Source organism: Carya illinoinensis, chromosome 12, assembly GCF_018687715.1.
Source record: "Carya illinoinensis cultivar Pawnee chromosome 12, C.illinoinensisPawnee_v1, whole genome shotgun sequence".
In the NCBI taxonomy this organism is placed as follows: Eukaryota; Viridiplantae; Streptophyta; class Magnoliopsida; order Fagales; family Juglandaceae; genus Carya; species Carya illinoinensis.
The window spans coordinates 25,706,175-25,777,006 of record NC_056763.1 but is presented as its reverse complement, the minus strand read 5'-3'; the positions used below and the strand labels follow the sequence as shown (position 1 = coordinate 25,777,006).

The 70,832-nt window shown below is 33.1% G+C and overlaps 9 protein-coding genes and 1 long non-coding RNA gene across 11 annotated transcripts in view; 5 read left to right on the top strand and 5 right to left on the bottom strand.

The window, feature by feature from the left end:
- The window catches only part of LOC122290517 (protein SEH1), a 5,261-nt gene extending 5,087 nt beyond the window's left edge, over positions 1-174 (top strand). Inside the window, exon 8 of the mRNA XM_043098278.1 lies at positions 1-174. This exon is cut by the window's left edge and continues 88 nt beyond it. Within this exon, the coding sequence (XP_042954212.1) occupies positions 1-44 (44 nt within the window). The 3' untranslated portion in view covers positions 45-174.
- Positions 175-3,602: 3,428 nt separating this feature from the next.
- LOC122289148 (putative anthocyanidin reductase) lies at positions 3,603-5,601 on the top strand. The gene is made up of 5 exons (XM_043096104.1): positions 3,603-3,858; positions 3,936-4,105; positions 4,217-4,432; positions 4,660-5,039; positions 5,138-5,601. Exons 1-5 carry the CDS (start codon positions 3,738-3,740, stop codon positions 5,286-5,288), a joined length of 1,038 nt encoding a protein of 345 aa, XP_042952038.1. The 5' UTR covers positions 3,603-3,737; the 3' UTR covers positions 5,289-5,601.
- An 8,500-nt stretch (positions 5,602-14,101) lies between these two features.
- Positions 14,102-16,013, bottom strand: LOC122288949 (probable WRKY transcription factor 41). The gene is made up of 3 exons (XM_043095787.1): positions 15,439-16,013; positions 15,185-15,313; positions 14,102-14,907 (listed from the first exon to the last, which is right to left on the bottom strand). The coding sequence occupies exons 1-3, from the start codon at positions 15,762-15,764 to the stop codon at positions 14,289-14,291; spliced, it is 1,074 nt and encodes a 357-aa protein (XP_042951721.1). The 5' UTR covers positions 15,765-16,013; the 3' UTR covers positions 14,102-14,288.
- A 6,869-nt stretch (positions 16,014-22,882) lies between these two features.
- On the bottom strand, positions 22,883-23,911 carry LOC122290090 (subtilisin-like protease SBT2.5). The gene is made up of 3 exons (XM_043097627.1): positions 23,731-23,911; positions 23,444-23,591; positions 22,883-23,273 (listed from the first exon to the last, which is right to left on the bottom strand). The coding sequence occupies exons 1-3, from the start codon at positions 23,805-23,807 to the stop codon at positions 23,211-23,213; spliced, it is 288 nt and encodes a 95-aa protein (XP_042953561.1). The 5' UTR covers positions 23,808-23,911; the 3' UTR covers positions 22,883-23,210.
- Positions 23,912-31,682: 7,771 nt separating this feature from the next.
- On the bottom strand, positions 31,683-36,542 carry LOC122289743 (probable polygalacturonase). Its single transcript, XM_043096988.1, has 6 exons — positions 36,374-36,542; positions 35,609-36,285; positions 34,119-34,239; positions 33,469-33,643; positions 32,795-32,865; positions 31,683-32,428 (listed from the first exon to the last, which is right to left on the bottom strand). Exons 2-6 carry the CDS (start codon positions 35,942-35,944, stop codon positions 31,782-31,784), a joined length of 1,350 nt encoding a protein of 449 aa, XP_042952922.1. The 5' UTR covers positions 35,945-36,285; positions 36,374-36,542; the 3' UTR covers positions 31,683-31,781.
- A 2,355-nt stretch (positions 36,543-38,897) lies between these two features.
- Positions 38,898-41,297, bottom strand: LOC122289744 (abscisic acid receptor PYL8-like). Its single transcript, XM_043096989.1, has 3 exons — positions 40,862-41,297; positions 40,329-40,544; positions 38,898-39,452 (listed from the first exon to the last, which is right to left on the bottom strand). Exons 1-3 carry the CDS (start codon positions 41,006-41,008, stop codon positions 39,234-39,236), a joined length of 582 nt encoding a protein of 193 aa, XP_042952923.1. The 5' UTR covers positions 41,009-41,297; the 3' UTR covers positions 38,898-39,233.
- Positions 41,298-43,017: 1,720 nt separating this feature from the next.
- LOC122290395 lies at positions 43,018-43,704 on the top strand. Of its 2 annotated transcripts, none has more exons than XR_006236378.1 (2): positions 43,018-43,258; positions 43,399-43,704. It is a non-coding gene; the product is annotated as an uncharacterized LOC122290395 (long non-coding RNA). The 2 variants fall into 2 exon arrangements; XR_006236379.1 differs by having other exon boundaries at positions 43,018-43,305.
- Positions 43,705-46,476: 2,772 nt separating this feature from the next.
- On the bottom strand, positions 46,477-48,287 carry LOC122290394 (ethylene-responsive transcription factor ERF061-like). The gene has a single exon (XM_043098043.1). It carries the CDS (start codon positions 47,751-47,753, stop codon positions 46,815-46,817), a length of 939 nt encoding a protein of 312 aa, XP_042953977.1. The 5' UTR covers positions 47,754-48,287; the 3' UTR covers positions 46,477-46,814.
- A 6,037-nt stretch (positions 48,288-54,324) lies between these two features.
- On the top strand, positions 54,325-54,879 carry LOC122289367. Its single transcript, XM_043096344.1, has one exon. The coding sequence runs from the start codon at positions 54,325-54,327 to the stop codon at positions 54,877-54,879; it is 555 nt and encodes a 184-aa protein (XP_042952278.1).
- A 2,527-nt stretch (positions 54,880-57,406) lies between these two features.
- Positions 57,407-61,256, top strand: LOC122290410. The gene is made up of 5 exons (XM_043098074.1): positions 57,407-57,624; positions 57,751-57,867; positions 57,944-58,409; positions 59,254-59,381; positions 60,505-61,256. The coding sequence occupies exons 2-5, from the start codon at positions 57,790-57,792 to the stop codon at positions 60,964-60,966; spliced, it is 1,134 nt and encodes a 377-aa protein (XP_042954008.1). The 5' UTR covers positions 57,407-57,624; positions 57,751-57,789; the 3' UTR covers positions 60,967-61,256.
- Positions 61,257-70,832: the final 9,576 nt, after the last annotated feature.

Genomic DNA, 70,832 nt, shown 5'->3' with positions numbered 1-70,832 from the left:
ATGGCGCTTGGATGGAAAAGGCTGCATTTGAACCCACTTCTTAGCCCCCAGCGTGTTATATATTTGACTTCCTTCTTGTTGTAGTCGCTATTTCCTGTATTTATTATCGAGAAATCAATCCTGCCAACAATAATCATTTTAAGAAATCAGAATTTCAAATCCATGGTTTCCCTCCTTTGTTTTGAACTTTTATTTTCTCCTGAGAACTAGTAGTAGTTGTAGACAAAAGGCTCCAGGACCGAAGCACTAACAGACAGTTGACAGTCTGGTATCCACTAATGGGATTAAGGGTGCTGGCCCTGGGGATAACAATTAAGGTTAGAATGGATTAAATCGAACTAATCGTAATCATCTGTGGTGGTTGTCTTTTATTATTTTTTGTAGTAAATGAGTTGTAATGGAGTAGTAAGTATATCATTTTCTAATAACAAATGCTGTTAAAAAATGCTCATAAAAATTAAAAATAAAAAAATAAAAAATTAGCACCAATGGATCTATGGGAAGAAGAAAAAATTCGAAAATGATCATCCACCAAAAGTAACAATAAAAGCAATTCTTTGGCTGATGATGGGTATATTGAGTTTATGAGGGCTACGAGAGAAAGTATTCAACATCGGGTGTGCAGTGTGTTAAATATTAAAGTTGCTGTGTAGCAGGCTCTTTTGGAAAGGCTGACTTTACTGTTTATTATCTCTATACATTACATTATTTTGTTTTTCTTAGACTGATTAAATTCTTCTGTACATTATCTATACATAACATATTTGATAGAAGAAAAATACAAAATAAATAAATAAAAATAAGTATGATGTGTTGTGTATAGATGATAAATAGAATTTATAACAAGGAAAATGATATACTTATTACTCCATTACAACCCATTTACTACTCTTTTTATATTTGACTTTTGTTTTAATTTTTTATTTTACTTAATGATTAAGGAAGTAAGTATTAGTAAAATTATATTTTTTTTTAATTTTTTCTTAATGATTAAGAATGTTAAAAAAATACTTAAAAGAAAATAAAATTAAAATAAAAAAACTTGTAATACACTTGAGTAGTGAATGGATAGTAATAAGGTAGTAAGCCTATCACTATCCTTTGTTATTACGACATATTTTTGAGATACTGGTTGCATGAGGAAGAGTCAATTTCGTAGACGGTTTCAAATCTGAAAGGGCCACCACAACCAACTACAAAGAACACTCAGACTCTATGTGAAAAGTGTGAAGCTTTTTAGCACTCAGATAATTGACTCAAATCACTTACAGATATAACTAAATATCTTCTTAAACTCTACTCTCCAGTCGCCACTAATAATTAAACATCATGATTGGGTTGCACACGAACAAGATTGCATTCTACAATTGCTGGGAGAAGGAGAGAGGCTGGAGAAGAAGCAGCCAGAGGTAGGAGAACATGAAGGGAGCTTGAAGGAGCCGGAAGAAGGATACGCTGGAGGGAGGAAAAGAAGAAAGCACCCGATGATAGGAAAGGAAAGGAGCTGCAGCTGTTTGTAATTTTGAGGGTAAAAATGACAATTTACAATTTATTTAAGGGTGTGCAGGTTGTGAGACTTCCATTTAGATTTTTTCTTTCCATGTGAACGATGTCAGAAAGCAAAAGATTTTTTCTTTCAATTATGTAAGTCAGAGGATGGTTGGTTTGGCCATATTTTGGGTAGAGAGTAGCGGAGGTGATAAACTGTTGATTTCTGCTGAATAGCGTGAATCTTAAGTGTGGCAGTTAAACGGGCAAGTGGCAACCACCGGAAGTAAATGGGGGCGGCAGGATTGAATGGCGATTGGTTGGAACAGACAATATTGAAAAAATATAACCGACAATTATTTAAAAAAGGTACTACTTTTGTCGACATAAGTTATGACCTTTTTAATGACCCTTGACGGTACCGGAAAGTAATGTTACCATAATTTTATTTATATCTATTATATGTAATGTGTCGTATTTATTATTATTTAATGATAAAATAAAATATAATAAGTGATTATTTAATAGTAATAAATATATTATATTTTACTTAATAAGATACAAATAAAATAATATTATAATTGATAATTTTCAGAAGATACAGTGCGTTTTGCAATACAGTTGTTTTAAAATATCATTTCAATATAAAATAATTTTTAATTCTAAATATTTAATTTTTTATATAATATTTACAAATTATTTCACTATTATTTTTAAATATTTTAAAATATTCTAAGGGATATTTGAACAATGACATGAGATGATAATCCTCTAAATAATGACATGATTTGTAAACAGTAAAAAATGTTTGAGTTAAAGTGTTTTATTGAATTTTGAAAAAGAAGAGAAAGAAATTGAATAAAAATATTATTATAATATAATTTTTAAAAATAATTTTTGTGTTAAATATTGGAAAAGTTGTATTATTTTTTATATTTTATTTAAAAATTTAAAAAATTTGTAATGATTAGATAATATGATTATATGAAAAAATGTTTGTATTTAAGTAATTTTTGTTAAAATAATTTGAAGATATTTTAAAATGTGATGAGATCCAAATAAGCCCTATACATGCAAAAGTGCCTCAGTCGTCACCAAAAACGGTAAATGACGGGGATTCACTAAAGAACTCTACGACTCCAAAGTCCAAAGTCCGAATGTAGATGTCCTGCGATATTTATTAGGACGGTGCTAGTGGGCCGTTCTTGGACAGCCGGCTATCACAAATACGAGGATTGTTATTTATTATTATTTTTAAATATTTTTAATTATTAAAAGAAATAAAAAATATATAATTTTATTAATAATCAATTCTTTAATTATTAAATAAAAAAATTAAATTAAAAAAATTAAAGATATATGAACGGTAAGATTGAGGGGCACCAATAACATTTTCTTATTTATTAAGGAGACGTTTAGACTTTGGACACATAGACGACATTCAAAGTTTTAGAATTTTAAAATTTATCATAATTTTATTTTCAAACATCACTTAAATATAAAATTATTTTTTAATTTTTAATTTTTAATTTTTAAATTTTTTACCTAATTATTACTTAATTATTATCTAAACATAAAAACTAATATGATTTTTACAAAATTTAAAACAAAAATAATATTAAAAAAATGAGAAATTCTTTAGTCACAAAGAGATTTTTTAAAATTAAATCCAATAAACTGACGTGGTTTAATATGATACGTTAGATTGTAAAATTATTTTTATTATAAAATAAATCTAACGTTTTATATAAAATTATATAAGTTTATTTCTTTACTTTTATAAAAAAAATTTGTGAGCATAGCGTTTCACGAAACAAATGTCAAAACGTGATTAGCAACTTTGGAGAATGAGATGTAGGCTTAATTGTTCATCAAGTTTACGTTACAAAATAAAATAAAAATTATACTCATCATTTTTACGTATTATATATATATGATTTTTTTTTTCCTTATTAAATATACGGTATATAGATAATAACTAGAAAAATTTAATTAACTTAAAAAAATAAAAATATTAAAAAATTTAAAAATAATAAAAATAAATATAATATGAAAAGATGATGACGTAGCAAATCTCGCACATACGGAAACGTTAAATACGGTAAAGCCGCACAACATAATCTCCACCCGAACATAATCTTCTCTCCCTCTTCATCTCTCTCTTCCTCTCTAACGATCCAGTACAGTCTGCTTCGAAGGGGGTGATCTATTAGCTTAAGAAACGCTATATAGGAGTACTGGGAATCAAAATGGAGAACAGTTACATGAGTAGAGTCTGCGTCACTGGGGGTTCTGGATATATTGGTTCCTGGCTTGTCAAAATGCTTCTGGAGAAAGGTTATACTGTCCATGCAACGCTGAGGAACTTGGGTCTGTGTCTGATGATCTCCATCTGATCTCTCTTATGGTACTGTTTAATTTAACTTACGAGAAAGTATTGCATGCAGGTGACACATCCAAAGTAGATCTCCTAAAGTCCTTCCCTAACGCAGACAGCAGATTAGTGCTATTTCAAGCCGATATTTACAATCCCTCTGAGTTTGAACCTGCTCTAAAAGGTTGCGAATATGTCTTTCACATGGCCACCCCGATGCTACATGACGCCCAAAGCTCACAGGTTTGTCCATTTCCAAAGGCCTCTGATTATAACTTCTCTCTCACAAATTTTTTTAGAGGATTTTTGTAACTAAACTAACTAACAGTTTGATTACCTTAAATACATATTTAGTACAAGGATACACCCGAAGCTGCTGTTGCCTCTGTCAAGGCCATCGCCGATTCATGTATTCGGTCACAAACCGTCAAGCGACTCATCTACACTGCCTCTTTCATGGCTTCATCACCATTGACGGAAGATGGAGTTTCTTTTAAATCTTGCATGGATGAATCGTGTTGGACACCTCTTGATCATATCCCAGCCCTTCAGGCCTGTGATATTACACCGGTATATATAACTACTGCCTTCTTTAGCTACAAGTTCTACGATACTTGCACATTAATTAGTACAGTAATTTTCTAAGAAACCCAATTGAGTACTGTTATGATCGGACAAAGATCGATCCCTCCTCCTAGCCTTATTGATTGATCTATGAAGATATTAATTCCAGTACTGTAAAAATTGGAACCTTAAGGACTTTTTTTTCTTTTTTTGGGTATATATATGTATTGTAGGGATACACTAAGTCAAAGATATTAGCAGAGAAAGAGGCTCTGAAATATAATGAATGCGAGAACGGCAAGCTTGAAGTTGTAACACTTCCTTGTGGCCTAGTGGCTGGAGAAACTGTTCTTCCATATGTACCTACAAGTGTGGAAGTACTTCTATCACAACTCACAGGAAACTTGATGACCTTAAATGTGATAAAGTTACTGCAAGAAGTTTGGGGTGCAATCTTTCTTGTACACGTTAAAGATGTTTGTCGAGCACACATTTTCTGCATGGAAAATCCATCCATGAAAGGTAGATTCCTCTGTGCTGCTTACAATCCAACCATCAGAGAAATTGCAGTTCACTTTCAGGAAATGTTTCCGGAATACCAGATTGGAAAAGAGTAAGAGTTTTTTTATTTAAAATTCGATTGATAAACTTCCTTCCCCCCTCCCCCCCCTTTTTTTCTCCTCCTCTAACTATGATAATATTTCATTTTAGATTACTGGAAGGACCAATTAAAGGATTGGAATGCGATTCTACAAAGCTGATAAAAATGGGTTTCGAGTATACATACGACATGAAAAAGATATTGGCTGACAGTGTGGCCTGTGGAGGACGACTTGGAGCTCTGGTTAAAGTTAAAGAATAATTTTCCATTTAAAAACTTTATACTATACATAATTTACATGTCATGATTTGATTTGAAAAATAAATTTTAAAATTTAAATATTACAAATCAAGTCATGCCATATAGATCGTGCATAGTATAAATGTTTCAAATAATACTGCTCGTTTAGAATAATTCTACTTGGGTGCGTAAAAGACTTGTCTAGCTATTTATATTACTGTCTGTTCTGTGATGCAACATTAGTATGAAATTAGAGTGTTAAGTTTATATTGTAAGAGCAGTACTTATTGGATCAGTCAAGTTCGGATTAGTATTTCATTAGTTTTCTCATAAATTTAAGTTCTCAATCTTACACACAACATTTTACACAAATATGTTTTAAATGAAGGGTATTTTTGTAAAATATGTTATAAAAGTAACATCATTTTACAAAAATACCATCATCTTACAACATTGTTATGAAATGTGTTGTGAAAATATATTGTGTGTATATCATTACTCTTTTACAGAATCATGGACAGCATGTGATCATGTGGTGAGTCACAAAAGTTTGTGGAGCTCACTTTATTTAAAGAGTAATTCAACAATGCTATACATCACACTTTCATTCTATTATATAAGATATGACACATTTTTTCACCATTGGTGATAAAGAATTATATTACGGTAATAAATGTGACACATCTTATATAATAGGATGAAAATAAAATCAGAATATGGTGTATAGGATTTTTCTTAATTAAAATTAGAGACACTGCTGGAATGCGGTGTATATATGGTATTTACACTCTCCAATAAGAGTTTGACACGTATGCTATCTCACAAAGTTTCAGTAGAACCGACTAGTTAAAAAAAAATCCAGCATAACTCTCCCCCCCCCCCTCTCTCCTCAAACCGAAGCTCTCGCAACCTTGGCTTACATGTGATCGAATTCAACACACTTAATCAACCAAATTAAATCAAGATTTTTTCTTTATAATAGAAAATAAATGTTTATGTAAGTTGCATTTTCCACCCTCAAGATTCAAATACCGTTCTTGTTCTATTGCCTAGATGACTAACACAAGAGGGAGGGTGAATTGAGTTGTATTAAAAAAAATAACAATTATAAATCAAATATACAACATAAAATATAAATAAAATATGAAATAATAATAAATATAAAGAGTAAGGGTAAGAGAGAAGCAAACTCAGTATGTTAACGAAATTCGGCCCCACTGCCTACGTCCTCGCCTCAAGCTACCACTTGAGGATTCCCAAATTCACTATTCAACCTTCTTCAGGTGGAGATAGAAACCTATTACACCTTTGAACAACACTGCTACAAAGGATTCGTGTAGAACACTCTCTACACTTACAATCACCTTACACGTGGTGATTCAACTATTCCCTGTGTAGAACACTTTCTACACGCACAAGGGTTATACACACCCTTTTACTGATACAAGAGCTGACAGTGGGTAGGTTATTAGAAAACACTCCTCAATGAGTGGAATAAGAACAATACAGCACAAACTATATCTCTCAAAATGAACAAGAATTAAGACTCAATACTTAGAGAAGAGAGAATGAAAGTTTTGAATGAATGTTATATGATCTGGATGTTGTGAATGTGAAGCTCTCAAATGATCTATTTATAGGCATATGAGACTTCATATTCAAATTTAAAAAGATTCACATGTCAAAGATAACATCATTCACTTTTTCAAAAAATTCAAACCTAATCTTTTATTTTTGGCATGTGACAAAATGAGCACACTTTCATTTTTAAAAAAATTCAAACTTAATCTTTTACTTTTTGCATATGACAAAAGGAGCACACTTTCTCATTTTCAAAAAATTCAAACCTAATATTTTACTTTTTGTATATGACAAAAGGAGCACACTTTACTTTTCAAAATTTTCAAACAAAATCATCTACCTTTTATATAAGTCTAAAAAAGTATCAATCACTTTTGAAAATATTCAAATAAAACATGCACATGTGAAAGATGATAATCAATCATCTTTAATATTTTCAAAATTCAACCCTTTAATCAAGGTATGCACATGTGAAAGATGACAATCAATCTTCTTTCAAAATTTTTAAATTTAATTTTCAAAATATTCATACACATGTAGAAAATGTATTTTAATGATTTATGATAAAATATTAATTTTGAACCTTAATCCTAATTTCGAATTTTTAAGAGATTTACAACATTACTCTATAACTTTAATGTGAACTTGTTCCTTTCCTGCTCATGCTTGTTTCCTTGATGTGCTTGACTCCATTATGTAGACAACTTGAGCTTGAGACTTCTTTATTCTTTGAATTCATTTGTTATCATCAAAATCTATGTGTAGATATATAATTACACAAACCTTGAAATCTTGGGTTCAACATATTCAATAAGAGAATCTCTCTCTCAACAACTAAACAAAAAGGAATTGCAAATTTAAAGGTCTTTCCTGATCATTAGAACATGAAAATTTTCTCAACAACCAAACATAAATCAATTGAAAACGAGATGGTCTAAATGTTAGTAAGAGGAATAATATATCCTTGATCCAAAAGCGGTCTTCTTCTCGGAGGTAGAAGGCAATAATGAAAACTATGGAAACAAATGTTTACAATAGAAGATGAAGGGAGTGGTAGTGGCTTAGAATTTGTTCAGAAAATGGAAACGGATAAGAGCAATGTCTGGTAGAGAATAAGTAAAATCTAAAATAGGGCAAAATTAATTCTTTGTTTTGCATACGAGGAGTCCGATCAAAAGTTAAGACTAAAGAGAAAAGTTCAAGTATCATAGAGGTTTTTGGATCTCATCGTTTATAAATGAGTGTAGGGAGATTCAAGAGGATCTTCATATTAAAAGTAAAGATTATACTCTAGTAAAAGTTGGTTTATTTGGACAATTAATTAGAGGCTTATGTGTCAACATCTCGTTGTTGTAATCTTAAAGGATGTGATCACCAAACGGTGTACCCTTTGGAATGACACTGTAACAGTCCGCTAGAAATTCAATTGTGAAATTTCTATTAACTTTAGGAACCTCGTGAAAACCCCATAAGTTTTCACGAATCCATTAATCGTATAGGTTTTTGTCTAACTACATAGTTAGTGTTATTATTTACTATGGTATCAGAAGTGTGTTTTTGATTATTGGAGATAGTTAGAAGTGTCAAAATGTATTATGGTTTGTGCCATTAGACTCGGAGGGTTATTTAAAGTCTTATGGCGCAATAACATTTTTTCATATTTTCGGACAAAACGTCTGTTCAAAACTGTAGATATTATTGGATAAAAAAAAATATCTTGAGGTAATTTTCATGAATATTATTGGGTAAAAATATTTTGAGTTGATTTTTATAGATATTATTAGATAAAAATATTTTAAGTTGATTTTTTGTAGATACTATTGGATAGAATATTATGAGATAATCTTTTATAGATATTTTGGGTAGGAGAAAACTATACTCAACTCTCAACTCCAGCCTCATCTCTTCCATATCTCATCCATAAGTATCTCCAGCCACCTCTCCCCACGAAATTATCTTCATTTACACTTTCCATTGAAAGAATATCAAACACTCTCTCTCAGACAGCTTTTAGGAGGTCTTTTGCACACCCATTTCGAAGCTTTTGTAAGTGTTTTATCATAAAGTCTCCTCATATAAGTTGTTCCTTTTTGAGTCTAGTTTACATGGATATCTTATTTGCCCCATTTGAAAATCATTTGGTCAGTCAAATATTGTGTAAACTATAGAAAGGTCATTCTGAGAGATAAACTGGAGAATATGTTATAGTTTGGAGTTTTTGACCAAGCTAATGGATAGATATTGGTCCGAAATTTTTATGGAGTATTGTTAACATGTATATGTGACTATTGGCTGAGGAGTTTTGCATGATTAAAGGTTTTGATGAAAGATTTTCTTAGATTTAGAAACTTAGAAACTGGAAGAAGAAAAACAGTTTCTGTTTTGAGAAAGTTTAACTTTTTGGTGGTCTAAACCTATTCCAATGACTTTGATAATTTTATTGGAGGATTCTAAGCATCTTATATACATGTTATATTATTATTTTGAAGATATTTGATGTTATTTTCAAAGATATGAAATTTTATGCAAAGAGATATTCAAATAAGCCAAAGTGTGGATATTCTTGGCTAAATTTATGTTTTGGTTAATTTCTAACCATGTGATCTTGAATTAGAAGCTTATATATGTTTTAGGACATCTTTTTAAACCATGTGATGGTTTGGTTTGAAGATCATATATTTATAAGTCATAGATCAAGGGATTTATCAAAACTAGTTGAGGAAAAAGTTTCTGTTTTTGGACTAAGTGTAAAACCAAAAACTCCAAATGTTATTTTGTGATTTTGGTGACTTTAGTTTGATGATTTAAAGCATGGTTGATGTTAGGATGATATTATGAATATGTTAGAAGTAAGATTTGATGTTTGAAATTCTTGAAGATGTTTTGATTTAAGGTCAAAACTTGTGATTCAAGTGCTTGGATCTTTTTACAAAAAAGTTTGGTGTTAATTATTAGCTTTTTCTAAATTGATGTTTTAAGTATGATTTTGAACTTAGGATTGGAAGATATTTGTTGCAAAATTTTGGTTTAAGCATGAGTTTTGAAGTTGGAAGGAATTGCAACAAAAATCAAGGGAAATGGCCTATGGATGTTTCGGCCATAGTGTGTTCTTCATAATTGTGTTTTGTTTTAAATTTTTCTGAGTTGATATTTAAGTTTAGGACAAAATTTACATGAGGAATGTAAATTTTGAAAACTTTTGGAATTAGTATGCAAAATCTTTAAGTTATGGGTAAAACGGTCATTTTCTCACATATAGAGAGTAAAATGAAAATTTTACTCTTTAAGTTAGTATTTTCCATATTTCAAATATTTAGTGATTTAGTTCTAACTTTTAGAATCACTAATTACAGTTCTTCGTGATCGCACTTGAAGTTTTATAAGAAACGCGGAGATCGAGGTAAGTTAGCTTTTAACTTACTAGCAGTCTACTGTGTATGTGTGCTAAGTAAAGGAACTACAGTGTATGTATGTATGTTATCATATATGTCATGCCATGCCAAGTTATCACGTAATTGTCTATTATACAGAATTTATTCTGTCATCAATTTTTATCTGTTACATAATATATTCTGTCATGTATTACTGTACCTTACAAGTACGTCATGCTAAGTATGTCATTTATTACATGTATGTCAAGTCATGTAATATTCACTGTTGCAAATATGTCATGTTAAATTTGTTGTCTATTATATGTTATGCCATGTTACGAAATGTTTCTATCTCAAGTTGGTCATGTATTTCAAGTTATGTTCAAGTTACGTTATGTTACGTCAGGGCTTCAGTCCTTTTGTATTCCAGTCACGTTTCATCTTGAGTACATTATGTTTGTGTAGAATACATGGGGCCACAACAACTGTGGAGTATGTATTTAACTACAATTGTGATGCGTAGAATACATAGGGCCACAACAACTATGGAGTATGTATTTACACGTAGAATACATGGGGCCACAACAACTGTGGAGTATGTATTTTTCATGTTAAGTTAAGTTTGTGTAGAATACATGGGCCACAACAACTGTGGAGTATGTATTTATACGTAGAATACATGGGGCCACAACAACTGTGGAGTATGTATTTTTCATGTTAAGTCAAGTTTGCGTAGAATACATGGGGCCACAACAACTGTGGAGTATGTATTTACACATAGAATACATGGGGCCACAACAACTGTGGAGTATGTATTTACACATAGAATACATGGGGCCACAACAACTGTGGAGTATGTATTTTTCATGTTAATTCAAGTTTCAGAGCAAGTTCATGCTAAGTCAAGTTTCAGATCAAATTCATTTCAAGTCAAGTTCAGTTCTTGTTTCAATTTAAGTTATGTCAATTATGCTATGTTGTACGCTAAGTTATGCTTTAATTATTTATGAATTTGATTATGCATTTATGCTTTGACTGTCATGCATGCATCATTAGCTTGTGTGGAAGTTTTTTGTTAACTTACTGAGATTTGTAATCAAATCTCACTTTGGTAGTCCCAACTACCATTCCCCCCGAATGGTAGATCTTGTTACAGGACCTGAAGGAGAATCAGGAGCTGATCAACTAGACACAGTTGACTAAGCGACGGTGCGACGTCAATGTTAATATAGTAGTTAACGTAAATTACTACTTGTACAATGGAGTTGCATCTTTAGTATTTTTTTGGATCATAACCATTTTGGACTAGTGTTGTGATCTACTCAATGGGTCTTTATGTATGAAGTATGTTTTAAGCATTTGGGATATTTTCAATTTGATGCATAGTATTGCTAAAGAAAAAAAAATTATCTGCTGCGAATATTGCATAATGTTAGATGCATGTTAGGAACATTGCATCTTATATGTCATGAACGGAGGCAGGTAACCTTGTGTTGCATGTCTCGACGCTTCAAATGTCCGTCCGATCCCAAACGGAATTTGGGGGCGTCACAAACACTCTCTATATGGTAATGGTTCCCCTGATGAGTGATGTTTAAGAAAGTATCAAGAGATACAACATTTTGATTTAGTATAAATGTTATGCGACTAATGAAGTGTTAAAAGACATAATCTTTTGATTTAGTCTAAATGTTAGTCAAAAGATTGTGTCATTTGCCAACTATTGAATTACCAATAGTTGTGTCATTTGCCAACCGATGCATAATGGCCTATAAATAGGGGTAATTAGTGCACAATTTGACTCACTTAATTCTACAAATACCCTCGCAGTAGTGTCGCTATTTTGTCAATTTTATGTTCATTTTCATCCAATTTGTTTCTCTATTTTTCTATAGTTGTTTGGTGTAAAACAAGAGTTAACACTAGTTCCATATCATGCATTCCCTTTAAAATAATAATAATAATAATAATAATTGAGTAAATCTAAGATCTACATAAAAAATAAATTTTTTAATAATAAATCACACTTTTTTTTCTAAAGGGAGTGTACAGTATTTACATATATTAAAACTGTATTTGGCATTACTCTATTCCTATATAATTGATTACATCAAAAGTATGTAAAGCTCATAAGCATCACTCAAATTATTTACAAGAACAAAGGAGTGACACTTAAAAGAAATGTAATATATTTATGGGGGGATCATGGACAGCACCTTCCTCTCCACATGTTGGTAATATCATATTGTAAACCTAAATTATCCGTGCCTTGGCAATACATTTATTTTCTTTCACCAAAAGTTGTCTTACTTTATGTCTCATTGTCTCCTGAATGAATCGTCAGTATTTGTAGGTCTCAACTTGCACAACTCATGTGCTGAATAAATGACCTAAATGAAATGAAATTTCATTGATTCAATGTCACATACTGTAAGTCTGTAAGTATCATGTTGGCTAATAGAATATTCATGCCTTTACCCTGCTTTTGTCCCTTGCTTTTTTACGATCAACTGCTTTGTTGGCTCTACAAATTTCCGTCATTTTGGTCTTTTTCCGCCCTTGTTCCTGTTGGAATATATGTTGAACTCTCTCGCCGCTAAGCCATACCTACCATAATCAGTTTCATGTTCCAGCTCGGAAAAACGATTGGATTCATAACGAGTCAAATTGAATCACTTAGAAATTGAATTAATTTGAGTGAACTTTTTGAATCGTTTACTAAATCACTTCTCTCGATTGATTTAAGCCGATTCAAACCAATTTAAGCTGATTTTAGACTGAATCGAGCCAATTCCAATTGTATTTATTTTAAGTTGCCTAACAACCAAGTTTTTATTTTAATTTCTTGTACAAAAACATGATAGGACTAAACATATATTAACTTCTTCATCATTGTATTCAATAAGAATCATAGAAATAAAATGAAAAATAAAATATATAGTTCTTTGTTTTCTTCAACTAAACAAGAAAAATTAGGAGATGAATGAGTATTTTGTATTGAATTTGTAATTGTGTATCAAATACTACATTTGTTATGTGCTTATAATGTAATGATCTTTATCTTCTTCTTATATGAGGTAAAAAAGAATGTCGATAATTGAGGTTTAATAAATAGATTACATGTTTATTGATATTATTGAAATTAATTTGATAATATCATATTTTTATTGAAACTAGTAAATGAATTTATACTTTATACTCATTTAGTCATACTGTTAAATGCATGAAAATTGCATTAGATATTTATCAATATTAAAATAACCGATTTAAAATTCTTATGAATCGCCCAATTCGTATTTTTCGATCGTGGAAGAATCCTAAACTGTGCAACTCTGTTTTTGTGGTCGAAACAGCTAAGTTGCATTACAATACTTGATTGTCTAATGTGCATTGGTTACTTGGCGGAGCTGAGGACTCCAACCAACTTATTTGTTGCGATGGGGTTGAGAGAAGTTCTCACGAGAGCTCAAGGTGCAGAACAAAGCACATCTGATTCTGTTTCAGGGTTGAGAAAATGAAAAGGCACTTCATCTAGGGACAGGAGGGAAGTGCTGCTAATCTGCCCTGTTCTGGCAGATTTCACTCCACTTATTATACTGTTTTTCTCATTCCAGATAAAGCTCTTAGCTGTTTAGCACATCAAGTGTTGGTTCGTTTATAGAGTTTATCTCGACGAAACAAGAGTTTCCAGCACAAGTTATTGTAGCCGTCCATCTTCATAGTTTATTGGTGTATTTATGGAATTCTAACCTGTGGCTTGAACTTCGACGTATTTTTCCTTCCTTAAGCATTTCAGGTTTTCTTTTTCTTTTTTTTTTCTTTTTTCGGGTTAGAGCAATTTTTGTAATGCTTTAGTGCGGAAAACCAGCTAGAACAAATGTATGAAAGAGATTGGAAAAACTTCTTTAATGCTATCAAAACTAATATCTATCAACATGGCTAAATTTTAAGGAGGATCTTATATATTCTACAAAAACATCCCTTCCTTTATAATAATACAAAAGCTAGATTCAACAGCTGAATGCATCCCACAAGCCGTTTTTATTCTCATTTTAGAGTTTAAGTGGAACTAACAGAAAAACGCTGAAGAGTTGAATGGGAAATGACCAATTTCTGCCGGATCAAGTGAGAAATCCATGTCTAGAATCGGAGAACTGGTGGCTGAAGTGTTGGCAGAGATTATCTCAGTAAGGTCAGATTCTGAACGATGCCCGTTGAGAGCCCCCGTGAAGTTGCTGTTCTGGAATGGGGACACTGAGTGAAAGTTTGACTCAGGGGTAGCCGGGGATAAAAATGGTGGGGAAAAACTGCCCAGGAAACTAGTGTTGTTGTCATGTGTCGAAAGTGAGAAATTACTGTTTGCACTCCTCGTGCATCCAAATGAAGTTGAAGGAAAAGAGAAGGGATGGGACATCTCTTTGTTTTCCAGTTCCTCAGCAACAACCCTCAAACTGCTTCCAATGTTTCCGAGGATATCAAGTGGTCGTTGATCTTGCTGATGGTCATTGTTTTGTTTCTGTTCTTGCTTTTCTGGTGATGATGGTGCTGGAACCAAATTGGTAGCATGGGAACAGACGTGTCTTCCTCGGTATGTGATTTCAAATACCTTGGGATCATCATCTGATCTCTGCACTTGCTTTGTAGCCCAGCAGTTTTGAGTGAGGCGAAAGGTGCATCTGTAATAGCTTCTGCAAATGTGAAAGACAACGTTATCATGTTTGTTCATGGTAAAAGATCAAGTGTCGAATATGCTCCTGATTCATCTAAATTCTTATGAAATCCTAAAGCATGCAAATTGAATTGTCACGGTGAGTCAATTCCAAGCACTTTTTTCACCAAAAGAAAAATAGAAGAGAAAAAATATCCCAGCAAATACTTTGTAAAACTACGTGAATAAATATATTAGCAAGGAAAGGAAGGACCCCACATCGGTGATTTTGAAGCAGATATGGAAAAGAATCTCACCTGGGATATTTGGCTCCAAGGATGTCTTTTTGACCATATTTTCTCCAGCTATAGCCATCGTCATGGGGTCCTTCCAACCCAGTCTCAGAGGTCACTCTCACTTGGTCTGTCCATCTGGGCATTATCTTTCTGCGAGCCAATTCGAAAAACATGTCAGCAAGAAGCATTAGGAAACAATTGGGTACAGTTTTTGTTTTTTTTTTTTTCCTGTGGTAGAATCAAGAATTGTGCCTGCAAGCTCTAAAATTCAGTACCTTTTCTTTGAGACATCATTAAGGTCCCGATGATCTTTGAGAACCTTATCAACTTCATTGCTCCCAAAACTTCCATCAACAGAAATCGGAGACCCAGGAACACCTGCTGTTACTCCTGCTGCAGTCTGGGTCTGTCCCATCGACCCACTCCATCTCAGAATCATAAGCGCCGTCTCATATGAAGCTAAAATTCCATGTAACAACGTCTCTGTGGTTTCCGTTGAAGATTTTGCACTAAACTGTACTTTCAACTGTTTAGCCATCTCCATTCCCTGAACCAGTTCACTAACTAGTGTCTTCTGCTCCCAGCTCCAACTCTTCTCCATCTTCTACAATGCTATCAATAGGGACAGCAAGCAATAAAGAGACTATACAGTACTTAATTCACTTACTGAAACAATGGCTGGCACTTCTCTAGACTAAATGAATAGGATAAAAACATGAAAGTAGCCAGAATGAAATAGGGTTTTTCAAAGATTTGTAAGAGAGGAGCTCGGTATCTCAGTAGCAAAAAGAGTAGGTAGAAGTGATGGTGTATGGCGAGGAGAGAGAAGGGAGTTTTGCATTTAAAGGAGAAATGGAAGCACTTGTATTTATAGGAAGCATGAATCTTGGGTTTAATTTAGAAAATTAAAGAATGAAAGGAAGGTGAAAATTAGAGGGTCAAGAGTCGAATGTTTGACTGAGAAACCGAGTTTTTCTGCGCTGACCAGTCTTTGGTCGTAAGGCAGTAGGGAGTGACTGTGAGGAAGTGAGAAGGTCAAAATTTGACCAATTCAGCTCCAATTTTATTTATTTTATTAAAAATTAAAAAGGGTCTCACTTTGATCTAATTTGGGGTTTGAAGGAAGGGAGACGGCATTTCATGATTGAAATTAAGAAAAGATGGAAGTCGAGAGTTCGAAGATAGAGCGAGTGGACCAAAGAATTTTCAAACCTTATTTGAGTCATTTCCGCGTTGTTGCTTTATGTTTTCAGCTATTCCATGTAGGAGTAGAATGGACCCGTTCTGCGACACTACTGTCTTCAACCCTACTCTTACGTCTAAATAATTCTCATTACGAAATTGTAAGTTTGCACCAATTAACCTTTAATATCCTTTATATTATATTTTTATTTTCTTCTCAATACGACACTGTATATCAACTCTTAGATTCATTTTTTTTTTTTTTTTTTTTTTAAATCTAATTCAAAAGCCGTATTGACATCTCAATATACTTAGATTAAAGTAAGATAAGAGTCATTCCCTAAAAAAAAAGTAAGATAGAGAATATTCCTAACTACTAGTCAATGTATTTATTATTTTATTATTATTTTTTATTTACTTTTAATTATTTTTTTTTATTATTTAATATTTTATTATTACCTTTTTACTATTATTTACAGAATATCTTATATCATCTCACTGTCCAAACGCAACTTTAGTATATAGCATTTTTTTATATTTGGTTTAATTTTTTTTAAAATAATATTATAAAATTGTTTTGCTTTAGTCCATGCATCTTGTAAACATTAAAAAAAAAGTTTTTTATTTCTAAAAAAAAATATCTAATCAGTTGTCTTGATTTCTCTAGAAAAAAATACAAATGAGAAAAAAAAATTGCAAAAAAATTTATTTATCCACTTTCATAAAACAAATTCCAAAACAGAATAGATCTTAAAAATTATTTTATACAGAAACTCCACAAACAGTTTTCACATGAACTATTTATTTTTATTTATTAAGGAATAATTTAAAAAAAAAAAAAAAAAAAAAAAAAAAAAAAAAAAAAAAACCAACCTGTCTAAGCAGAGAGTGTTCTATTTTGGTCGTCCCTTTGATGCCAGTTTCAAGTCAATTTGTCATGTAGTTCCAATGGCGACCCACAAATGGCTAATACAGCAGAGGTTCTTCACTTCTGGACCCCTTACCAGGCTCTCGAACCTTTAAGACCATGAAATCTAGCTGCTTCAGCTTGGTTTCAACTTCTCTATGCTGAACAGGAATTTGAGGTCAATTCCAATCTAACAATTTTATTTACATGATTAAGCATTTTATTTTTACAAGTTTTTTATTTTTATTTTTGTTAGCTAACAATCTCCTTCCTGTTATTTGGTAAACCAATATAAAAGAATCATATAATTTAGAATTGGTGTTTTACTTTTGGTAAAGAGAAATGTTAAAGTTTCGTGCATTTTCTTTAAAAAGAATAGAGTCTACTATTAAAAAAAATTATTTTTTTATATAAGTTTTAAATTTATCAACTTTTTAAAAAAGAATACACAATATTTACACATCCTAAGATCATAAATGTTATTTGGAAATGGCTAGATTAAACCAATTGGAACTAAGGCCCTGCTTAGAATTTATATCATGGTTTTAAATACCGTACCGTACCGGCTGGTACGGCCAGAATATTCTGTACCGGTCACCGGTCCGGTACAGGTATTGTACTTGTTTCGTACCGGTCTGAATACCGACCGTACCGGCCGATATTTCGACCTGTACCGGCCGGTATTTCGGCCTTCTATTTTATTTTTTTTTTTCATTTTTTCAAACTACAAGTTTATTTTTTGACTCCTAATTTATACCAGACTATTTATAATTTATATATATATGTATTTATGTATAAATTATTTATATATAAACTATTATTTTAGAATATAATTTATTTATATATATTTATACATATAATTTATTTATATATTGATTATCCCGAAATGGTACCGGTACCCAAATATTTTGTTCCAATACCTTGACCGGTACGCCATCCGGTACGGTATTCAGAATATTGATTTATATTGACCTGCGATGAACTCAATTTAATTTAATTTTAAAATGAGTCTAACATCAAAATATTCAATTCTCAAATTACTAAACTCATCTCAACTTAAAACTTTTTTACACATGAGACCTATAATTTTTTTTCAACTCAACATCTCTTGACATGTGGGATCCATAACATTTTTTAATTTTTTATAAATATATTTAAATTTATCTTGACATCTAAATACATTTAAGCTTATTTTAGATAATTTTTACAAAACTTATTCTACTATCTCAACTCTCTATTATTTATAAAGAATTTAACTCAATTTAATTGAAACTAGCCTAAATGATATTAACAAGTGTTAATGGGGGAGGAGCTGTAATGCTGTGATAACATTGATCAGTTCAACTTTCCATCCACATCAGCATGTATCATGAGAAGTTCAATTTCTTTAGTGCAATGATTCCCTACACACGCGTTTTTGTGGAAAAAAAAATGGACTTGGAAAAGACATGGGTCTAACCCATTGGACCCTTTGCCTTTTGAATATGCTCTAAATACTTGAGAGATAATTTACTTTGAGAATTCAGGTGATGTTTTGGGATTAAGAACCCGCATAGTTTTATTAGTAATACTATTTCTAATACCATCAATGTAATGTTCGTGTAACACTATTGATGTGACAGACATATATCAAAGATAATTATGATTTAATTTATGATTTAAGACCTACATACTATACATGTTTATCTATCTAAGACCTACATACTATACATGTTTATCTATTTATAAAAATAAAAAAAGGGATCGTACTAGCATGAGGAAAGCTAGCATGAGAGAAGCTACCGACAAGGTCAAATGGTTTTTTTTTTTTTTTTAATTTTTTTTCATACATATTTTTTTTATATCCTTAAACATTTTAAAAAAAAAATTACAACATCATTAAAAAACACTTCCGTAATTATTAAATAAAAAGATAAAATCGGTAAGTATCGGTAGACTAAGCATTATTTAAAAAAAAGATTACCGAATAATCTAAAAGGAAACTCTTTAAGTCTAACCTTAAAAAATGATTGGGTTTCAAACTTTCAAACGAGGAAGCCGAGTCATGTAATCCATTTAACGTTGTACACTAGGATTTGCAGATTCTGATCTCAGATGTTTCTATAAGGGATAATGAGGCCTAATCATGCCCAATTCGAATCCACGCAGCTGAGACTAATGGAGGACATTCAAGCCGAAAGATTGGGCTTAAAAAGCCCAATGTGAATCAACGCAGCTAGGACTAAATGGAGGCAACTCATGATGAAAATTTGGGCTTAATCAAGCCCAAAATGGTATTATAGTTATGGTCTACGTGCACTTTGCTTTTCTTGCACACGTCTAAGTTGTGCGCTACGCTTTAATTACTCCGAGTAAATATACTTTATAACTTTATGTTATTAGAAATTTTGTAATTTATATCACTAGGTTATCAAAATTAATAAATAACATATTTCAACTATTAAAAATCGAGATTTTACATCCTCCTATCATTTTAATTATTGGAATAAAAAAAATAATATAACATAATTTTAATAATAGAAATGCTTCGATTACATAAAAGAATCTTATAAGAATAAAGTTACAAACTGATATGACTTAAATCATATCAATTTATAAATTTTTTTTTTTTTAATATTTATAAATATAGCGCTTCATTTAAAAATATAAAATGTAAAATGTATTTACTATCATTTGAGAGCAAACAAAATATTTATCCCAAATATTCATGAAAGACAGAAATTTCAAGTTGTTAAAAAAGAAATCAGGAATGTCAGCGGCCGGGAATCGAATATATAATGTTTACTAGCAGTCCGAAGATATGCCATTGGGTGTAGAGATCGAAAGCAAGAGGATAAAAAGATAAAAAGTAGGATGGGAGGAATGTCAGCGGGTTATCGGATAAATGCATACAAATTTGCACAGAACCTAGTCTGAGGAAGGATAAGGGTCGTCGAGATGCTTATCAACCTCATAAGCTGCTTTATTCTTTTGTGATTAGGGAAAAAGTTTATTGATTGTCTTGTTGATCAGGTCCCAAGTGTCAACTCCCCAGCCTTTTGATTGTTTCATTGGCTTTGGATTTCTAGACTGTTTTGGCTGGAATATGCACTAATTAAGTACTGTATCACATTCTGATCTTCCATTAATACAGATCCAACAAGTGGCAAGATGATCATGGGTTTGCCCTTGGAATCACTATCATGGGGGAAAATCTCTTAGAAAGCAAGAGGATATGGTTTTGCCACTAATTTTCAAGTGCTAGATGTGGAGATCGATCGAACAGACACCACCAAGTAGTTAGGCTAGCTGCTGATCAATGAATTTCAACGTGTTTTGTTTTTGTTACAGAATCATTATTGTGCCCTATAAATAGAAGTTATATAGGCCCATTCCTATTCAAACTACAAGCATGCAGCAACATCGAGAAACATGAGGATGAATGTTTCGAGGCATTGGCTGTTCACTCTCTCTCAAGGGCTTCTTACCTGCGCCAGAATTTTATCTAGTCTTACTGATCATTATAAGGCAACTGGGGTTGAGGTTAGAAGCCCTTCGGGGGAGACTGAAAAGGCTGTGCCTTGCTTACGATCCAGAAGCTTTGGGGTCAAATTTATGAAGGCCGAGCTAGGCATTTTGGTTGCTTACTCTCCCTCGAGAGCTTCTAGCATTGCCCAGATACGTACGGGAATGCTAGAAGATCATTTGATGCATTCTGTTTAAAATATGAATGCATAATATTGTTGTTAGTGAAAATATAAGTATATTTTTTCATTAACCTTTCAATCTTGTCTATTCATTTTTCAATAAGAGATATATATATACACATCGAATAAGTGTACTGTTCCATCCTTATCACCCATTAATGGCCCCTCGCAACTTAGAAAAATGGTTAATCATGAGGTCCTAAAACAAGCCAATGAATTAATAAGATAAAACATAAATTAAATAATGAATTAAGGGATCGTGTGTAGCTAGCTAGCTAGCCTTCCCACACCTAGCACGGTCCCCAACCCTGAACCTATGGGAAATGGGAATTAAGCCATTTTCTTTTGTGGCTCAAAATCACAACATATATATATATATATATATATACACGGAGTCAATGGGATCATCAATTAATGATAACCTGCACTAACATCTATATGTACATGGTCATGATCATGATCACCTTTAGCACAACACAATGGATGGTTGGCCGGGGACCGGGGTTTCTGCAATATTACTTGGGAATTGAGTGGGCATGCAGCTAGTTGCTAGCTATGGTTTTCAAGCCATCCAAAGTGAGTGAGAGTGTAATAAGTACTAGTCGGGGGAGTGGGGACAATTAGGATCAGGTGTTGCATGTGATCATGACAGTTGCGATTATGACGCCCCCTAGCTAGTACAATCCCGCCTGTTGCCAGTATTTTTAATATTTTATCTCAATCCATGTTAATTTACTTTTTTTGTTTTTTTTTTTAAGTTTTCTATAAACCAAACATATCTCTTATTTCAAACTTTAATTTTCTGAGAAATCAAATAAAGTAATAAGTGTATGGTCTGCTACAAGTTCTGACCTTAACTTGAGAGGCCCGTCTGCTAGGAGAAATCTTTAATTTGAGATGTATCAAATCATAGGTACCATATGCTTCCCATCACATGATCATATGTGTGTATGTTACAGTAATTTAAGTGAAGTGCTCGATCTCATTATTGCATGAATCATATAATAGTATAATTATATGGAGGCCTTACAAACTTCCTCATACATATATATATAATGTGTATATGTATATATATTATGTTCTTCCCCTTACTTATAACAAGAGGAATCCATCTCTTTTATTTTTGTTCTTACTGTTTGTGCATGTCTATGCGGGGTTGATCAGGTATTAATGAGCAGGTTTTTTATTTATGTATATACGTACCCACCTTGGGTATTAGACTCTCTCTCTCTCTCTCTCTCTCTCTCTCTCTCTCTCTCTCTCTCTCTCTCTCTCTCTCTCTCTCTCTCTCTCTCTCTCTCTCTCTCTCTCTCTCTCTCTCTCTCTCTCTCTCTCATGTTGGGCAATTTTATTGGGTTTAGAATGGCAGTAGTGCACTCCTAGTGTGGCACGTGTCCTTCACACGCCAATATTATAGCATCCTTGCTTAGTGTATTTTCAGATTTTTAGTATTTTTTAAGTTTCAAATTTCAGATTTCATATGTATTTTCAAATTTCCTGATATTTGTTGTTGGTCATGTTGTTGTTATGATTATTGTTGTTTGTATTTTTTAAAAATAAAAGAAATAAGCTAATGAACATTTTGTCCATAGCAGGAGATCAACTCTCTCCTTGGGATATGGTTTTCCTTCTTCTTCTTTGGAAGATGAGTGTTGGATACCCTCATTCTTTGGAAGTTGAGGGATGGTTATCTCTATTTTTACAGAGTGTTATATTATCTAACAAACCGAAATTGACATATCTATTTTTATAAAATCTCATATTTCATAAGGTTTTGTTAATAGAGAGCTTATAAAAGTTAAGACAATACTCGTCATAGAGAAATTAGTATATATAATAGGACACTACAGGAAGATAGTACTAGCTAATCATAGAAATTAGTATATATAATTTTCTTTTGAGAATGGTTTTAGAAAAAGAGAAACAAAGCAACCAAAAGCTTAATAACTCATTGGCCAATATACGATCATATTCCATTTAATTATATATGTCTTTCACAAGCTTGACTTCTTCTTAAATATTAACTATTATAGTACTTGGACGGACTTATTACATTGACCAGAAACTTTATATATGGATCAGACACCAAGACAATACCATGGCTTAGTCTCTAAAATACATAGGTACAGGAGATTGATCTGGATTCAAATTTCTCCTTGGAGATAAGTACTCATATTATCACACATATATATATAGTTAATAATTATAAGGCATTTCTTCCCAGCCTACATCCACAAACATCTTCACATCTTCTCAGCAACGTCATGACCAATCAAGCAAGCTCTTGATTCTTCTCCACAATCCTCACTTCCTTTGCAGATCTAAGCACGTTGGCCTATTTCAAAAGTATAATTAAATAAACGAAATAAGAAACATCAAAACATTTCAAACCAAGAGAGAAAAGCATGGCTTTCTGACTTCAGACTTCACATGAGTACCAAAAACCCCAAAAATCGTAGAGATATAACTCAGGAACCATGAAAGTAAATATGATAGAAGCTGCACCTGAGCCTCGGTGATGTCTACCGAAAACCCATCAACAATGACAAACGATAATGTCTTCTTGTAGCTGCCTGCCTCAAGGGTGTTTGCCAACAGCTCATCATGCTTCCTACTTAGATATAAATCAAGCTCTTGTACCCCTCTATTTGTTCTATTAATTAAAAGAAATATAAAGGCAATGAGAGAGGGAGAGAGAGAAGAACGTTAAAAGGGATTCATGAAAAAGAATGATATAACATAATTCTCCATATTTTCACATGTATATATAATGTAAGCTGCAGAGATCTGACCGATCAGCACGAAGGCGCTCGTATTCGGGATCGTGGTTCATGAAAACGAAGTACGGCTCAGTTTCTGTACTTTCCATTACCCCTACTACTCCAGCAGCTGCGGCAGCTAGCTTGTTTCTTTTTTCTTGATCTAGCTTCGCTTGGTTTCTGAATCATATGCCAATGGGTTTCAGGTCACTTGTGGAGTCAATTTATGCATGAACAGCAGTATGACTTTTGAACAGTCCGAGAGGCCCACATTTCTAATTTGAATGCAAAAGTTGAATTTCTGTCATATAATAAGTTACTCATGTATTTTGACCCTACCATATAAGCTTCCTTTATTTATTTTTTTTATTTTTTACTAGACTAATTAAGGGATTGTTTGGATAGTTAGATGAGATAAGATGATTTTAGATGAACATTAAATGTTGAATATAATATTATTTTTTAATATTATTATTATGTTACAATTTTTAAAAATTTGAATTGTTTATTATATATTATCAAGATGATTTCTCAATCCAAAAGTAACCTACATTAAGAGTTGAATATGGGATTGGGAGGTGAGAAAGAATTCAAACTCTTTCTAGTGCAGCTTTGTCATAAAAGCACCATAATTTTTTGTTTTCTGTTTTTTTAGGAATCACCACGATTCACAATGGTTTCTGACCTAAGGTTTGCCACTTGCCAGCATTAATGGTGTAAAGAAAGAAAATGCACACGCTCAGTTGTGATTAAAAGTCAACAGTTAAATTAACTATAGGGAAAAATAATGTCTCGGGGTGCAGAAATTGGGTGTTGATTAGTTTACAATGTAAATAGGCATGTATCATGGTCGCCCTTCATTCATAGAGTTAGCTGTTTTTAGGTTAAGATCTATGTATTCAATCATATCAAAATAAAAAAGTAATATCCCGACCACATATCCCGAGTTCTCTCAGTTTTGAGGTTCGAATTGAATGATCCAATTGAAAGAGGTACATGAATTTTATAACATTTAGGACCGTTTGAATATTTATAATATATTATTATATATGTGAATAGTAGTGATATAGTCTGAGTTAAGATATTTTATTAAATTTTAAAAAATGAGAGAGAGAAAATTGAATAGAATTATTATAAACTCAAAATAATTTTTTATTTTAAAATATAAAAAAATTGTAACAATTAGGTAAATATATTAGAAAAACAAGTTAGAAATTTGAAAATAAAAATATTTTATATATAAGCAATATTTAAAAAGAAAATATTTAAAAACACTCTAGAACAATTGTATTGCCATAAAAAGTCCTAGTGTTGTTCATATAAAAGTCTGAATGGTATGGGCCAAATTTAACAACTGGATTATGATTTTTAACTGTAGTATCTTACGCAAGATAACATATTTGAGATTTTACCTACAAAATGTTAACGGTAGGAAGATAAATCAATTTGGAAAAGAGTTTTACTATTTATAAGTAAAGTCGCGTATTAATATGTATATCAATACTGATTCTTTTATATTCAAAATGTAAATTAATATTGTTTTCAATAAAATCTAATTTTTGATCAATCACATCAAATTAATGCACATATTAATACGCAGTTATGCTTGCAACTAGATTTTTTCTCTGAAAAATAAAAATCTATATTTATGAAATGATTAAACTTTGTGATTAAGATCGTGTTTAGTTATTGAACCAAATTCAACTCATCTCAAATCAATTATTAATAAGACTTATTATTTTTTTAACTTACTATAATAAAAGTTAAATTTATCTTAATTTATTTTATATATTTAAACCTAAAAAATTAAATTCATCTAAACCTAATAAAATTAAACTCATCTTAAAAAAATTTATAAAATATTAATATTTACAATTCAACTCGATCCATTCATTTCAACATTCAAATAACGTTTAAATTGGTCAAGGTGCTGAAGCTCCCATGTGGACCATATCATTGTAGCCACTTGCCAATCGTTTTGTATTTCAATGCACGATCGTCTGTTCACATATAAAGTGTTTACTGAAGCGTTCAGACTTCTGAGTGAGTGACACTGCAAGGCGCCAAGGACAATGCTTTGTTGAGAGGTTAGAAAGCCTGCCTTTTATCATTTCCTCCCCCCAATATGGCTAGAAATATCTCTATTCACTATACTCGGTTGATAAACGCTTGAGATATAAATATCTAAAGAGATATTATAAAAATAAATTTATAAACTCACATGATTTGATATAATATATTAAATTATAAAATTTATGTTATTATTAAATATATATTTAACATATTATATATATGAAATGATATAATTTATAGATTTATTATTATAATATATTTATGTGGCTGTAACACTTTTGTACTCAATTTGTTTATATTAAGAGCTGGATGCATGGACTGTGAAAATGCTAGAGCACTGTTTTACATGTATACTGCATTGCATTGTGATGTGCTAGGAAATAAGAAACACTATGCTTTTTTTTTTTATATACAATGAGAGTCAGGTGTTTTGAATTCAAATTTTTTATTTAAAAAATCAGATCGACATCAGTTAATAATAAAGAATATATACCAAATTACTTATATTTTAAAATTACATAATAATTTTCCAAAACCCATTAGCTCATATAATGGGTAGCATGTCTATGAAAATAATTAATTTGAAATTGCCATTAGGGAGTGCACACTGACTGCTTGTAAGAGCATAATCGAATGTTGAGGACAATTCTAGGATCACTAAAAAAAGGTGACCTCGCATTATAACGATAGTGTAAATTATATTTTTATTTTTTTCAAATATTTTTTAAATTCCTTCAAAAATTTTTAAAATAAAATTTATAAATATATTAAAAAAATATTTATTTACTTATTAAATTAAAAAAACAAAAACAAAAACAAAAAATCCATAAATTCTCTTGTGGGTTTTCGTCAAAGGAGAAGGGGGGAGGTTGCGAACATCGCACCCTTCCTTCTCTCCATAATAATAATATATTTTGTCTGCATTATGAATAGAGAGGTTGACAACAGAAATTAAATAGTGCATTTTGTCGATGATACCTCCAAGACGACAAAAGACTGTGCACGTGAGAGCATCTCGTCTGATTAGAGGAGCTGCAGCCTGCATTCTGCTTTCTGCAACAGTGCAGTGCCAGGTGTTCACACCACGTGTCGACCACACAGGGCGGAATGTGGGGGACCTTCTACGGAGACAGAGAGACGAGGGTCACATATACAGTACAATTGAGGGCGTGTGTATGAAGGAAAATGCTCTCTCTCTCCCATAAAGCATCCCGATAAAAAAAATTAAATTTTTTTTTATTTGGTGATTAAATAATTATTTTATAATAATATTATAAAATTTTTATTTTCTTTTAAAATATTAAAGGTGATTAGAAATATATATGAAAAAAAAAATCACAAGATTGCACTGATGGTAAGATTAATAATCTCTCGATAGCTATTAATTTTAAAAAAAAAAGAAAAATGTTATTTATCATCTTTATACTATATATTAATATGTAATTTATTATTTTTATCTTTATATTTAAAGACATATATTTACATATCAATATATATTTATGCACGGTTGAACTATTTGACTGAGGAGTGTGTGTGTGTGTAAATCTACATGAATGTGGAGATGAGTGTGACAACAAGACTGAAAATCTATATTCTTATATGTTTGCAGTATGAAGTAGTTATTCCCGAGTATTAGACTCATTTTTTTGTATGTATGACTCTCAAATGAGGCGATGCTTAAAGTGAGGTTTGAGGCTCCAAGATGGGACTTGTCTTAGGAAAAAGAGGTAGAAGCCTAAATCATATATAGAAATTTTATTTTAGAACTTTCACAATAAAAATAATTGAGAAATTTTTATAAATGTTTATGCAAACTCTCTTTTAATTTAAGGAAATTTAGTCATACACCCCTTATGTTATATCTAACTTTGGCTTCTGATCTCCTGATCTTTTTTATTTTTTATTAACACCTTGTGGTTTGAGTTATTTAGAAATAGGTCACCCCATCAACTTTTCCATTCATCAACATTAACAAGAAACACATGAACCAATCAAAATTGCCACATGTCATCTATAATTCTTAAGAAAATAAAAGAAAAATTTTTAACAAAAATATTTTAATAATAAAAACAGTTTTTATTATTAAAAATTGAAAAGAAAAAATAGACAGACAACCATCAAAGAGATCTATGATTAAATTTTCCTTTAATAAAGTACATGTAATTTTTATGAAAGTGAATCTTTTGTACCTGGTGCTTCGTAAAGAAGTAAAGATCTATTTACAGGTGAGGTCAGTAGCGCATTGGTCTTACAATTTTTTACAATTAATGTTTTTCTTAACCTCAAAGGGACTGAGTGTTACACCCTAGGGGTCATACTACGCTATTTCCTACCGTTAAACATGTCAAAAATTAGTCTCCAACCTTTGTAAAAATCGACGATAAAGCATGTAACATTGTTTTCCACTGTAAGTCAACCATGTTGAGTCAGTATTCATATTACACACAAAACATGACAGTTTTCCTTTGGTACTTCATCCAAAGAGGTTTCATATACAATGAAGTCGTTAATAGTCTATAATAAAGCTACATGTAAACCATACCTAATTCCCATTAAGTTCTTAACTAGTCAAGTAAGGGTCTCAGATTACAAATCAATGTCATTTTGAAGAGTTTTGGGACTAGGAATAAGCAAGGTCAACATGAGGTAGGGTTCTTTTAGATAAAACTAAGGAAATAATTTATAAGGTACATATATAACTAGACAAATGCTATAAGGCTTGCTCACATTATTAAATGGGTTGAATCCCCCGCTTACTAAGCCAAGTCAACTATTGTGAGGATCCTTCACAAACCATTTATGTTGTTTGTCAAAATATTTTCATGCCAAGAATTATTGGGATGCCTAAGAGTAGTAGAATCGTCTACTCAATTCTAAATAATAAACCACGTGTTAGTGTGCGGAATAGAAAATGATAAATAGAACTTTTCATTCAAATTAGAAGACCATAAGTTGATGTGATAAATTTGACCAGGTATAAAGATCATGATAAGAGTTTTAAAGCGAGACATTAAGGTTGGTTTAGATATCTAAATTATCTCATCTAATCATTATAATTTTTATAAATTTATATATAAAATATAATAAATAATTTAATTTTTTCAAATATAAAAAAAAGTAATATTACAAAATTATATTATAATAATATTTTATTTAATTTTTAACAAAATATTTTATTTCATTTGATCTGAATTATGTAGTTAAATAAAATTTAATTTCTAAAGTCGGATTGTGGGCTATTATTTGTGTATATATGTTTTGCAAATGGAAGGCCCAATGATAGCCCAACTATGCTTCATATCCAATGCGCAGATAAGCCCGGATACTTCCTTATTTGAATAGATTTTGGCGCTGACGACTTGTGAGCAAGGGAGGCTTTTCTGTTTTCAAATGCAAAACCTAATTGATAAGATATTACTTCAACATCCATCTGTAAAATTATACATTCATAAATGACAAGTTAAAAAAATGTTGACTAATATATATAGAGTTCTATTACGTAAAGTTAATTTTATATATTTTTTGCACACTCTATTGATTAATTGGTCAAAACGATTATTTTATATTAAAAAAATAACACACTCAATCACATTAATAAAGTGTATAAAAAATACGTAAAAATAACTATACATAAGATTTTTAACATAGAAAATAATAGAGTGATGTAAAGCTACTCCAAAGGAGGAATGACCATTTAAAAGAAGGGGATCTAAACAAACTTGGCACTTCTCTACACTCTTTCAATCATTTCTCTTCATATTTCTACACAAATGACATCTTTTATTTAGAGGTAATGAGAAATTATAAAGTCACTAAACGTAGTATATTTCACCCTTGAACGGTCAGTAGATGTAGGCTTTTATATCAAATCATGTAAATATCTATATCCCTCTTTATTTAAAACTCATTTTGTTAAACTCATGTTTATAACACAAATAATATATTTACTAATCTACAAATATGATATAAAATATTGGAGAAATGATCTGTACAATCTTAAGGTATACAAGTTACACATGGACTCCTTTTGAAAAAATGATAAATGGGATAACTTCATGAAAAAAATTTATTTTTTATTAGTGAGCTCCACTACTTTGTAAAGAAAGTATGCGTAACTTATGTTGTATCTAATATTACTCAAAATGCTATTCATCTCATTATAAAATATGGTATTATTAATAATTAATTAAGGCCTCGTTTGTTTTCATATTTGAGTTGAGATAAAAGTTAAAAATTGAATAAAATATTATTATTATTTTAAAATTTAAAAAAATTGAATTGTTTATTTTATTTTATATAAAAATTTAATAAAAATATAATAATTAAATGAGATGAGATATATTGTAAAAATAAACAAGACTTAAGTCTTAAATAATAATAATAATAATAATAATGTGATTTTTTACGATGAGGCATGCTACTTCAGTTACATTTTCAAAGTATTTATTTTCCATTAGAAAAAAGAAAGAGCTTTGTTACATATAAATATAGTTATGCACTAATCTATGTATCAATACTGATTTATTCATATTTAAAATTTAAATTAATATTATTTTTAATAAAATTTATTTTTTAATCAATCATATTATATTAATATACAGATTAATACACAATTATCTTGCAACTATATTTTTTCATAAAGAAAACTGACTGTCTAAACAACATACTTATCCTTAATTTTTTTTTTTTTTTAAAGAAAATATGCACCGAACGTGAATTCGAACACACCGTCTAGGTTTTATAAAAAAGTCAAACATCTCGTACAATTACACATGGTGGGTCCACTCTTTTTGTTTACTGCCCGCCTTTTGCGCGCAGTCAAGAGACTCGAGAGTCAAAGACTCCGCCCAAAGCTACCTGCCCCGACTCAAAGTCTCTCCATCCATCCCTCTCCTGCATATATTAACATCGTTCCTCGATCAATTTCCGCTTACTCTGCTCCATCCTTATGTCTGATAACCACGAAATGGCCAAGCTCGTCTTCGCAGTTACCGTTAGCTTCTTCTTGTTTTCACTCTGCCATGCCCGTATTTCGTCAGATCCGATTCAGAACGACGCCATCGTCGAGGAGCCAAAGACTGTTTTCTTCACCTTTCCCCAACATGACACCAAAACAACGACCAGAACTACCGTCCTCCTGCCGAGCGAAAAACACGGGTCTGAACTCCCCACCATGGTCGAGTTCAAACCCAAGAAAACCGATCCGAAACTGCCCGGATCTGACGCCAAAGAATCCGAAACTGATTCCGTCCATTTGACAATGGTCAGTTTCCGTCCGATCAACCGCCACTTCCCTAGGCATTCATTCCCGGTGACGTTCCATCGCGGCCACCATTTCCGCCGCCACCACCACCACCACCACCACCACATCCACGAGCTGAAGCCGCGCTTCCATGGCCGTGACGTTCCGTATGGAGACGATATGATCTTGTCCGACGAGAAGTATTCGAGCTCGAATCGCCCGTTGCCTCGGGGAGGGGTGCGTCAGATCCCGGTGAGGTGGGCCAAATTTGGCCACGAGGGACCCAGGTTTCACCACGGGCACGATGACGTGGAGGGAAGGGAGCACATGAAGAAGAAGAAGAAGAGGCATCACCGATCCGTGGAGCGAGAAGAGATGGAGGGACAACACGATCACGAGGGTGGATTTATGAACAAGTTTCGCCAGTTTTTGATGCAGTTTTGAAGATGTGAGTGATCCTACATATTCTTGGGGGAGTCTTTTCTTTGTAAATAATCTTTGTTGCATCCGTAAGAGATGTAGAAGCGTTATACGCATGGTTAACGTCTAGTTGTACTACGAAATGTATACGATTCTGTGCTTTTTTTCTGGTTGCTACTTTGGTCTTCTACGGACTAATTACTGATAATTGGAGTAATTTTGCTTGTTTCTATATTGATTAATCCCCATATAATCCCAAGTGGTGCATATAATTCGAATAGCAGATGGTAGGGAAACAATTCTTTGTTTTTCATTCGGAAATTAATACATCTCTTAAAAGAAACACATATCAGAGGTGACTGGAACACGAATTTGTTGGATGGGAGCTGGACAGCTCTGAACAGGGCCACGGACTGACTTGGTGAGATGCTCCACTCACATCAGAGCACTTCCATGAAGGACTTCTCGACCATCTCAGTGGCGCGCCAAGAAGGTTGATATTAGAGAGGCAAATCCCTGTGAATGGGGAGTTCCTCAGGCCTCGTATTAAACCCGCTTGCTGAACCTTCACACCCCAAACATTTTTAATAGTGATTCCCTTCACGACCGGGAGAGCGTTTGGGTTGAATCTGTCGTCAGGGTGGTCGCCAACATCGCCTGCAATCTTTATCCCCTTTTGAGCAATTTCCATGTACACATCAGATACTGTAATATCTCTTATGAACCCTCCCCTACCGATGTTCGTCTTCACATGGATGCCGACTCCCATGTTGTAAAGGTTTATGTGTTCTGCCAACACTTTTTCCACCCCACCAGAGGTTTCACTTCCTACTGAAATTCCAGAAAATGGGGATGATCCTGCCATCCGTCGGATTGTGATGTCAAAACTACGACGACCATAACCAATTCCATATTCATCCCACCCGCTCTTCACAGACACAAGATCATCTCCGGTTGATATGTATGAGTCCTCTATGCAGACATGAGAGCTTGAATCTGTATCATAACTCGTAAGGATGTGCAGAATTAAACATGATTGAACATCACACATTCATTCATTTGAAGTATCAGCAATATTTGATCGTCATTTCCACCATAGATGCTTAAGAAACAAAGGGGAACACTATCAATAGAATGGGCACACAGTTTTGGGGTCTAACTCGGGGTTAAACCGACCTATCTATCTTAGCCGTACGCCACCCCTATATTGTTGCAGACTGTTCAGATATCTTAAGTGAGAGGAAGAGTCAGCGCCTATATAAATCTTAAGAACGAAGAAATTAATGAATAGGCTGCAGAGACTACATATTTCTTTGATAAGTGGTGGCGGGACTACATATAAAGCACTAAAAATAGCAGTACCTGGATCAATGCCATCAGTGTTGGGAGAGTCAGGCGGAGCCAATATTGTAACATAGCGGACAACAACATTGCTGCAAAAAAGGCAGACGTACGAGATAAGGTTATGGCTCTATTTCTCCAATCCTGGGTTGCAACTTGTACCAGGCAAGTAGCGAGGAATATTAAAAAAGACTGAGAAAACATGAAAATTTAACAATGACCATATTGTAAATCCAATGAAAAACTGGTGAATTTATTGGTGAAATCGCTATAAATCTTAAGTGCCAAAAGGATTTGCTAACTTAAATTATTGGAGTGCACTGAAGTTAAGAGCCATTATTGGTTATTGTGCCTCTCATGCAGCCCCCAATAAAACTTAAAGATGCCAATCAAGTATATAATTATATCATTCTGAACAAAAAATTTAATATATATACACACATGCGCGCATGTACACACATGTGCACTCAAGTACACAGTCACACTTGAAGAGATCCTTATGACCAGTGACTTCAAAATTAAAATTAGACTAATGGAGCCTCAGCTTTACCCACCAGTTGATAAGATAGTTCCATGTACAATGTGGAGCTACACATCGTCAATTTCTCAAAGATACTTTACAAATAAAATTAATAAATAAACTGAGGGGCAGCCTGGTCCTTAGACAAAACTTGCAAAATAACTGTAATGCTTACCTGCAATAGACAGGGTGAATGTTCCAAAATGGAGAATTGCGGAAAATCACACTAGAAATTATTATGTTTTTGGAGTTCACAAATTCAACCAGATTTGGTCTAGTAAATTGAAGAGTTCTCTGCCTCCACATGTTCCACCAGATATCTCCTTGGCCATCAATTGTTCCATTCTCACCTGCCAAAAAAAAAAACAATCAGAGAAACATTGTAATATGAAATATGACATAAAATTAGGTACTGAAACATTTTTTTTGACGTCGGGTACTGAAACATGTAGTTCTAGGTTGAGATTTACAATCATTACATGTCAAACGAACCACTAATTATAAACATGTGCTTTATTAACCATTCAATACAAGGACTACATTTTTTTTTTTTAAAGTAGTCAACATACACTCAAATTATCGAACTAAACATTACATGTCATGGAAACATATTTCCAGCTACCTACTTATATGTGAACTTCTCTTACATGCAGCATCTTGTACATGAGAAAAGGTTCTCTGATTATCATCATCGTCACCATCCTTATCATTATTATCATTATTTGATATCTCTAATTATTTATTATTAAGTGGTATTGGAGAAGGTATCTATAATTATGCTGTAAGCTGCCTAAAGCAATGATGCAAACAATTGTTGATACCCACCGGTGATTACCACATCATGAACTCCATCTGCATGAATAAAGCTAATATATCTTCCTCCTGGGCGCTCCCTCCCTCTTCCATAAGATGGCAAAGGAGCAATTAAGGGCCAGTTCCAAGTATCCTGAATCATCAAGCAAGGAAGAAAAATTCAATAGAGCATAGAATTAACTAAAGCAAGGGCCAAGAATTGAGGCAGTAGTCATCTAAGGTCTTCAATTCTTTTAACTTTCCCTTTCTTCATCGGAGAAGGGAAATATTGCAATGCATGACTCAACCAACGGGAAGTCACATTTGTGAGTGCCATCACTAGGAATATTAGGTCAAAGTCAACCAAATTAGGCCCATCCTAATATGGCCCGGGAATACGCCACAAGCCTCAAGGACTGAGGTGGAGAAAGTGAGTCATTACTTGGCTCTACTATCCGAGAGACGAAATTGACCCGATTGTAAAAGACCCCAACTGTAAAAGCCGCAGTTGATATGGGGACTACCTAATCCCAGCAGGAAGTTAAGTACCATAATTATTAAATAAGGCTTTTGTTTTGATATTTCTAACCAAGGATTTGTGAGCGTTATGGTATGCTTTTATAATAGGAAAATATTAGTATACAGTTTGTCTCTTCATTTTAATCGCTCATGTATTTAAGTTTTTTTTATTATTATTTTTACTTAATGATTAAAAAAATGACTTTTAGTATATTTGTATATTTTTTTACTTTTTAAAAATATTTAAATGTTAAAAAAATATGAAAAAATAAAAATCCAAATTTATGCTAGGGTGGCATGATTGCTGGGCCGGCAGCCTTTATAACATGATGAACAAGCCTTTAACGTTGGAACCAAAAGAATGGAAAGTATTCAAATCCTACATGTGCTAATGTTTACACTATCAAATAAGACGAGCCCACCAGCCATGCACACATGACACAGCTGTCCAACAACATTAATCGTTCCCACTGTAAATGCATGTGCACAACATGCTACACCAGACCCACTACATTCCTCTCCTTTTTAAGCCCGGACCACCTCCATTGTTGATATAAATCTTCTAATCCCCAAAGTTCTCCACCATCATTCCGGCTAAGCCAATCAAAACCCGATCGCCATCATAATCAAATTTTCAACATGCAATGCAGCAAATAACCTAAACTTCTAAATCCCGTTCCAAAACATGTATTTGGATCTAGAGTTTTTGTTGGTACGGGAGAGACAGAAAACCGGATCCCATTATATTTATTGGACAGTTAATAAATTACACAAATTCATGCCAGTAATAATTAATAATGTGAGATATACTCCCAGCATATACTAAGAGATATTGGTCTCCACATGTTAGTAACAACGGCAAATTATTAAGCCAATCAGAATAAGTTGTAAAAGTAATTTGGAGCAAATGTGGATTTATCATAGCAATCAGGCATTCAAGCTAACTACAGCTAGAGCCAAATTATTGAAATTTTGTGAAAAAATGACTAATGAGACTAGGGTACCTGAGTGGCTTTGATAACTGCATCCTTCGCCAAGTAGAGGGTCATGTGGCTAGTGAGATTGAAGCTCCCTGTTAAGTACACCCCAGGAGGTATGTAAAGAAGCGTGCCACCTCTCCTCCTCAGGTGCTGAATCCGATATATCGCCTCCCGAAAAGCCTTCGTATTCAGCGTCCGTCCGTCTCCGACACCCCCGAAGTCTGTTATAGATATCTTGTCGTTCCGATAATTCATCGGTACCATCCCGGAGCACGATATCAGTGCCGCAATCGCGACGGAGTTCAGAAACGGGGCAATGGTTGAGAAGCAGATCAAAATCGAGACTACAAACCGAAGCATTTTCGTAATTTTCAAATCTTTTAAAGGGAAATCAGCAGAGGTGTGGATTTTCTGTGTTTTTCTAAGGGAAGTGGTTGGAGAGAGCCAAAGAGAATAGCCACAAAAGTACTTTAGATAAATTTGAGAGCAATGAAATGAACAAAGAGATTTTCTTTGAGAAGGAAAAAAAAAAAAAAAAAAAAGAGCCAAAAGTGATTCGGTGGTGATTACAAGAAGAAAAATACAAAAATTACTTCAAATTTGGTTCAGAATATTCAAGAAAATGTAAGGTAGATCCAGAAAATGGTACAAAGAGAAAGCTCCAAGCGAAAGGCTAATGGCGATTAATCTGCATTAAATAACTGAAAAGAAATGGTTAAGAACCAAGAAAAGCATTTGAGCAACTATTTCAGCAACGGGAACTAAATTTAGAGCGAGAGAGAGAAATACCTGTGAGACTCAGCTCTGATGAAGCATCGGATAACCGAGAGCAGTTTCGAAGGAATTAATTAGCGGATTTTCATAACAAAGCTTTCGTCTAGCGGCGATTGTCTTCCGAGTGCGCAGAGCAGAGACAGAGCAGTACTGCGCTAATGCAGGAAGCTGCTACGCACCGAGAGTACTTGAAGCAGTGAGTGGGCCAAGGTTTTAATACCGTGATTAATAAGACTAACGGATACCTGCATATGCTGTAACAGCATCATTCATTTTATTTGGTTACTATGGTTTTAATACAAACCATAATACATTGTAATTTTGATAATTGAGTATTGTTTTGTTGAACAATTTATTGATGTTTTCTGTTTCGTTTAATCAGAAAACTTTATTCTTTTCATTAAATATTCCAACTCAAGTACTTATAATGAAATAAATATATAATTAGACCACAATATTTATTAAATATTTAATGAACTAAATTATTTATTAATAAATATTATGCAATCCACTTCATATGTCTCTCTCTCTTTTACTTTAATTTAAGAATTACGATAAATCTAAATCTCATACAATAAATGTTTCTAAATGTGGTTGGATGGATAAAAACTTGAATTAGAGCGAGAAAAATATAGATTTATGTAAAGCATTTTTTAGAGTAGTAACATGAGGGTTTACTCCCCAATGGACAACCACGAATATAATATATATATATATATATATATATTTATATGATTTTTTAGAATAATAATAAATGTTGTAAAACTTACTTTTTTTTGTGTCTATTATATATATATATAATATTTATTTTCTGTGATTAGGATATAAAGCACTCCATCAAAGAAAACAGGCATAATTATAGAATTCATAAGAAAAATTAAAAGTTGCAGATTGGATCGAGTTAAAGAGGACAAAAAATGTGAGTTATAGATCCAAGAATTATCAAGTAAAACAGAAGAAGAAGTCGGAGCACGAGACGACGACCGTGATCTTTTTGTCGTTCCGATCAAAGCAACACTGCACAAGGTACGGTTACACAGATTACAGAGACATTTATCATCGAGTCTTTAAAGCCGCCATTTACTAGAGAGAGCAATCCCAATCTGACATTTGACTCATCAAAGCTTTAATTTTAAATTTAATTAACAAAATATTCACTTGAAACCAACTTGTTAAAATACTCTTGAAAAATTATAGGTTGACGTCTTAAAATTAATCGAAGGAGGTGGATAGTGTATTTTTTTAATTTGTCGGATTATTTAAATTAATAATCAATCAAATCATAAGAAATAATCGGTACATATCAATTTTGATAACAAAATGTAAACTCATTTAAAGAATATATTCAAAATCTAAAATTACTCTGACTGTAAATCATAACTTAAAACTTATTATATAAATTAAATTTAGTATAACTAATTTAGAAGCACTTACAATATTCTTAAAGTAACTATATCTAGCTTGTAATACCACAAATATTCAACTCGATCTCTGCAATGTGGTAGCTTTAGACCACTGGTCTTTCTATAGTTTTACTATGAGCACCAACTCAATACTCTGTCTTTACATCCAAGTAGCTCCAAAAATCCTTCGGCCAATGAACACGTCCAAACCAATGGACTCAACAGCATTCAAATAAAAGCACAATATGATAGAGGTTTGTTTATTAAGAGATGATCGATCTTCAATACACAATAGATCTCTTTAGGGTTTTCTTTCAAAAATACAATGAAAACAACAACTCTGGCCTCTATTCACAACCTATAAGTCCTGCATATTATTTTATTTATACTTGGGTTTAGATAGACCACTTAGAGAGTCCAAACTCTAATGAAAAGTAAATCTCGAAATTTTTGCTTGTGCGAGCTTTTTGTCCAGTTTTTTAGTTGTTACATTGTTGAGCTCTCTTTGACTCTGTAAATGTTGGAATTTGTAGATCCTTGAGAAACTTGAATTTGTAGATTTTCTGACGACACCAATAATACCTCAAAAGTGATGACCAATTTACTCCGGCTTGATCGATCTCATCCGATCTTGCAAATTTACAATCTTTGCACTTTTTATTCCAATTGCAACCTAGATTTTACTCAACATATTTACAACTCAACTGGACTAAGTTTTATAGTAAGAATATGCCAACATATTATTTGTAAACTAACAACTCTAAATCTGACAAACTATTTTATAAGTAGGAAAAAGTCAACCAAGGGCACGCAATCTGATACAGGGTAGAAGCTCAGCTGCTCAGCTCCACTGTTAAATGAAATTAAGAAGAAGGAAAAAAAAAAAAAAAAAAAAAAGATTACCCTATTCGATACTCAGAAGATGGAAAGAAAGTAGTAGTATAGGAAAAGGAAAAAAAACATTGAGGAACAAAAAATAAAATTAAGCTTCTGTTATGTGGAGGGTAGGTAGAGTTTGAGAAGGCTAGACATTGCAGGAGCAAGAGGACCCACTAATACACTGAATGCTTACTTCCTAAATCTACCCGAGTATGTACTTAAAGCAAGAACTACCAAACTTATTCAACAAAACAAAATGCAAAGCAAAGAACATGAACATCACCTTCCTGTCAAACATAAATATTTACATCCCAAGTTCGATACATGGCACCGTTATTGTCAACCAAGAAAAGCCATAGAAGGGTTTACCAAGAAAAAGAAGTGACAACATAAGAAATCCGATATTTTTTTTTTGCGTTCTTTCGGGTAATTGGATGGCTATGATGAGCTTGATTAATAGCTAATATAGACATGAGATATCCCGAGATTATTTTACAGTGGAAAGAAGAAAACGCAAGAATACCAAACTCTCTACTCGGCTTCAGACATCCAACACCTCACATTGTTCGCTCATGACATTTATAACCCTCTCCTTAGATTCTATCAATTGGTTCTGTCCGGTCTTGCACAGCTAATCGCTCCGAGACATCAGCCAGAGACTTGAGGTTGCACTTGATAAGGGCCTCCACAAAGTAGCAAGTTTCATCCCTGGTATTCCCATCCGGAACATCTACCACAAATGATTCAATCACTAATGTCCCTGGCCTCCCATCAATTATCTCTGGATGGACGGTAATGACGGAAGAGTAATTCTGCAAGGGTGAGGAAAGAGGGGCAAAGGGTTGGAGCACTAAAATGAATGTTCTATGCCAACATTAATAGTTCTACCACACAACGAATGTATAAGATAAGATTAAAAAAAAAGGGGGGGAAATGAATTTGTTTGAATAGATGGGACAAGTTATAAGTAAAACATGATTTGGTCGTAAGCCATAAATTCATCACATGCACAAATGAAAGACATAGGGTTCAGTTGAGGTGCTCGAGGACGATAGGCATATAAAATTCAAAGCCTGTTGATACTCAAAACGAAAAGAAATACCACTGTATTGAAAACGAGGCAATCTTGAGGCTTGTTTCATGGATGAGTGCATTTATTAGCTATAACTTTTGACAACTGATTACAAGTATTATATAGTTTCTTACTTACACTTTCCCCCCTATTCTTAATATCCTGCAAAACCCCATTTCATGGTTCAAAAGGCCTATCTTAACCCAGCCGTTTCTTATAGTAGCGCCAATAGTCAAATCTGGTCTGATCTTCAAGCTATTTATACTGTCTGAAAGAGTGGAATGAAAAAGATGATGCTTGATGTTCACACAAATTTATCTCTCAATCACTTGTGACAGAACTATGCATTTCTGAACCTTTATCCTTGCAGTAATAGACAGCAGGGTATCCTGAATATCACCTAACTAATTTGTGGGGTAAACACGCAATGCTCCCACATATTCCAGGACATCAACCGAAAAAGAAGTACAACAAAAAAAGTTGAATCTCGCCAAAATTATGGACAAACAGCGACAGTTTAACCACCTTTAATCTTTATTTATATTTTAAGAACCTCAACCCGATTCACCAATAGACCGAAAGATTCTCTAACGAAAAGAAAGGATCAAATTTATACCTTCAGTCTGTGATCTCCTCCAACGATCCTCATGCTAAAGATATGCTCCTCATCATCTAAAAGCTCCAATCTTTCGGTGCTAGTCGTGGCTGGCAATCCCGACTTAACATTCACCTCTCTAACGCTCCCAATCTGAAGGTCACCCTGCACAATGCACCTGCTAATAAACGGCTTGTACTTCTGCGGCTGATCGAATCGCCTCACCAAAGACCAAACCTATGGCCCAAACACCGACAATCAATCACAAAGTATCAAATATCATCCAATCCTTCCTTCTCGGCTTTCAAGAACTAGTACTTTATAATTTGTTGTTCTTGTTTTGCTCAAAAAACAATATCATTAAAAAGTTCCAATTCCTTTGAATTAAAGATTAATTTCTCTTTTACAAATAAAATCCACTAACTTTCCATGACAATATGCAAACTAAGGCGATGATCTTGGATCTGCATGCGGGACTTTGTGAAATCACAAGGCCTTGAGGAAAACAAGAAGATATAAAACTAACATATTATATAAAAAGAAATGGAGCTTACTAGAGGAACTGGGGCTTTGATGTGCTTGACAAGGGACTTGCTACACTGGTGCTCTTTGATCTCGTGCCGGTGGTGCCTCCTAACGTACTCGTCCTCCATCTTGCAGTACCCGTTGCTGCTCGTGGCGATATAGTCATTGGTCACCATCACGGACCACGGTGACTAGAGGGAAAAAGAACAAAAAGAAAAAAGAAGCTCCCCAAAAGAATCAATACTGTATCTAACCGGAAACCGGTGATCAGTTGATTTAACCAATCGTTCGAAAATCGCCGTAAAATGGATGGTTTGTCAAGAAATGGGATTAGGAAGGTCGACAGAAGCGTCCAAAATGCACCGCCACTGGAAACTCCAATAGCGAAAGGTCCAGAGCCTCACTCTTTGGCAACCCAATCCCGTTTGCCGGACTGATAATATTAAAAAAGAAAACATGGCACTCTTGAATGCGCTTCATTTTAATAGTATTTGTTTGATATTCTTGGGCTTAAAATGTAAAAACGATCGCTCATGCGCCCCCACTACTAGTCGGATGCCTCTTTAACGCTCTGCATTGGAGGCCCATTCCCGTTTGCTTGCAGAGACAAGAGTAGACGTGATCGAAGTTTTAAAAGTAAAATAAAATATTATTAAAATATATTATTTTTATATTATTTTTATATTAAAATTTAAAAAAACTAAATTATTTATTTTATTTTTATATTAAAATTTTAAAAAGTTGAATTTTTATTTTATTTTATATAAAAATTTAAAAAAATTATAATAATTAAAATGAAATGAAATAAGAATTTTTTTGAAAATAAACAATAGCTTCTTATGTTGGCTCAAGAATAAATAAAAGAAATATATGGATAGCATTTTTCATAAAAATCACATGCATATATTTAAAGGCTTTAAGAGTTTGAATAATGAGATGGGATGATAAAAAAATTTTAAATTTTTTATAATTTTCTTCTTAACATTATTTAAATATAAACTAATATTCAATTTTAAATCTTCAACTTTCTTATTTAATCATTATCTAATCATTATAATTTTTTAAGATGTTAAAATAATTATAAAAAATAATACAATTTTTTCAAACTTTAAGATAAACATAATATTATAATTTTTTAATTTTATAATATTTCTATTTAAATTTTTTTAATATTTTTTTTAATTTAGTAAAATATATTAATTTAAATTATTTAACTATTATTCATAAAAATTACGTAAATATTTCAATTTAGAAACGAGGTCTAATTATAATAAAATCTTATTTATTGACTATCACCCAAATTATTGCGCCGCCAATTTTGAGGTTCTACGACAACCACAAGGACAACATTATTGGAAGTTCTCTCCAATCTCGAGTGGGAAGTCGCGACCCATCAGTCCCTCCACGGAGGTGGAGATGTCAAATTGGGATGGGTGAGGTAAGAAGGATGAGAAATAAGGAAAGATAGGTTAAAGTGAAATCTTATGCAAAAATTTGATGTCTAATATTTTTGTGATTTTATTTTCTTTTATACATTTTATTAATAATGTGATATATTTTATTAATGTAATTAATTTGTTAAAATATATGGTTTATATTGTGAAAGTAAGTATATGTCGGAGCAAAGCTGAATGGAGCGATATGGCATCTAGGATATGGGGGTATTTTTGTAAATTTTTTTAAATATATCCATACGTCTAGAATTAGTATAAATATACATTATGTAACTTTACTTTACAGATAATGAATTTTGCACCTCTCTCTTTTATAGATGTAGGCACATCGTCAAATTACGTTAAATTTTTATTTTTATTATTAATTTTTATTATTATTTCTTGTAGATTCACTAGTAATTATCATACTTTTTCAACATGATTGTCTATAATTTTAATATAAAATAATTATTTTAATTAATTATATCAATAAAATATATAAATGTAACTATATAGAATAGAGATCAATTTCACAAAATGGAGTGGATGCAGGGAGACAAAAGTGAGATGGAAAGTTGCAAGCTGCATAGCTAGAGCACTGACGTGGAGTTGCATGTCGGTAGGAGTGCAGATGACGTGGCAGTGTAAGTATGGAAGGAGAAAAGAGCGAACGGTCAAAGTAAAAAATGGGTTTAACTGTTTAAGTAGAGAGTGGGGAATATTTTCCATCATTCGGGCTTTCTTTCATCGAGACTCTTTGCAACTCTCTTCGGCCCAATTATCTAACAGAAGTTCAGCCCAAGTCCCCAGGTTCTTCCGCCGAAGGAGACTCACTCACTTCCACTCTCCCTCTTCTCTTCCTGCCATTTTAAAACTCCATCCCCGATCCTGCGGTCACGACCATCGGCTCCGATTACCCTTGGAATCGGCTTTCGCAAGCATCGTTTTGCGACTTCTTCAACTGCTTTATCAAGCTTTCGCTCAATATTGATTGTAATGCTTCTTCCTCCACTGGGGTTAGGGTTTAGTACCTTGTTGAGGTTAATTTGATCTGTTATTCCCTTTACATGATTAATTCTGATTATCATGTTATGTTTATGATTAATTAGATTTTTAAATATGCAACGGTGCAGTTTTTTAATTGGAGAATGGATATAGCTCTCAAATATGACCAGAGCCGAAATCGAAAACGCAAGGGAGGACATGGTTACCGATGAGTGTAAACCTGAAAATTTGTTTAAGTGTTTCCCGTGATATTCATTGCTTAACTTTAACTCTGATCAAAGTTACCATATTCCGCTTAGAATGCATACTAGCCATAAATGTCCCAGCGCCCCTTCCTCCCAACTCCGGGGGGGAGGCAGCTTGTTTCTTATATTGTAAGGTAACCAACTTTTGAATTTACTAAAATAGGCACAATTTAATTGAAAGTTCGACCACGAGGGCTTGTTTGTTTGACTTGCATTTCTTTCCTCGGAATATTATAAGTTCTGATGATATTAGGTACTGCTGCTCAATAGCTGATGTTTAATTCAACTGCTAGCCAAAGTTTTGAATATCGTACCGGTCAAGGTACTGGAACGAAATATTTTGATACCGATACTATTTCGTGTACTGTTTCAGGATAGTTGATATATAAATAAATTATATATATAAATTATATTTTAAAATAATAGTCTATATATGAATAAATATATATATATATATAAATTATAAATAGTCTAGTCTGAATTGTGGGTCAAAAAATAAGCTTACAGTTTGAAGAAATGAAAAAAAAGAAGGTACAGGCCAAAATATCGGCCTGTACGAAATAGGTATAATACTTGTATCGGATCAGTGGCTGGTACGGTACCGGCCGATACGGTACGGTATTCGAAATAGTGCTGCTGGCCAATAATGACGGTTGCTATCTAAGAGATCAATACTTCCCTCAGAAGTTGGGTTGATATTTGTTCTCTTCCTTAGGGAAAAGAGGGGACTAATTGGTATCTGATCTTCTATGTTCGATAGTTTGGTTGGTATCAGATCTTACACGGATTGTATTTTAGATGAGCACAACAGGATCGGCTTCTTAGCTCTTTTTTAACGGTTAAATCTTAGAGGGTTTATATAGAGATATGATACTAGAAAGTTACTTTCTCTACCATAAATTTCCACTAACAATAATGAGGTTTAATATAAAATGACAGGAGCTACTCGCTATTAATTTTAAATAAGTTTTTGATAGCTGAAAGTTACACAGATTCATGTCTTTTGTCTAACTAAAATCTATGATGTAGAGATGATCTCAAACATGCCTCTTTATCTCTTCACTCTATTCATAGGAAAACTCGGACATATATGTCAATCTGAATATCACCCCGTTTTAATCCTTCGTTGCAGATGATTTTGGTTTTAATCGTATTCCGTGGGTATATAGCGGTTGGCGTAGTGTTCATTGTTGGGTTTGTGATGGGAAAGCTAGAAGGTTATACAACATATATGTACACGCGCGCACACACATATATATAAATTTCCTACTGTATTGTCATCACTCCTGCAGGTTGACAAATGAACAGAGAGCATCTGTTGCTGAATATGTCTACCGCCTTCTCTTATGCACATTCTTGAAGCACCATGTACATTTATAAACCCCTCTTAATTAGATATTCTATAGAAGCATCTAGTTTTACAGACCAGCTTCCTACAAATTCATGAAATACTGCCGGAGGAGATACAAAATCCCTACAACACAAAACTGCAACACTCAAAACATTCCCTGACTTGGTAAGTGCTTCTCTAATTATTTCATCGCCTCGTATCTGGCTATCAGGGTTACTCTTAGGAACTGATACGATCGGAAACTTGACAAAGATATGCTGGCAGACCCCATTTTATTTAAAGTCAAAATTTTGGTTTGAACGCACATGCTAGTTTCCTCTGCTATGTTCTGCTGCAATTATGTTGCAATAATGCTCCCCCAGAAAACTACATGCCATGGGTCACCATTTAGCGGAACATCTGTCATTTTCCCAACTGTTAAAAGGAGACTATGCATATTAAGTTTTATATTGTGCCCATTCTGGATGTGACCTGTTACGGTTACTTCATAAGAAAAGATGCCAGGAATTTCTCATTGTGCAGTGGACTTTTTGTTGTTATCAACAAGTAATTACGCACCTAAGCTTGTGCCCTTTGAAGACAGTAGATAATCTTGCATGATACCCTATAAACTGTTTCCCTTACAAAAGTGCTTCCATTTTTCAGATGCAATATAACAAGGGTCTAAAGATTTAGCTTGAAATGGACATTTAATTCAGCCAAAGTCCCAGTCTAGCTTGCGTGCAGATAGGGGCATTTTGTAGTGTCCATTGGTCCTCTAGCCTGCAATCAAGCACTTAGGTTCACTTTTATTTTTTGGGGCATCCCTTGGTTTTGCGGCCTCTCATCATACATGAAAGTATGGGAGCCGAGAATTCCCAATTTCCCAAAAGGAAGAAAAAACTGCGGGGGAACGTTCGGTTCCAATGCGTTTGTCGTTCTTATCTAAAGAAGCATGCATCACTGTTTTATCAGAATTGTAGTATGGGCAATAGAGTCGGTCACACAAATAGGACCTGGACCACCTCCTCCCACAAAGTCTTTCTTATTTTTGGGAAAGCACGGATTAGAACATAATCCGTGCTCTCAATATGTATCACAAACCGTATTGCTTTCTGTTATCCCGATCCGTCATGTAAAAGGGCATATGTTGCCCACCCTTGTCGAAGCAAATTTACATCGACATCTTGATTAGGTTGTAGTTTAGTTGCATGGTAAGCCTCTTAGAATATTCATCAAGTAATTATATCAAACCATTTATCGTACGGTTTAGAACTTTTAACACAAGTTACAACCGACAATTAGTCAGGGGCTCTGGCGAAGAGAAGTACTTGACTTCTAAAAAAAAACTAAAAAGGAAGCCTTTCTAGTTCAAGTATTTTGAATTGACATATCAAATCCACTTTACCGTTAAAAGGGTTATATAATCTATAAATCACGTCAAGTTAAGTCGGTTTATAAAATTATTTTTGTATAATTTTTATGTGGCTAAAATATCTTTCTAATAAAATAAAGTCTTTTTTCGTATTTCGGGGGTCGGGGCTTTATAATGGCTCTTCTTCGTGGCCTGATCTTTGATTTTAGAAAAACAAAATCTAGGAACTGTTGACTTTATTCCAGAACTCGAAAACTAAAAGTAAACCCCAGGATTCACATATGAAATCCCTTTGTGCATAGCAGTGAGTACTTCTTACAACATATTCTTAATGCCTTCGTACTGAAAGGCAGAAGGCTAAAACATAAGCATAAGCTGCATAACAACCCTTTACTCAGCTGCAAGTAACCCTACAAAATTCTAAGGCTAACAATGTTTGCTCGGAACAAGAAAGAAATTGCCTACAGAGCCCCCCACCAACACTACCATTTACACTTGAAAAAACCCTGCTTAACATCCAATGAAATACCTCTAAAATCCTAAATATCCTCCCAACAATTTTCACCAATTCAGCTTGAGAAACAAAGTTCTGTTCTAATTAGCGAGGACTTCCCAGATCAATTCGGGATCGAAAGACGGCATTCTCGCCAGCGAACATCCTTCTAATTCAGGTTCCTCTGCCACTGAGATTGGGCAGCCTGTTAAAACAGAGGACGGTGAATTCTCGCCCATCAAAAACTCGTCCTCAGTTATTTCTGATGATAACAATTCGCTGCTCCAATTATCACCCAGATCCAACGGCGACACCGGGAACGATGACGTAGATGAAGACGGAGACGATTCAACCTTCATTGCCTTCTCAATCTCAGTGCCATGACTCCCAACACTTGCTCTGCTTTTCTTCGCATTCTTTTTTGCTCTCTCTCTTTTCACCTTCTGACAAATCGCTTGGATTTTAGCATCCACCGAGCTTTTCAAAGCACTCAACTTTGCAGAGTCTCCGAATCCTAGCGTACTTGGGTCCGTAAGATTTGGGAAATTCAAGCGCGCATATTCTCCACGAAGCTTATAAGCAGCACGGTCGTAAGCGTAAGCAGCGGCTTCGGCCGTGTCATAGGTACCCAACCAGACTCTCATTCTGTTCTGGGGTAGTCTAATCTCGGCTACCCATTTGCCCCAGTGCCTCTGCCTTACTCCTCTGTATAGATTTTTCTTGCATGGATTTATGTAACCGCTTGTGCTGCTTGCGCAGGCAGAGCTTTGAAATGGGTAAGCCACCGAACTGCGAGTAAACGAACAGTTTCCTCGGCTTTCCTGGCAGAACCTCTGGAGAAGATCTCTCTGGTGGAGGTATACCGAGGAACCTAGAGGCTCAGAAACCGAGCTGGTGATGGTGTTTGATGGAGGGCAACGAGAGAAAATTGAGTCCAGAGTGTTGGTGCCACCTGTTAATATGAGTTCCGATAAAGATGATCGGATATCGGAACCGACGGTGAACGTGAACGGAAGGTTGTGGTCTCGGATTGTCTCCATAGGTAATGGAATTTTTTTCCGAGTGCCTTTTTTCGTTAAAATTGGAACAGAACAATTTTGTTATAAACACAATGCGTAGGAAACAAGGCCACTAAAATCTGGTCCTTTATTCCCTGAGAGATGGTGAAAATTAGCACAGGAAGGCAAAGAAAACAAAAATGGCAAAGGTTGAAACAGTTTTATATTCTTTCCTTACATAAAACAGAGGGGGTGAAAAAGGAAAGAAAATTTTAACTTTAGTTCGGAAACAGAGTGATCCAAGGAGTTTTGGATAGCTAATGAACTAAAGAGATGGTGGGTTCAAAGAAGAAGGAACTTTCGGTGGGTTTCAGGAGGAAAAGCTTACCGGAGGAAAAGAGTCGCCATGAGAGAAAACAGAAGCATTAGAAGTTTTCGAACTCAAGAGAACGAGGACAGAATGAGCTTTTATTTTTCCTGCTATTGAAGAAGAAGGAGTTTGAATCACTGTATTGAGAAAGATTATCTCTGGCAGTGTATTTATAGCCGCAGACTGCAGAGTAGAGCCCTCCTCCATTAAATTCTCTCCCTCTGTTCATAACAACGAAAGTCCAAAGTGGTTACAAGTTTACAACTCCAGTCAAATTTACAGGGTGGCCTCTTTATGAAATGACTTCGATGCCCTTGTTGTGGGTGGTCAAAATCTGAACGTAATGCAATAGGCTTATATAAATGAAGCAATTTCCATATTCATGCAAACTGATGGAACAGTCTCTACTCTCTACTATATTTCTTATAAATTTTAAGAACTAATACTAAATTAAGAAAAAAAATATTACAGACTGTGGAACCATCTCTAATCAACGGTAAACATATTGGACTAATCATCCTAATCTTCAAAATTTGAAAAATATGTAACTTTTTTTAATTTTAATTAATCACTCAAAATTTGAAGTCTAAATTAAATCAACCATTACATTTTTTATAAAAATAAAATATTATTATTTATATTTATTTAATTAATTTTTATTTTTAAATACTATTTTTTATTTATCCCATGTGTGCCCAAATCTTTAGATTTTGATTCGGGCAGTTCAAAAAAACACAAAAAGTTTAACAAGGGTTGAGGAAAGATATGTCTACCCCCTTTTCCAAAGCATTACATTTTGCATCTGATTGTGGTATTCATTTCTCTGTCCTTCACTTTACAACCAGACAAGAGCACAAGACAAAAGTTCAAAGGGTTTGGAAGTTACAAGAAAGAGAGGGACCTAAATTTGAAAAGGAAAATGTCAGTATATTGAATTTGTCTCTTCATTTTGACTGCTTATGTGTTTAATCTTTTTTTTAAAAAAAAAAAATTCTTTATTTAATAATTAAGGAAGTTACTTTTAATGTATTGATTTTTTTTAATTTTTTAAAAATATTTAAATATGTTAAAAAATTATAAAAATAAATAATAAATAAAAATGAAAATTTATGCTGGAGGACAGGCCGAGCTGTCAAAGCTGGGCGCTAACACCACCCATTTGATAATCCAAAATTTCGGAGGGGTTCAATTTTTGAACTTTTTGTGGGTTTGATAGGAAATGAGATTCAATGTTTTGTTGCGGAAGGGTTTTGGATCGGTATGAATATTTGCTTGCTTTTTTTTCTTTTTTCTTTTTTTTTTTTTAATTTTCCTAGCGTTATTGAATTGTTGGTGTGATTCGAGTTTGAGAAGTTGTAATGTACTGTATTCTGGTGAGATATGGGGGAGCTAAAGAGGGTTTGAATTCCAAATTTTGGGTGTGGTTAAGAATAATTTTTAAAATAATAAAATATTAATATGAAGGTATTATAGTCCATTTCTTATATAAAATGTGGGATGAATTTATTGTTACTATTCTAAAATGTGTTTAGTCAATCCAATATAGACTCAATTTAGTAGATATTATCTAAAATATGGATAGAATTGACATTTGATTAATTCAATACTAATACTCTAATGCGACAAACTCACGTGATAAATAATAATTTATTAAACATAATCTTAAAAGGGTGAAAGTTTATTAAGTTATAAAAATAAAATTATAAAATAAATATAATGTATTAATTTATAAATATATTTTTATAAAATCGCTTAAATTATTGTTTGACAGCAATAACTCGAGGGGTATTGTTGTAGTTGTGGAAGCACCAATAGTCGTGGAGAGGGCAGTGAATCGTGAAGCATTGAGAGGATTGAGTGTTGATCCGGGTTTCTCAGTTTGACTCCGTGTGGACCCCACTGGAACGTTCTACCCTCAATATTTCTCTCTGTTTCTCTGATGATGACGATGCTGCTGCTGTCGGTCATTAAAGCTGCCTTTTTAAATTTATGAAATGCACAGTCAGTTTCGTCTAAAGTCCACGGCATCATACCTTATGTGCCACGCGTCCCTCTATTTTTCAAGAATTTTATTACATATAAATAAAATACGTATTAATATTATTTTTTTATATTTAAAATTTAAATTAATATTATTTTTAATAAAATTTATTTTTAATCAATTATATTAAATTAATACACATTAAATTATACTTACCGCTGGAATTTTCCTTTCCCCGAACAGATGCTTTTTGCTTCGGCTCGTGTCATGACAAACTATTTCCCAACTTGCTTGGTTTCGAAACTTTCCTCCTTATCTAATTTTATAATTACAGTTTTTTTATTTTTTATAAAATATAATAAATAATTTTTAAAAAAATTTTAAAATAATAATAATATTAAAAAATAATACTATAATAATATTTTATTCAATTTTTATCTTTTATCTATAACTATTTGATCTCATCTATAAATCTAAACGAACCTTAAATATTATAATATTAAAGACTCCTATAGAAATATAAAATAAATCAATTTTATTTTATTAGATAAATCAATTTTATATGATTAGATATTTATTTTAATTTATTAACAATCTAAGTACTTGTTAAATTAATATATAAAAAATTTATATCTCTATTTTATTTCTTTTTCGTTTTGATTTATAAAGCATATATGGAGTGTAAGCTATGCACACAAGTGTTATGAAAAAAAATGTAGCAATTATTGTGATTATAAAAAGCAAGCATTCAAATTGTAAATAGAGAAATGTTTTAACTATAAATAGATTTTATAAAAGTAAGTTTATAAAATAACGTAACTTGATTTGATACGTTAAATTATAAAATTATTTTTATTATAAAATAAATCGAACGTATGATATAAAATAATATTAATTTATAAATTTAATTTTATAAAATAATTTAATACTTCTTTTGCAAACCTCACGTACTGCCCAAATTTATTAATTTGTTTCTAGAACTCATGAAAAGCCAAGCTGCCTAAGTTAGTTGAGCTATAGAGAGAGATCTGTGATAAGCCAAGAGAGTGGGTTTCCTTATACGACCTGTTCTTCCATTCCCATGCAAAGGTTATCAAAATGAGAAAAGTGTCCCGTGGGAATGGGACCCGTCCAAGGATGGTGCAATAAAGACGTAAAGGTCGACTTGAAAAGGTAAACTTGGGCAACTGGACGATAGACTTTCAAAACAATGCTCGTGAAAGGGCAACCCCCCATCATCCCTCTTCCTATGGCCCCCTACAAAAGCTTCCATCTGTTTCTTTTTTTTTTCTTCCCTTTTTTGCTTGCATGTGAACAGACCTAACTGCTTCCCAGAAGTCAATCCTCCCATATGGTTCGCTCCGTTTTTCAGTACGCCTTGGCCCTTTCTGTGCCTTTTAGCATGGAATATCTTGCTGTCCTTCAGTTTTTCCATCTTTCTATATCTTTTGCCACAAAACGCCACCGACGTTTCAAGCTTAATTAGCTACTTTGTATTATTGCCCTTCAATTTTATTATACAAAAATTTTAAATACAATCATTTTTTTGCCTATTTTTTTGTGTACTCCGTTGATATAATTAATTAAAATAATTATTTTATATTAAAATCAAATGGTGCCGATAATTACATTAATAAAATATATATATAATAAATAAAAATAATTGTACAATTATTGTACATTAAAATGGAAGGTGGAAGGTGGGGTAAAGTTTGACCTCTCAAAAAGGCGTGTTTTGGCCGTATGCGGACTTGGTCGCGATAAAGCCATTCGGTGACGCCGACTATTTACGTGGTCCTCACTCTAGGACCCGACACGCACTACCCATTCTGGTTCTGCTTAACTCAAACGTACCCCACGTTGTCGTCTCGTGAATTATTTCACCGCCAACAACAGCGGATTTCAATATCTCCCGCATGAGAAAGGATATGACCACAAGGGTTGGGTCCATTGGAGCCTCCCACATGGGTTTTGGGCCCATGTGGTGGCGATCTGTCAGGAGGTAGGTGATTGGGTCACAAGGAAAGGGTCCCCACGTACAGTTGGGACAGACTCAGTATAAGTGTGAAATATACAGCACAATATACAGCACATAGACCTTTATCATTTCCAGGTCCATCTCATGGGTTTTTGAGCACCGCATCTAATCGCTTGGCTACTTGGGACCCTGGCACATCTTATTTATGCCATATATTTTATTTAGTTTTCTAGTTATTTACGTTTTTAAAAATATGTCATATTAATTAATATAACTAAAAATAATAAAATATAAGATGAACATGAGGTTTGAAATGTGCTCCATCGCTTAAATATCAATTATAAAATTATTTTTATTTTAAGTAAATTTAACGTATTACATCAAATTAAGTTAATTTATAAATTATTTTTATAAATAACAGTTTTTTGGTCAGGACTAATATCAGGCTATTTATGGTCCTCCAGTTATGATGTGTTCGTGTTTTTGACATGGCCTACAATTTTGGGGTTTTCCTAGAATGGCGAGGAAATGGTACTAAAGGGATAAAAGCTGCCACGTGAATAAAAGAGTAAAAAAATATATATATATATCTATGTTGCACCGCCAACTTCCAACTCATGGCCCAAAATCTTTCAGAAAAGGCAAACGTATTTCCGCGTTTCCCAGATTCTCATTCATCAGAAGTACAATGTTATGATATCGAGGGAAAAGCCAACTTGTTTACACTTGCAGTGTGGCTTGGTTTTGATTGTGCATGAAATTAGATCCATCTCTTATAATTTAGGTTTCAGGCTTTGAATGTTGAAAGCTTTGTGGTCTTATCAGATTCAGACCCTGAAAAGGTAGGGTAAGTTGACTTTGAATGAATGCAGCACCGACGCACGCCACTGGATATGTCTGTGGATGTAATGGCCGGAGCTCATCGATATCATTGCGGAGTTTGTTGAAACAATCCAATTAAGGTACATCATGTATATCTCTATTTAATTGTATATTCCAACATCAGAGATGAACTTATGTCGGTTTCTCGATCTGCTCGTTTCAGTCCGGTTCTCATGTTCCACAAAGCTGAGCTACATACGTTGTTATTGTATTTTGTTGGCTTCAACAGTATGGTCAAATGATTCCCTCCTCTCACTTGATGGTCCTATATAGTTGGGTGTTTTGAAAGATTATTCATGACTTCTTTAATAATAAATAATTTTTTATTTTTTAAAAAAGATAGTATTTGAGTAGTTCACCATTAAATTTTAAATATAAGTTATTCATCCATACTAAATTCTCAACAATATTTTCAATCGAGGTCTTTAGAAAAGAGTTTTTCTATTCATAAATCACATACATTACACACCATATAATTTTTTATTTTTTTTATTTTTTTAATTGTGTTCTTCTTAAAATAATTGAATTATTCTACTAATTATCTATATATTATATATTTGATAAGAAAAAAAATTTTAAAAATAATAAAAATAATGATATATAGTATATGAAACTTATAAATAAAAATTATCGTTTAAAAAAAATCGTCTTGGAGCTCTTTAGCTCTTTTCTTCTCCTTATAGCCTATAGGTATTTCTTTTTGTTGCGCGCCTCTCTTCTATTTTTCAAATCCATTTATTTATTTATTTATTGAAAGGAAATCCATTTATCTTGTTTTATATCTTATTTTTTAATTTTATGTTTCATCTTCTATTTACGTCAGATCAAGTCTTGTCATCTGTCGACCGAGCAAGCAGGTGGGTGGGGGAGCTCAGTTGTCCGGTCTCCGCACACATGACAAAGCTGAATCTTTTGGGCCATTTTAAGACCCATTTTCGAACCTTTATAACCTATTTTAGCTTATAGTTCCATTTCCTTGCCTTTTAAGGCATATTTCCGTGCATTCAAGTTATGTATTCTCGTGGAGAGCACTTACAAACTGCTTGTCAATTAAAAAAATTAAAAAAAAAAAAATTACAAAAGAAAGTTTATGTCCTATATGTTTGCTAAACAAGGAAACAGTGGGCATGCCTTATAGAGCTGTAATGCAAGCTCAGATGTATAGGCTGAGAAAGATAACAAAGTGCATAAGCTAATTTGTAGAGAAGAAACTTTTATGGAGACTTGTCAATATCTGATAAACAAGATACAAAAACAGAAACTAAAATATATGACTTTTACTTTCAAATAAATATGGCAGAGAAGAAATAAATGGGTGTTTGAGAAAGTATTTAAAAGTCCTACAGAAGTGTGGACAACAGCAAGGGTAGAATATAATAATTTCATTGAGGCCAAGGATAATATGGGAACCAGCTCTCTACTTATTCATCAAACTATTAGAAGAGATGTCAAGTGGCAACCTCCTGATGAAACTAGATACAAAGTCAATTGGGATGCTGGTTTCAAAACCTCTACCTCAAAAATGGGAGCAGGTATAATCATAAGGAATTTTGAGAGAGAAGTCATAGCAGCCTTAGGCATGCCTCGTGCTCCAGTGAGTGATCCAAGTGTAGCAGAAGCTAATGCCTTATGGAGAGTTGTTGTTTTATGCAAGGAAATTGGAATAACCAATGCAGTGTTTGAAGATGATGCAAGGAACATTATCAGTGAAGTGCAACAAACTGACCAGAACTTTGCTTGGTATGGCCAAATTATTGAAGATATTAAGTTAATATACAATACTAGGCAGAGATGGACAATACAATATGCTCAAAGAGAATGTAACTTAGCTGCACATAAACTAGCACAGTTTGCTCTTCAATGTGATAATGAGTTAGTTTGGTTAGAGGACATTTCAGAATGGAAGAATGATTGTATCCAACTGAAGAAAAATGTAATTCTGAGAATGAATATATGAGAATGAGAACTTTTCATAAAAAAAAAAAAGTTATGTTTTGTATTTTTACAAGAAATAATAATTTAGTTTAATAGATATTAAAAATAATAATAATGTTAAATATAATCATAGAGTTTATAAGTATCGTATAATTAATTTTAAAAAAAATGAGATTTATTATTAAAAAATTATTATTTTATATAAATTTTATATTTATTTCAATTTTTCAAAATAATTGTGCAATATTTATACAGTAATGACTACAAGTATCAATCTCGCCATATGCTGTTTTAATTCACGCCATCTACTATTAGATAAGAAATTAGTAGTAGGCCTAACAAATTGTTTGATTTGATGACTTTTTTATTTCAAAAAGAGCAAATTGCTTGCAAATGCATTTGGACTTCTATTTTTCAATTCAGCTAATTGTTTTTTCTTTTCTTTTTTAAGAAATAAAATTACGTTTCAATTTGTTAAACAATCATTCATTTTATAATATAATTTCACAATATCCTAATTATTAATTATTTCTTATTTTATTATTCTTTTCATTATCTTCACATTATTTTAAGATCAACCTTGATTTTTCTTGATTTACTAGTACCATTGCGAGGCTTGGCCAAACAATTTAGGTCGCGGTGATCTCGATTTAAATTATAGTTGAATTGTAAGGTTGATATTTTCCATAACAATAATTCAAGATTTGAGTATTGTTAGGATGCCTTAGGCATGCCTCTAGCAAGCAGCACTTTTGGCCTTGTTTATTTTTAGAGATGAGATGAGATAAAATAAGTTGAATAAAATATTATTAGAATATATTATTTTTATATTTAAATTTAAAAAAATTGTATTAGGATTTGAAAAAGTTAAATTATTTATTTTATTTTGTAAGGGAATCTAAAAAAGTTGTAATGATTAAGATGAGATGAGATGAGAGTTTTGTAAAAGTGAATAAGGCCAGGCAAAATTTAAAATTTAAAATTTTTAAATATTTATAACATTAATAATAAAAGATTTTTTTTTTAAATTTAAATATATAAATAGTGAAAATCATACGACAAAGTGGAGTGCAGTAGCATTATTCAACCGAATAAATCTATTATGCCGCTTAGAGCATTGGCAATGGACTAGCTAAATGTCAATGCAAGTCCATAATTTGACTATATTTGTCAAAAAAACTCTCGCATTGGACTAGCTAAACTCCCGCTATCTTGAATTTGTGCTACAGTAAATTTGTCTCCCTGGCCATTGTTGGCGAGTTGCTGTAGAAGGATCAAAAGACTATTTTATTATTTTCCGTCTAACAGCCACTCTTTCTTTCCCTCATATTTTTTCTTTATTCATCCGGAAACCCCATCATAGATCAAAGCCCAGATCCTCAGAAGCTAGGAAACAGCACAGATTAACCTCAAAAAAAAAAAAAAATAGAAACATCACAGATAGAGCTTGGAAAGAAGCTAGTGACCATGAAAATCGAAGAAAACCATAAAATAAAATAAAAAAAAAACAAAACAAACAAAACAGAGAAAATGAAGGAAAAATAATTGGGGATTTTTCTGACCTAAAAAAAAATACAAGCACCGCAAGAGATAGGAGGGTCTTTCATCTGGAGGTCCTTGAGCTCCTTTAAGATCTACTTCGAAGCCATGGATGAAGCTCGTAGATCACCTCGATCAAAAAGTTAAGAGTTTAAAAAGAGAGAAAAGTATATCATCTGCAACTGCTAGTGCCAATTAAAATATATAATATATTATATTATTTTGCTGAGATGATTTTGGGCTTTTGATGCGGACGACTACTTTTCTCAATAAATGAACAAGTTTGATGTGAGAAAAACTTCATCTTGTCTATTAAAATATATAATATAATATTATTATTTAAATTTTAAATGTCTAGTTTAATGCGAACTTCTTTAACTAAAATTTAATATACTAATTAAAAGATAAAATTCTAGCTAAATTTTAAACTTGACAATGTTTATTGGCTTCAACCACAATTCTAAATATAAAAGTTGGGTAGAATAAATATTGATATGTTTATATATGTGATTGTTGGGTGAATGATTGGTAAAATATATTTATTGAATAATTAAATTGAGAGAAAAAATAATATATTTATAATAATTTGTAGTTAAATAGTTAAATAATAATTTATTTAATAAAGTTATTAACTAATATATGAAGTGTATTTGTAAAATATATAAAAAAATTTAATATTATTAAAATATATAATATTATTTTATTATTATTTAAACTTTAAGATATCTAATCCAATGTGGACTAATTTATCTAAAAGTCTATTTTAAAGTTAAAAATTAACATTCTAGTCAAATTATAGACTTGGCAATGGCTAGTCCATTGCCAATGCTCTTAATGCTCTATTTGACCGCTCAGCAAAAAAAATAAAAAATAAAAAAATTATTTAATAGTTAAGAAAATAATTTTTAGTATATTAATTTATTTTTATATTTTAAAAAAAAAAAAAAAAAAAAAAAAAAAAAAAAAAAAAAAAAAACACAAATGTTAAAAAAAAACACAAATGTGCTAAGGCACACCCAGAGGTCATGTTGGGTTTTTGGCAGCCTAGCACAGCTCTACTCAACCAGGATTTTGGGTTTTTGGCTCTCGGGAACTCCGTCTTCTCTCGGGCATGTTGGTCCCAGACTGTTCTAGCACCAGCTCGACATAGCTCGGTTAGACGCGGAGCTTGTTCGATTAGAAGTAAGCGCATGGGAAAAATGCGTGGGGAAGCTTTTTCGTGTTCCAGGTCAGGAATCTCACACTTGGGTCTCTCTTCAATTCATCCACACATATTTGTTTTGTTTTCTCCCCATAAAAAGCCCATTCGACAAATCTTGTGTTTTAGCTTTTACCTTCATCTCCATGAAAATAGGGCTTTTTTATAATTCAAACAAGTGGGTTTGATTGGAACATGGAATCAAAGTTTGTTCTTTTGGTGGGCCTCCTCGTGTTACTACCTGTCGTTGATTGCTCTCGTGCCGATTTGAAGGTAAACAATGGAGGAAAGGAAATTCATTAATTTTTAAGTTGTGAAGTGTTTGTTTGATTATGCATTTTGAATATAGATGGTGAATGCAAGTGCACACACTGGTTTGAACCCCAAAATTACTCTTCCCTGGAATGAAACGGTTGCTTCAAACGGGAATACAGATAGATCGAGCATGGTTTTGAATTCTACTAAATTTGGAAAGGTAAAAAATAGTGGAGACCAGGTGGATGGATCAAAGAAGGGTCTTGTTGTTGAGAATGGGAAGGATGGGAGGAATTCAAGCGGGCAATCATCGTCGAGCAAAGCTGATGATGTGCAAAAGGGCGAGGGCAGGGCAAGTGAGGAATCAAAAGGGAAGGAGGGTGATAATGAAAAAGACATGGAATCCAAGGATGTGCCTAGGAAGGTGGGCAACGAAGGGGATGTGGTCTCATCCACGTCAGGGAGGAATGAGGGTTCTCGGGGTGAAGAATGTGATATATCGAATAGGTGCACGGACGAGGATCACAAGTTGGTTGCATGTTTGAGAGTTCCAGGGGATGGTAAGCATTGATACTGTGCAACTGACATTGTTTTTCTCCCTGTTAATTGGCATTTGGTAATCTTGTTTGTCTTAGTTGTTTGATTGTGACATTTGATGTTATCCACACATACATTTGAAGCCAACTCCATTAGCCGGGCTTTTTGTTTTTGTTGTTGTTGTTGTTAAGCAGCAGCTTTAAACAAGTTTTTTTTTATGTCAAATTGTTTTCTTTTCTAATGAGTTGGCAAGATTGCAATTATTAGAAAGCATATCACGAAGGAGGAAATATTCTTCTATGGTTTTGAGGTGTAGATTGAGGATGTAACTTGTGAGAATTGCTTTCCTTGTTTACTTTACTGTAAAAAACAACATGGGTTTGGAGAATCCATGATCACTTTTTAAACACGGTGAGGATATCAACTTTTTCAATTATATAATTGGTCATTACCTCTGGACTGTAAAATCCATCACTGTTTTAGCACTTCATTTCAGAAAATTGTCCATTATGGGAAAAAGGGTTTGGCAGTCATATGTAGTTAACTCCTAGTCTGGACTGTCTGTTCTGCAATAAATGACAAAATGTACCAGTCAATTGGCAAGGAATAGGAGAATGGATCCTTGGTTGAGGGCTTGTTCATGGATCACTTTTAAATTAGTAGATTCATCTAAATCTGAGTTGGTCTGAGTTATAATAGCATGTATGTAAAATGCAGGATCATAGAATGTCTTCTGTTTTCAAAACATTGATAATATATATCATTGCTTATCTGACAGGCTCAAATATGTTGGAATTCCTTTAACCTTGTATTTATTGGAATTGATGTTTACTTTTCTGATTGTAATGGTGGTTGAAAATTCTTCAGAATCTCCAAATCTGTTACTTTTAATTCAGAACAAGGGAAAAGGCCCCCTTGTTGCTACCATCTCTGCTCCTGATTTTGTCCAGCTAGAGGAAAGAAAAGTTCAAATTCAAGAGAAAGGACACAAAAAGGTATCTTTCCAAAATACTAACTGTTCCTTGTTTTTGGGATGAGGCTTTGTGTTATTTATTTGGAGTTCTTGCTGCGTAATCCATTCTTAACAACTGGCAGTTATTATTCCTACTGAGATGTAGAGTTCTTATCTCCAAAATAAATGATAAATTATTCCCTTCAGCTCTTCTTTTCTTGGTTTTCCCTCATTACCATATGAATTTGTGGCACTACACTTGCCCTTTTCTTTTCTAATATATTTCTTCTTACTTATCAAAAAAGAAATTTGTGGCACTACATCAATCTGTGTTGCATCGAAAATGTCTGATCCAATTCAGTTTATCTCCTTGTTTCAATTGAAGTAGACACATAATCTGACTCCTTTCTTTATCGCCCCCTTTTTTCCCCTTCTTGATGACACTCCATAGCCTCTGGTGTTATGGGATGTGATATTGGACTTTTTAATGTGTTGCCACTTGCCCCCATTCACTTCAAGTAAGATACTACATTGAACCTAAACTGGGATTATCCACTAGGAATCACAGTAGAGCAGTTTATGCAAGAATATGTTTACATTGTCTTCTTTGAATATCTAATAAAACTGAAAAGTTTTGTTCCTTACCAGCTCTTGATGAAATGCACATAAAGTTGTTATACTGAATTGTTTCAGTCTATGTTCTGGATGAAGCACCTGCTCCACAATGATCTGGGATTCAAATACCTACATCAAATTAGTATTAATTTATCCTTAATTGAGAATGGACGCACTTAATTAAGAATTAATCATCTCGTCCTTACATTTTTCCATAGGCGTAGGGTGCAATTAAGACAGGGCTCTTGAAACCTTTATTTACATTGCCCCACGTAAATTCTTGAAATTTCAGAGATGAATTTTGGTAGGCATACACATTGGCATGAATTGTCATACTTGTGGCTTGCATTTCTCATATAAAGATGTTTACATATGGCATTGACAGTATTGATGGTAATGACTTTTCTCACAGAGAATTGCATTTTAAGTCGGAAAATGAATCCACTCAGAAGAATTGACCAGCTTGCTTGGCTTTTTTGCTTGGTTTTCGCCCATGTGAAGAAATACTTGAGAGACTTGTAGAGTTGTGACTTGATACCTAAATTGTGCAGGTAAAGGTTTATATCACAGAAGGAGGAACTGACAGTTTGATCATCATAACAGCAGGAAGTGGCAATTGCAGCCTTGACTTTAGGGATCTGATTGCGCACAATACCCAGGGGTTTGGCAATACCCCAAAGCTTGCATTTATAAGCTTCATGAAACGAAGCCCTAGGACTGCACTAGTCTTATTTGCTTCACTACTGATACTGGTATCAGCTTGGACGTGCATCAGCTTCAAGCGGAAGCATTTTTCAGGAAATGGCTCCAAATATCAAAAGCTAGAAATGGAGCTTCCAGTTTCCATTGTGGAAGAATCAGAGGTGGACTCTATCGAAGGTTGGGATAACAGTTGGGGTGATGGCTGGAATGATGAGGAGGCACCAAGGTCACCACCAATGCCCCATACTCCAAGCCTCTCAGCCAAAGGCCTCGCTTCACGTCGATTGAACAAAGAAGGTTGGAGAGATTAGTTGCATTATCACTTATTAAAAAAAAAAAAAAGATTAGTTGCATTATTGTTGACACAACACTAGAATGGGAGAAACGGGGAAGAGTGTGATAGGTAAATTTTGTTCCAATAATATGCACTTCCTTCAAGCCTATTGATTTTTTCACTTTCTCCGCCAAAAAAAAAAAACCTCTAAGTTCATGTACTTAATTTACTTGTTTACGGTATGCTTTACGGGATTACACCCAGTAGCCTTCTGGGCATTTTCCTATTGATATGTTACATGTCCAGCTTCTGATTTGCATTTTAGCATGCTGTATGCCCCAATTCTATTTATGAAGCTCGGTAGGACAATTGTTGTATACCTTAAATCCTAAAATCTCTTCTACAAGAACACCGGCCTGCAGATATTTGAATCCCCATTTAGTTTGAAGAGAATCTATATAGCTGATGTTTGCGTTGAGTAACTGGATGTTTTTCTTGGGAGAGGAAGTTCAATAACTTGTTAGAACCTGGTCTAGAATTTCAAGTAGTATTTGTGTTTTGTCCTCATGGCCCATGTTGATCTGATCTTGGGAGTTAGTTCATTGGGTTGGGCCTGGAATTCATCACAGCAAACATATGCACAACATCTTGACCCAGCTCTGTTCATCGTTTGTCTTTGCAAGTAGTCCAATATAGTTGATCAGGGGACAAGGATTGATGGGAACCGGGAAGTCTTACTGAATATGGGCTTCTCGGGCCATTGCCAACCACCACCATCTTCACTTTTCGTCGATTATTTATGACTATTAGCAACTGAAATACACATTCAAGGTGGTTAGCAGCTTTAATATAGTCTTGTGTGGTTCTACTCTCTGTCGTAACTTTGCAATGAGCGAGAATCAATTGCTTTAAACCTTTATCGCATGTTCAAAGACTATAGATTAAGACAAATTAGATAATTAATTGTATTTTTGGTTATTGTTTGCATATGGGATTCGATTGGATTCTACACACATGAATTACTTCTCCGTTATTTATATGATATTGCATATTGAGTTGTGAAATATGTCCAATCAAACTGGACCCATGCGAATTGCGAAGTCAAACAATAATAATGATTAGGTGAAAACATGAAAGAAATCTGCCGACCTCTTTGTTTTATTGGGTTGCGTGCATGCGTGCGTGAAAAATGTCCGAGGATACCAACGTGCAAGCCGAGCAAAAAGCAGCATTTAGGACCACGTCCCTTCCTAACTCTCCTTCTATTCCTCTTTCTTGTCTATTTCTTTTTAAGGTTACTTTTTTATATTCTTTACTGTCTAATTTCTCGGTTTACGGCCGAATACCATGGTGGCCGGTTACGTGCATGTGAAGCGTAGCATCAATTCCACCACGCGTTTCCTCCATACTGGACCACGGTCATACGCAGCACGTGCAGTGGTGCAGCTCCCCATTTTTTGGGCCGGATGAGATGTCCATGTCCGGAACTACCACATGGCGGTCCCCGAGACTAGTTTCCCGATGTCCCGGGACTTATCGGCCGTTGAATCATTGTTGTCAGAGAGGCATTGACGGCTGTGATTTCCAAACAAATTAACACTGTTTTACGGTTCAAGCTCCCGCCGACGCAATATCACCAACTTTTTAGTTGCAATATATTTATAAAAGGAATGATAGTTAAAATTATGAATGTGTAATGATCGTGTATAGTTATTTTTAAAAAAAGTTAATAAATATAAGATTTATATAAAAATTTAATTTTTTAATAATAAATTTTAATTTTTTTTAAATGACTATATAATTATTGTACACTTTATGACGGTATATAATTTAATTTTGTCAAGAATTATCCTAAATGAATTTTTATTTCATAAGGACTCACCTTGCATGTGAACGAGTTCTAAGAAATTTGGGGCATCTTATTCTTGTGGGGGCTCAATGTGTGTGCCCCTTACACGTTACTCATCAATAACAAATATTCATATGTTCTAGCACGCCGCTCCCTTTCATATTTCATAAGGACTCACCTTGCATGTGAACGAGTACTAGGAAATTTGGGACATCTTATTCTTGTGGGGGCTCAATATGTGTGCCCCTTACACGTTACTCATCAACAACAAATATTCATATGCTCTAGCACGCCGCTCCCTTTCATTTTTTTTTTCCTGAAATATAGGGTAGATAGCCTTCTTTCTTTTGTGTTCGCAGTTATTATGTTTGTGTACAAGTATAATGATGAAAGTTCACCATTTTGGGGTTAAATAATGCCCCGATATATTAAATAAAAAATCTCACTCAATAACTTACAAAATGTAGAAATGAAATTGATGAAAATAGTTTAAAATGCCAACCACATAAACTTGTTTTGTATAATTTAATGGTTTCTTTAGTACTCTTTAGTGTGCCTTTCTTCTCTTTTGCCGTGTAATTGGAAGTGGGTTATGGGGATGAGAAGGTGCTGCATGCATGCATATGAGTTGGTTAATAAGCAAGCGTATGAAGTATGCAGAGCGGAAATAATCTTTTATATATCTTGATGTTCTTCATGCATGGTGGGGTAATTTCACCAAGTGCATGTGTTTATTTCTAGCCCACATTATATAGAGACAACCAACATGACAGCAATGAATTAAATTCCACTTTGTTTTAGTCGGAAAATATGGAAGTGACAGATCGATCGAGTGGATCATGATACTGCAATTCTAATCATTATATATATATAATATATGTGTGTTGCAGTAAAAAGTTTTTGGCAAATCATTTTCGCTAAAAAGACGTTTTTACAAGGATTGATGGCATGGTGACAATAGCTTTTGACATAATGACAAGACATGTAACATGGATTGATGTACTTGAGTATTAAGATTGTTGAAAGTAATTAAGTTTGTCGCGAAGCCATCGTCAAATTTGAATTTGTAGGGTTTCTGACATTTTATTATAGAAAAGTATTACGACATTTTATTATAGAAAAGTATTACGACATTTTATAAAAATAAATTTATAAATTAATATAATTTGATATATATAATATATATAAATATATTTTAAAATAAAAATAATTTTATAATTTAACGTACCATATCAAATCATACTAATTTATAAATTTATTTTTATAAAATTTCCTTATCCTGAATTTATTTCTATATGATCTTTTTGTAACTAAAATTACATTCTCTTACAAATTAGATATTCTTATTATATTAACAATCATAAGATACTTTAACTATAAAGTTATTATATAAAAATAAAGTCATAAACTGATGTGGCTTGACATGGTATACGTCAGATTATAAAATTATTTTTATTATTAACTAAATCTAAGGAATTTCTATTAAATCACATCAGCTTGTGAGTTTATTTTATATAATTATTTTATATTTATAGCAATTCTCTATTAATATAGATGATACGGTGTCTTCAATTCAGATTTAAAAATATAATTTTTGCATTATATATATCACCAATAGAAATATAGCGTAGCGCTAATCAAGCATGCAATTGCGGCACAAACAACCCCATTACAAACTAATTAAGAAGCCAAATTAATAAATCATGCACGAAATCTCTAGTTAAGATGTAATGAAGGAGTGGAGGCATGGACAATAATCTTGGAGTACGTAACGTATCTGGTGCAAATAATGGAAAGATATATAAATGACAAACAATGAGTTGGAGAGCAGGTGGTGGTTCCAAGCTGGTGGAGACTTGATTTGAAACGAGAAATTATAAAGTCGTATCTGGCATGCATTGGCATGCAGAGAGGAGAAAATAGCAAAAAAAAAAAAACAAAAGCCCTCCTCCATCCGCAGTACCATGGTAATTTCTCCTTGATTGGCTCCATCGATCATCCCTAGCTTGCTTGATTTGCGCTCATGAGTTGTAAAAGTCCACTTCATAAACAAAGTACTAAAGTGGAAAGCTTTAATTTGCTTTTTCATGATAAGTTTTTCCTTTTCCTGTACATTCTAGTCTTGTAATTGAATATCTATCAATCCTCTATTCAACTAATACATACCTCTTCAGTTGCCCATAAGGTTGGTTTTATTAATTCATGTAATGCACAAGTCAACAAAGAAAAAAGTGCTTTACTGAGTTGGGTTTTAGCAATGCACAGACTGGTTGGAGGATGTATCAGTGTACATTCGGGATAAGGACAAAATTACCCAATTGAGGAGGTGATGCCAAATCTTTCAAGGTATTTAGCATTTACTTCTTTGTGTTTTCTTATGGTATGTTTGCCAACATAACTGTTTTAAAGTATTATTGGATATTTTTAAATATTTCTTTTCTAGATATTATTTAAACATAAGACTTTTTAATTTTTAATTTTTAATTTTTTATTTAATCATTATAATTTTTTTAAACTCTCAAACAAAATATAAAAATAATACTACTTTTTCAATGTTAGAGGTCAGCCCATGATCCCTTGCCCCCGCTAGGGGTCTTCCATGCGAGTTGGGGGTCCCTGCCCCCTCGGGTGGGGTAGCGAGGTGAAGACCCCGTTGTCTATTCCTAATATCAAATTATGTCAATTTATAAATTTATTTTTATAGAATTTATTTGTGGGTGAAACATTTAGCTAGGAAGAATGTCGATCATATTAACTAGTTTTATATTTGGAATTTCAGTACCTATGATGGTGTATGATAGAAACATGTTCGTAGGCACATCCTAATATTACTTAATACCATTCAAAGAGTCGTTTGAAGTTCATAACAAGCAAGCAAGCAAGCAAAAAAAGCAAGAGAGGGAGGGAGGGGATAAGGGTCCCCCATGCCATTAAAGTGATTAATGTCTGTCATTCTCAAGAAGAAGGGGACATGCTCATATCATATAAGATCCAAATGGGGTCACGTGCCTCTAAGTACAACTCACACTCTATCTCCGTCTTGCTTCCAAAGGTTGCAGTTTGCTAGAATACGCATCAAGATCGAACCACGCAACTTTTATTATTATTAATATGGTCGAAGCTTTTGCAGTTTGTAGCACGCTATTGCCGGCAAGGTTCTCTTTACCGCATTGCATGCGGATATTTAAGATGCCTAGCTTGGGCCCTAGCCCTAGCACAAAGCCACACAATTATAGTGAGAGGATCCTATATTTGCGCAAGCCATGATCTTTGCTTTAAAAGCACCAAACTATTCTATTATGTGCATGCAAGGACTCATGAAAGGAGAGTTTTTTTTAAATTTTAAATTTTTATTTTATGTTTCTGCTAAAAAAATGGTGATTTTTTGGTACCTCCAAGGACAAGTGGAGGACAAGGTTCCCTCTTCTTTTTAGCTTCTAAAGAATTTTTGAGACGATAGAAAAAGCAATGCACAATGGTAGTTGGGTAGGGCAGTGCAAAGTTTGATTCTATTCTTACCCAATTATTAATTATCACCTACTTGCATTATCTACACACTATGTCATGGGATATGTTTAATGGAAAATCCTTATTAGAATATCAATACTATAGTCCCACATTGAAAATACGAATAATCCACTTAAAATGGGTGGATTATAAAGATAGTCATAAGTGCGAAGCCTCCATTGGATACGTAATAGGTAAAGTTGGATTTTATAAGTGATCTTACGGAGATTTCAATTCGACCATTCATTTTTTAGTATATGCATATCGTGTGTATTTTGGCTTAAGTGTAATATTAGATACAATTTTAGAGTATTCGCACTCATTTTTCATGAAAAAAAATGAAGTAAAATTCACTATTAAAAAATAATTTTTTCCATGTGGACTTCAGCTTTATCTACTTGTTTAAAAAAGAGTACACATAATTTACACATTTTAAGACTGTAAATATCATTTTTCTTGAGTATTTACTATAAACCTATATATATATTGAAAAAAAGATATAATCCCAATCTAAATTACATGCTACCTTTTGATATAATGAGTGGAAGGCCCTTATGAAATCCATGACATGGGTAGCCATGATTCTTAATTACCTAGACATATAAACAGGGCAATATCATTACCAACAACCACACCACTTGTGAAAGTAGCTATTCTAAAAGCACTCTCAAAAGGATGCCCAGGGGCTGGCCTCCAAAAAGTAAAGGTGGTCTCCGGCTAATCTCAACCCACAGTAATCTAGCAAAAGACAGTGAACGAGTTACCGACCTTAAATATATATCAACATAGTGTAAAACAGAGCATTTTAAGTGCCCATCCCCTCCATCAACCAAAAATATCCAACTTTTTCATGCCATATTTGTTTTTTTAAAGAACATTCGGGTTATTTCTTCCATTTTGTAACATACAAGAGTGGTTTGAGAGTAGGTTTAGACTCAATAACCAAAGTGGTCAAGTCCAACTCATGCTCAATGCCTTGGCAGGACACCTACCCTGTTAAACTAGAAACATTTGGGGGTGCAAAGTCATCTAGAACACATGCCAGTGGAGCAGCCACTAAATTCTTTTATTTCAATTGAGTTAATCAAGTGGCGCAACTGTCCCCCAAATGTGGTAAGCAATATGTACCTTTGAAATTTGTAATTCTGTGGGCCTTTTGTCCACCAATTAAGATGCAGCATACATATCAATATCAAATTAGTTTGAATCATCATGTGAATGCTCCAACATTTCGAAAAAATAGAAAAGAAAAAGAAGAGAATATCTAACTTAAGGAAAAGCTAGAAAAGCGAGATATACAAGAAACTCTTATTTTCGGGGACACTGTTGGGGCATCGACCAACAAGACCTCCACTAAGAAGGAAGACTTTTTCCTTCCTCGTTGTAGCCATGTAGGCCTTCCCAAATACGACTAATGCACCATTTTAAAAAATGTATGTGAAGTTATTGACCTTTGCTTTCTTAAAAGATTTTGGGAGCTTGTTACTCATTTGGTCAGGTTTTCAGATCAAGGCTTTATTTATAAATCCAAACATGTAACTTCTAGAGAAATGATATTGGCGCTCTTAGCATGTGTAAGTTTTACACACTTATTTGAAGAAATTGAATTAATTTGTGACCTACATATATATATATATATATATATATATTTTAAACGATAGACCTTACTTTTTATTTTAAAATAAAGTGTATATATCTTAGACATTTTAAAACTTAGGGGTGTACATGAATCACTAGAACAGGTCGAAAACCGATCAGACCGGCACCAAAGTACGGAATCGGTTGGCAGATGAGAGGATTTGAGGGAAAACTGATGTCGAGAGCTTGAATACCTGGGAAACCGTTGAACCGGCCAATCATTTCTATTTATTTATTTTTTTAATATATGTATATAAAACGGTGCCGTTTTATTTAAATGAGTTAAACGAGTTCGTTTTGCCAAGTGGAAGTTAAAAAAAACATATAGAATGGTGTCGTTTTGAATTAGGTTTATTGCCCAGATGATTAACACAAGAGGGGAGGTGAATTGAGTTGTATTAAAAAAAATAACAATTATAAATCAAATATATAATATAAAATATAAACAAAATATGAAATAACAATAAATATAAAGAGTAAGGGTAAGAGAGAAGCAAACTCAGTATGTTAACTAGGTTTAGCCCCACTGCCTACTTTCTTGTCTCAAACTACCCCTTGAGAATTCTCAAATTCACTATTTAACCTCTTTCAGGTGGAGATAGAAACCTATTACACTTTTAAACAATACCGCTACAAAGGATCCGTGTAGAACACCCTCTACACTTGCAATCACCTTACACGTAGTGATTCAACTATTCTCCATGTAGAACACTTTCTACATACACAAGGGTTATACACACTATTTTTCTGATACAAGAGCTGATAGTGGGTAGGTTATTAGAAAATACTCCTCAATGAGTGAAATAAGAACAATACAACCCAAACTATATCTCTCAAAATGAACAAGGATTAAGGCTCAATACTTAGAGAAGAGAAAATGAAAGTTTTGAATGAATGTTGTATGTTCTTGATGTTATAAATGTAAAACTCTCAAATGATCTATTTATAGGTATATAAGACCTCATATTCAAATTTAAAAATATTTACATGTCAAAAACAACATCATTTACTTTTTCAAAAAAATCAAACCCAATTTTTTACTTTTGGCATATGACAAAAGGAGCACACTTTCATTTTAAAAAAAATTCAAACCTAATCTTTTACTTTTTGCATATGACAAAAGGAGCACAATTTCATTTTCAAAAAATTCAAACTTAATCTTTTACTTTTTGTATATGACAAAAGGAGCACACTTTACTTTTCAAAATTTTCAAACAAAATCATCTACCTTTTGTATAAGTCTAAAAAAGTATCAATCACTTTTAAAAATATTCAAATAAAATATACACATGTGAAAGATGACAATCAATCATCTTTAATATTTTCAAAGTTCAAACCTTTAATCAAGGTATGCATATGTGAAAGATGACAATCAATCATCTTTCAAAATTTTCAAAATATTCATGCACATGTAGAAAATGTATTTTAATGCTTTATGATAAAATATTAATTTTAAGCCTTAATCCTAATTTCGAATTTTTAATAGATTTACATTACTCTATAACTTTAATGTGAACTTGTTCCCTTCTTGCTCATGCTTGTTTCCTTGATGTGTTTGACTCTATTGTGTAGACAACTTGAGTTTAAAACTTCTTTATTCTTTGAATTCATTTGTTATCATCAAAATCTATGTATAAATATATAAATATACAAAACTTAAAACTTTGGGTTCAACAAGGATTAATTGACCCCCCTTCTTCATCTTCTTCCTCGCATACAGACTATTTCCCCTGCAATCCTAAATCTTAAGCCTTCTACTCTCACTCAACAATAGACACGACATCTCTCCTTCGTTACATAGACACTGACAACAAATTGAAGAACTGAACCATGCTGTGTCTAGATTGATAATATCGATTTTCTCTCTCCAATCTACCGGTTTCTACCTGTGTTGAGGTCTCAAGACAAATGCCGGGGGTCCTTGATTTGGCATCGAAATTAATGCTGAAACCATCAGGGTACACCCTGCTAAAAGTATATCTAGTATTATTCTAAATTTTATTATTCTAAATTTTATTTTGAGAGTTCTTAAAATTTGTACCATTTACCAGTATCTTTAATGTATAAAATCTACTAAACGTTTCTCTGTTTAAATGAGACACAAGAGTTTGGGATCACTAAAATTGTCGAAGACCTTAATTGCAAATTTGCCTGGTGAAGGCATTATGGGAAGCTCTTAAAATAGTCTCCGCCGACAGCCACTGGCAAGTGTTTCCGGCAAACCGTGGCCGAACAAAACCGGCACCAGCCAGTGCTTCAGGAAAGTGTCCCCTTTGACGTGTCGCGTCGTACTGTTATTTTATGTATTTATTTTTTTAAGTTTTAAATTTAACTTTAAAAAAAGTAAGTTTGAACAAACTAAAATAAAAATTTTATCGTTTTTCGGCGGTGACCGTTGATTGCGGTTGAGTATAAAGCGTTTTGACAAGGGACCCTATCTTTTTGAACATATCTTCTTTTGTCATTTTCCTCCCTTTAATAAATTGAAACCAGCGTGTCCCTTGCTAACATACGTTAAAGGAAATATAAATAAATTATATAGAATTTTTTATTTTGAACATAGAATTTTTGTATAAATAATAGTTATATGAATGATTATTATCGTATAATTATTTAAAAAAATAGAAAAAATAATATTTATATAAAAAAATAATTTTTAATAATATATTTCACTTTTTTTTTTAAATTATTATATATAGCATTATTGTAAAAAAATAACTGAAGAGAATGGTTTTGAATCATTTTTTTTTTTAACTTTTGTCATCTTCTCTGTAATATATTTTCTGTAATATATTAATTATTTATTACTTATCATCCAATCATTACATCACATGTAAGTAAATACTGTTTGAATACTGAATAGTACAGGTCCATTTAACCGCTAATTCATTTTATAATTTTTATTTTTT

What these genes read in the sequence shown, in the direction of transcription:
- LOC122290394 (XM_043098043.1), bottom strand. Translation starts at nt 47,753, where the DNA reads ATGGAGACAATCCGAGACCACAACCTTCCGTTCACGTTCACCGTCGGT.
- LOC122289743 (XM_043096988.1), bottom strand. Translation starts at nt 35,944, where the DNA reads ATGCTTCGGTTTGTAGTCTCGATTTTGATCTGCTTCTCAACCATTGCC. An exon ending in TCATGATGTGGTAATCACCG is followed by an intron (nt 33,644 to 34,118) that starts GTGGGTATCAAC and finishes TTTTTTTGGCAG; the next exon opens with GTGAGAATGGAACAATTGAT. An exon ending in CACTGATGGCATTGATCCAG is followed by an intron (nt 32,429 to 32,794) that starts GTACTGCTATTT and finishes GTTATGATACAG; the next exon opens with ATTCAAGCTCTCATGTCTGC.
- LOC122289367 (XM_043096344.1), top strand. Translation starts at nt 54,325, where the DNA reads ATGGGAACCAGCTCTCTACTTATTCATCAAACTATTAGAAGAGATGTC.
- LOC122290090 (XM_043097627.1), bottom strand. Translation starts at nt 23,807, where the DNA reads ATGGAAAGTACAGAAACTGAGCCGTACTTCGTTTTCATGAACCACGAT. An exon ending in GAGCGCCTTCGTGCTGATCG is followed by an intron (nt 23,592 to 23,730) that starts GTCAGATCTCTG and finishes TTTAATTAATAG; the next exon opens with AACAAATAGAGGGGTACAAG. An exon ending in TAGACATCACCGAGGCTCAG is followed by an intron (nt 23,274 to 23,443) that starts GTGCAGCTTCTA and finishes CTTTTGAAATAG; the next exon opens with GCCAACGTGCTTAGATCTGC.
- LOC122288949 (XM_043095787.1), bottom strand. Translation starts at nt 15,764, where the DNA reads ATGGAGAAGAGTTGGAGCTGGGAGCAGAAGACACTAGTTAGTGAACTG. An exon ending in AATGATGTCTCAAAGAAAAG is followed by an intron (nt 15,314 to 15,438) that starts GTACTGAATTTT and finishes ATTGGCTCGCAG; the next exon opens with AAAGATAATGCCCAGATGGA. An exon ending in CTTGGAGCCAAATATCCCAG is followed by an intron (nt 14,908 to 15,184) that starts GTGAGATTCTTT and finishes TCACATTTGCAG; the next exon opens with AAGCTATTACAGATGCACCT.
- LOC122290410 (XM_043098074.1), top strand. Translation starts at nt 57,790, where the DNA reads ATGGAATCAAAGTTTGTTCTTTTGGTGGGCCTCCTCGTGTTACTACCT. An exon ending in GCTCTCGTGCCGATTTGAAG is followed by an intron (nt 57,868 to 57,943) that starts GTAAACAATGGA and finishes TTTTGAATATAG; the next exon opens with ATGGTGAATGCAAGTGCACA. An exon ending in AAGAGAAAGGACACAAAAAG is followed by an intron (nt 59,382 to 60,504) that starts GTATCTTTCCAA and finishes TAAATTGTGCAG; the next exon opens with GTAAAGGTTTATATCACAGA.
- LOC122289744 (XM_043096989.1), bottom strand. Translation starts at nt 41,008, where the DNA reads ATGGTGACCAATGACTATATCGCCACGAGCAGCAACGGGTACTGCAAG. An exon ending in TCAAAGCCCCAGTTCCTCTA is followed by an intron (nt 40,545 to 40,861) that starts GTAAGCTCCATT and finishes TTTGGGCCATAG; the next exon opens with GTTTGGTCTTTGGTGAGGCG. An exon ending in GAGGAGATCACAGACTGAAG is followed by an intron (nt 39,453 to 40,328) that starts GTATAAATTTGA and finishes TCACCCTTGCAG; the next exon opens with AATTACTCTTCCGTCATTAC.
- LOC122289148 (XM_043096104.1), top strand. Translation starts at nt 3,738, where the DNA reads ATGGAGAACAGTTACATGAGTAGAGTCTGCGTCACTGGGGGTTCTGGA. An exon ending in TGCAACGCTGAGGAACTTGG is followed by an intron (nt 3,859 to 3,935) that starts GTCTGTGTCTGA and finishes TATTGCATGCAG; the next exon opens with GTGACACATCCAAAGTAGAT. An exon ending in GAATACCAGATTGGAAAAGA is followed by an intron (nt 5,040 to 5,137) that starts GTAAGAGTTTTT and finishes ATTTCATTTTAG; the next exon opens with ATTACTGGAAGGACCAATTA.